Source organism: Pygocentrus nattereri, chromosome 12 (assembly GCF_015220715.1).
Source record: "Pygocentrus nattereri isolate fPygNat1 chromosome 12, fPygNat1.pri, whole genome shotgun sequence".
NCBI lineage: Eukaryota > Metazoa > Chordata > Actinopteri > Characiformes > Serrasalmidae > Pygocentrus > Pygocentrus nattereri.
In genome coordinates, this window is record NC_051222.1 from 16,606,056 (window position 1) to 16,678,144 (window position 72,089).

General features: G+C 39.8%; 3 protein-coding genes across 3 annotated transcripts; 2 read left to right on the forward strand and 1 right to left on the reverse strand.

The window, feature by feature from the left end:
• Nucleotides 1-2,700: 2,700 nt before the first annotated feature.
• Nucleotides 2,701-17,725, forward strand: ildr1a (immunoglobulin-like domain containing receptor 1a). Its single transcript, XM_017701824.2, has 8 exons — nt 2,701-2,814; nt 5,558-5,728; nt 8,250-8,399; nt 8,664-8,783; nt 8,921-9,067; nt 10,672-10,800; nt 12,257-12,942; nt 15,292-17,725. The coding sequence occupies exons 1-8, from the start codon at nt 2,766-2,768 to the stop codon at nt 15,328-15,330; spliced, it is 1,491 nt and encodes a 496-aa protein (XP_017557313.1). The 5' UTR covers nt 2,701-2,765; the 3' UTR covers nt 15,331-17,725.
• A 1,999-nt stretch (nt 17,726-19,724) lies between these two features.
• Nucleotides 19,725-44,460, forward strand: tmem39a (transmembrane protein 39A). The gene is made up of 9 exons (XM_017701823.2): nt 19,725-20,021; nt 23,444-23,642; nt 27,693-27,915; nt 31,905-31,988; nt 32,864-33,018; nt 37,306-37,633; nt 38,393-38,580; nt 40,990-41,110; nt 43,437-44,460. Exons 2-9 carry the CDS (start codon nt 23,530-23,532, stop codon nt 43,674-43,676), a joined length of 1,452 nt encoding a protein of 483 aa, XP_017557312.1. The 5' UTR covers nt 19,725-20,021; nt 23,444-23,529; the 3' UTR covers nt 43,677-44,460.
• A 1,518-nt stretch (nt 44,461-45,978) lies between these two features.
• Nucleotides 45,979-50,524, reverse strand: LOC108429804 (serine protease 23). The gene is made up of 2 exons (XM_017701822.1): nt 50,268-50,524; nt 45,979-48,370 (listed from the first exon to the last, which is right to left on the reverse strand). The coding sequence occupies exon 2, from the start codon at nt 48,355-48,357 to the stop codon at nt 47,218-47,220; it is 1,140 nt and encodes a 379-aa protein (XP_017557311.1). The 5' UTR covers nt 48,358-48,370; nt 50,268-50,524; the 3' UTR covers nt 45,979-47,217.
• Between the last annotated feature and the right edge of the window lie 21,565 nt (nt 50,525-72,089).

Here is a 72,089-nt window from a genome sequence, read left to right on the forward strand (position 1 = left end):
CATTAACTAATTAATTTCAAGTTAAGTCTACAAATGTCTCTTTGTCAAAATTTCAGTTTGTTCTGAAATAAGTAAACTTGCTTACTTATCCAGCTGATACTCCACAAAAAAATGCCTGAATGTTTTTTCTTCTTCATTTTTTACATTTATTTTAAAGCTACAATACAGATAAACATTGCTACATAAATGCAGCACATATAATGTATATAAGTCTTGTATAAGTCTTCTCTCCTAAAGCTAACTGCAACCCCTGTCCCTGGTCAGGCTTTCCGAATGAAATAAAACAAGCACAACAGACCCCTGAACACGTTTAAAACCCACTATCATGTGTGAATATGTAGCCACGATGTGTGTTTGTGACTGATCACGTATGTTAGGATGTGAATGTACATAGCGTCAATGATGCTCCCAGATTTGTTTTAGTTTAAGCCAGTGTTTCACTTCAATACAAAAACTCTACATTTATTTAGTGTTTTGATTTCTAATACCAGGACATACCAAAGCTGTTTGCCTTTACATGCCTCTCTGCTTTGTAATTTAACTGACAAAGTATCTCTGGGGCAAAAGTGCAAGTAAAGCAAGTAAGGTTTACAAATGAAAAATTAAGAAAATTGTCAAAGCTAAAAAAAAAAAAATAAAATCATATTTTTCTAACTGCACAGTGATGCCATCTTGTTGGTTTCTGGTCTATTGTTTTCAGACTCTTTATTTAACAGCATTACAGGTTTCATTAATGACTGAGAAGCCTGGCACCAGAACACAGTGTGACAAACAAGGTAAGAAAACCATGTGAGACATTTCACGGAATTAAATGTTTGGATAATCTTATACAGGAAACTGAAACATTGAAAACGATCAGAGTTTCTCTAGGTGTTATAGAAGGTCTGAAATAATCAACACAGTTACGTACCTTGAAAAGTAAGGCCAGTAATAGAGCAAAGAAATCGAGCTGTTCAGGTTTGAGATGAATTTGGCTGGCTTTTGAGATGCTTTATTGAACAACGTTATAGTCCAAAGTTACGAAGAGCCGTTATGTCATTTCAACGAAAATCAATCTGCCTTGGGAGCCACAACATTTTATGTCCACTTATTTAACTCTACTGCACGCATTATGAGAGCAATGTAAAAAAAAAATCACATTTCTTGCATAAAATCGACCTGATGGTTGAATTCAAAATCATTTTTAATATTAATGTGTGCAGGGGTCCTTTTGGGGTCTGTTGCCCTGAGGCAACGTTGTGCGACAATGTGAAGAAATTATTTAGATCTGTGTTCCCTGAAATGTCACCGGCTTGTGCCTGGCTGAATCCATTCCACTGCCCTACAATGTTGGTTCTAGGCAACAAACATCCATCCATCCATTTTCTAAGCCGCTTCTCCGTCAGGGTCGCAGGGAGATGCTGGAGTCTTCGGGCAGAAGGCAGGATACACCCTGGACAGGTTGCCAGCCCATCGCAAGGCAGACAGACACAGACAGTCACTCACACCCTCACACCTAGGGGCAGTTTAGCATGTCCAATTGGCCTGACTGCATGTCTTTGGACCGTGGGAGGAAACTGGAGAACCCGGAGGAAACCCACACAGACACAGGGAGAACATGCAAACTCCACACAGAGAGGACCCCAGTTACCCGGCCGGGGAATCGAACCCAGGCCCTACTCGCTGTGAGGCGACAGCGCTACCCACCACGCCACCATGCCGCCAGGCAACAAACATACTTCTTCAAATTCTCATAACAAAAAAATTATACTGAAATATTACAAATGAGGTTTAAAAGAGTCCACTAAGAGATCGCATGACCAGACCTGCTTTACGTTTTAGCTCAGTTATAGCTGTTTCTCTCGCATCTCCAGCAGGAAACTTTCCCTCAAGAGTAGAATAGTTTATTGTAAAATGTCTCTCAGTGTTAGGTTTTTACAAGGCTGAAGTCAGCGTCTCATTAAAAGCTTGGTTGAAATGTCCCGGCTCCTGTTAAGGTGGACGAACAAGAATTTGAACAAGTTTGAACTTTTTAGCGTTTCTTTTCAGTGCGGATGAAATGTATCAGGAATGTGCTTAAAAAAGAAAAGAAGTCAATTTTTTTCCAAAAGTATCGCTGTTCATCTTAAATCTTTCTCTTTGCCGTTTCGTTAGCCACTAGCTACTGGAGATTCTCGTCTGCGTTGCTATGGTGACCAACAACCTGCGGGCCAACCTTCAGGGTCAACAGGTGAATAGCAGTTGTACATTAACCCCAGTGTTCAAGACCATTTATTGTTAAAACTGTGTCAGAGCTTTATTTTAGTGCAAAGGAGGATGATTTTATTTTTACCTAAAAATCTAATTCTACTGTGGAGCCGCAACTGAGGGCAAAAGATACAAGAACCAAAGGCAGCTACACAAACATTTGACATACTTGTATTTAGTTTATATACATATAAACTATACCAAATATATCATATTGTATAAGCGGTACAGTGTAGAAGAGTGTTTATTTTAGCAGGATTTAGCATGAGTAAATACATTTTAGTGTCTATTTTAAAAATGGCTACACCTCGCTTGACCTCACCTGGCGTCAGAGTACACCTGTCTCAGGGCGTGTCTGAGAGGAGCAGGAAGCAGAAGACAGAGACGACTGAGAGGGTCGGTCTGAGGAGCTTCGACGAGCTCTGCGTCAAAGCGGATAAAGGCTGTTTAAGTTCTCCAGCTCCTCCTGCGTGTGTTCTGGTCTCTCCGGAGCAGTTCTGGGCGGACTGGTCGTGTTTTGACCGTTGGAGTTGGAGACCATGGAGAGGCTGCTGGTGGCTCCGCTGGTTCTCAGTTTCCTCCTCTCAGGTAAGACTCAGACTTTATTCTAGACTCGCGGTCGCTCTTCACATACGGACAGACTGGGTATCCTACATTTTATTTTTAACGGCTTCGTGACTTTCTGGGGGAAAACGAAGCAGAAAATGTCGAGTTTATATCGTCTTCACGTCCGCTCGCTCAGTCGAAACCGAGCGCAGGGCTAAAAACCGAGCGGGTAACCTTAGCAACTGGTATCGGTCACGTGACCACCCCCTGTTTACTGATGCCGACCTGAGGTGCGTTTCTGTTTGTTAGCTAACCTTGTCTGCTAATCCGGTTTGTTTTGGTGTTAAACGTCCAGAGGTGGCTAATCTAAACCTTTTATTCAGGTAAAAGAATCGTTAATCCAGTGAAAAACGACTCTAAGCAAAATTTTTCATAGATACAAGTTGAGGAGAAGCGCAAAAGTACCAGGCCTGCCCTGCTGAAAAGGGGAATTCCACCGATTTTTCTAAATTCAGCTGTTATAATGTAAACAAAGTCCTTTAGGGAGTTTCGGTGTGAAATGCTCTGCTCCAGAGAAGCTTGCAGTCAGAATTGTTCATAGTGGTGGTGATGGGAACCAGACGTCTGAGGAGTTTAATGCCCCTAAACGTTATTACATGCAGTGATTTGGGAGTGCAGCAGGGTGCCCAAAGCATTGCTGTGTGATAGCTTTGAAACCTTTGGGTAACAATGTACTTTTTAAAACCAATTAATGGAGAGATACATGTAGGGTGTTGTAATAATAGTCTTCAAAGAAAACACATTTCTTTCAGATTTACCACTATTTTACCATTATCAACATTATATATAAACTGACGACACGTGTAGGTTCACTGGATGGCAAATAAAATGGCTATATTTGTGTTGTAGTCAGTGCGAATCCTGGTTCCCATCACCACCACTGTAAATAAATCTGAGTCTGAAAGTTTCCCTTCTGTGAATCATTTCACTTCAAACCACTCTGGATGATGTTGTTTACAATTCAGGGATTTAATTATGCATACATTTTGAAAAATCAGTGGAGTCTCCCTTTAAAGGTGTCTGTTGGTTCTTGGTGGTTTTATAACGTTTTTATAACGTTATAACGTTTGGCCTTTTCTTGATTGGTTTCACAGTGTAAAAGACCCTATTAGTTAAATAGGTGACCTGTGACTGATACCAGGTGCGTTGATTGTGTCCTGATGGGATCTAAAGATGATCTGCAGGAAACTAATGGTGTCTAATGATAACCATGAAACCAATTCCCATTATAAAGCAAAACCATCACATTTTAATCCTAGCAGTTCTAATAGTCTTTTTTTAGCACAGCAAAACTACTGTACTGAGTAACTGAGTATTATTAAAATATGATGTATAAACCAATGGAAATGTTCTATTTATTATGGAAAAAAAACAAGACAAATAGGCAAAATCCCTCTACTAGAAGGTCCCATTGTTACAGCATGAAGAAATCATATGCTTGCACTGGTGTCGGTCCTATGGAAAATAACATAAACAAGTTTTTCTCTTGTGTAATGTCAGACTCTTAAGCTGGAAAGCCTAATGATATATTTAGCCTACCAGTAAATGTTGTCTATTTGTAAGATTTTAATAAAGTACTTTGCTTGGCGTACACAACCTAATTTAATAGAATTGTACACCATATTGAGGCTTACATGTCTTAACAGTCAGGCTTCCCTTTAAACACACACCCACAAAAAAGAATTAGTAACAAAGGTGTTAATAACAAAAGTGAAACTGATCATAAAGGCAATTCCTGTCCTCACAAATTTACTTGAATGTAAGTGAAAGTATTACGATTTGAAACAGGTAAGTAGTAAACTACACAAATACTACCCACCACTGTTAAGGTCAACTTCCAGGCACTCGTAGCTACACTTATCCACTGCACCTTTTTCTTAAAATGTTCAGTCTTTTTCATAAATGGGTTACCTGTTGACTTTCCTGTGAAACAAGTTTTTGAGGCCTCGACTCAACCAAACCATCCAAACTTCAGTTCCTGTAGTGAAAGATGCTGAATGTTGTAAGAACGTTTATTGCGGTTCTAGAATTTACTCAGTACTTAAGTCATTTTTGGGTACTATTGTATTTCTACTCAGGCTGTTGTATGGAAAGATCCATTTACTTTTACACAAGTCATTGTTTCAGTACAGTAACAACTCCTTACTAGAGTATGGATTTAGGCTACTTTATCTATATGAAGTTTCATACGCCAGATGAAGCCAATGTTTGACTTCAAGCTATTTCCCGCTGTGACAGTGTCTGAGTTCGTGTGTGAGAATGTGTGTTCGGGGGGGTTTTGATGGCATGACAGTATTTCCTGCTCTTTCACTCTCTTTCCAGTTAGACAGGTTTTGATGTATTGTTTTGTTCAACAGGCCTAAAATCTCCTCTCTCTCTCTCTCTCTCTCTCTCTCTCTCTCTCTCTCTCTCTCTCTCTCTCTCTCTCTCTCTCTCTCTCTCTCTCTCTCTCTCTCTCTCTCTCTCTCTCTCTCTCTCTCTCTCTCTCTCATATAGGTGTATGTGTATATATAATCTCATACACACACACAACATTATACAGAGAAGTTTTTTAATCAGCTGTAATCTTTACATTTTACTTTAGAATTCAGATGTACTGTAGATGTCGCTCATACTGTATGACAATTCATTTGCTGTATTATCACCATAGATATAAAAACTATTATGGGTGACACTTTTTCTATAAATATCATTGCTTATTCTCTCTCATGTCTCTCACATCCAGGCGTTGTGGCCGTTCAGGTGACAATTCCCGTCTCACAGGTGAGTACGGGCCTTTTTACAACAGTCACACTGCGGTGCGACTATTCAACCTCAGCGAGTGCCCAGAACGTGCTGGTCACCTGGCGCTTCAAGTCCTTCTGCAAAGACCCTGTGTTGGACTACTACTCAACAGGTGAGAAGTCAAAGGAGCCACTGAATTCGTCTGTGGCCAGAACAATAGGTTTCAGTTAACCGCTTCAAAGTCCCATTTGCTCTACAGGAAATGAGAGGGAGGGGTGACCTGAGGGACCAAACACATTTTGGGTTTTTTCCTTTGACAATTCAAATGGATTATTTGTACCTAATCTTCTCGAAAATATGGCCTGAAAATGAATAACTTGTATTTAATGACAATTTTGACTGGAAATTAAATCAAATGTAAAATTCAAAATGGTGCTATATAATACAGTGTTGGAAATAAAGTTTTTTTGCAGGTACATATTTTGTTCATCAAGTTACTAATATGTAATATGTACTGGAAAATCTGTAGTCTTCTACTGCAAGTACCGATATTAAACATTCTGTGATTCATGAAAAAGTGGGTGCTTTGGAATATTTCAGAGATTATCTTGATCTGGTAGGACTTAATCTCCATTCTCTCTACACTAGAAGAGTATAGAGGTGGGCGATATGGCAAAATGTGAGACACAGTGTCACTGTGATTTATTTTTCTGACATCTGATCAGTTACAACGGACAAAGTAAGCCCATATTGAAAACCATCTACTTGTATTCAACATTTTACACACTGTACTGCAATCCAATTAAACAAGACTAATCATGCTGTACTTTTAATCCAACAAACAGTTGGTAAGTGGTTTTTAGGTACTGACCTTATCCACAATATGCTTAGAAACTGTGACATGTTGTAATATAATTTATTTTCATATTGCTCAGCTTTAGGAGAGCATTAGCAGCAGGAGAAACAAAAAATGATGGAAATACTAAACGTCTTATCAGAGAAGCAAGGTTTACAATCTGATTAGAGGTGATTATAATGGCAGCTTCATGTATAAACACACTCTGCTGCACTATATCATCAAAGCAACACTTTATCTGCACAATATCATCTTTTCATGCAAATAGTGTGATCATGTGACCATGTGTGACACAAACATCCAGGTTTATAGAAATTACAGCCCAAAACTCTCACCTCCTGTAGTAAGGAGAAGAGACATTTTTTTGTATACAAGCGTTTTGCTGATAAACTAAACCAATCTGGACAGCTCTTTATACACATATGCACATCTCAATGAACACACTTGATAAAAAATACTTTTTTGATACAAAAACAGGGTGAATTTTGGGTCCACAGGGGTGAATTTTTAGAAATCTGTCCCGTTCAAAATTCACTGATGTTCCTGTGCAAATAGGAGAAAATGACTAAAAGCACATTCTACTTGAACCTGTTTAACTACATAAAAGTAGTTGCATTTTACCCCTTGTTACGTTGTGCCCTGCCCTATTGTAGTGTGTCGGCGAGCTGGAAGCAGTCCACGTCTCTCCTATATAGTTTACGTTTTTATTTCAGTTTGCAACAATCCATTTCAATTTCATAATAATCCTTGGGTGAATATGAAAATATGTACTTTGCTCAAAATGTTTAGGTAAGTCTCAGTTAGATTGACTCTGTAGTAAAAATAATAATCAGAATTTGTAAACCTGGCTAGTAGAAACTCCAGTTCAACACTAGTTGGGCAGAATTGTGTCTTTCCTTGGTTAATATGCTTAATGTTGTTAACGGTCTCTAGTTATTTGCTTTTAACATAAACATGAAAAACATAAAATGTCCCATAACTTTTGAACAGGCCACATTCTTTTCCAGTAAGTTGAATTCAGTTTAAAAAAAACAGGAATTGTGTATTAAAATGTGCAGAAGTGTGATTTCTCTAGAGGATGTGTTCACTTATTTTCACTTAGAAAATCAGCTAAACATAATTTACCAGGGATGCCCAAACATTTGCATATGCCTGTACAGTTAATGAGCACTGCATTCTAAATCTCAAAAGTCCCATATTCTAAATTCTTCTTTTGTGTTATTCTTCCCCTAATGTCCACTTATACCAGTTATGTGGTTTTATTCACCAATGAATTAAATTTCTACATGACCAACCAGCCTTTATCTCTTAGAATTAAACAGGCTGTTTTTGTTCAGTTGCTATGTAAGATTGATATATGTAAATAAACTCTGTTCCGATTGGCTTTCTTGCATCATTCATCATTGAATGCATCATTCAAAAAGCATTCAGAGTTAAAATATAATATGAATTGGCGGGGCTAAACTGCTGTAGGCCGAATAGGTGAATATATGTAAATTAGTTGATTTGCATGACATCATAGAAGCAGTGAACGTGAAACTGGCTGTTTTTGCAGCTTAGTTTCCATGTATGGAAGGTATGGATTGGGTAGTGAATGAACATTTTGAAATTTTAACTATGTTTATATGTGAGTTCAAACTCCTTCATTTAAAACAAAACAAAAAAAAAAAAGCAAAAGAGAAATTTAGTTTTTCAAGATATGAGCCCCATTAGACTAATTATTGAATAGTAAGCTTAGGTTTCCATTGGTTTACAGCCAAAAGTTTCAGAAAGTCCTTTTACTTTAAACTGGCTGGCTTTCCAGAACCTTTCACCTGAAACCTGCCTTACTCTTCAGCCTACCAGGCTGCTCTACAGCTGGGTCAGGACCCGTCCAATGACTGCCCAGACAGCCAGCGCACAATCAGGACTGTGGCTCAGAAGCAGGGCACAAATGAAGCCACTTTGGGTCCAGACTACAGAGACCGCAAAATCTACATCCAGAACAGTAAGTCTGCACTGTATACCGCCATTAGCTTATTGGTCTAGTCTAGTACAGCATTCACTTTTCCAGGACACTTGTCAAAAAGGATTTGGCTCTACACACTGATTGACTAACACCTGCCTAATGTACAGTTGGTCCTCCGCATGCTACCAAAACAGCTCAAGGCATGGGCTTTACTAGAACTATGAGGATGCGCTGTGGTATCTCGCACCAAGACCTTAGTAGCAGATCCCTCGCTGATGCGTCTTATTCTGTACTTTCTTTCAGAGGCCGACCTGGTGATGAATGAGGTGATGTGGTGGGACAACGGTGTCTATTTCTGCACCGTTGCTGCTGTTGGAGACATGACCGGTGATGGAGAGAAATACGTGAAACTCATTGTCTACCGTAAGCAGCTTCTCCTTCTTACTGGAAAATAGACATGCGTGTACCAGCTTTGTTTGCTTTTCCATTTGAAATAAAAACATTGAATAAACTGAAAATGATTGTGTTGCCTTTTTACAAGCCGGATTTGTCTCTTTCAGATTGGCTGACGGTGCTCCTCATAATCATTGGAGCCCTTCTCCTCATCATGCTCTTTTGCATCTGCTGTTGTCAGTGTTGTCCTCAGCGCTGTTGTTGTTACATCCGCTGTCCCTGCTGCCCACAGACTTGCTGCTGCCCTGAGAAAGGTACAAAGAATCTTAAGAGTTGCATGACCTTTTTATGCTAGTTGACTAACCATTAAAGAATCGTGCACTAGTAATCATTACCACAGTAAAAATGATATGTGAGTGTTTTGGATGTCTGTGAAAACAGTTTTATGAGCTGCTGGTTCTAGCAGCAGATGCTGTAGTTTGAGTTGTAAGATGCAGTCAGTGCTCACTAGTTTTGCAGTCTGTTCACCAGTCTAGCAGTCACTTGTAAGCCTTTCAGAGCAAGGTATAGCTGTAATAGCTTAACCTGAAAACTTTGATGATATCCCAGTTTAAAATCTTATTCCTGGACTGTGTTAGAAACTGTCGGTAGCAAGTAAACGATAGATCCTCATCCGGTCGCTGACTAGTACTGTGAGTTTGTTTTCGCTGCGCACTGCACTAAACAGTTTGTGATTGGATGTTTTGCATGTCAGTCAAATGGCCCTTTCCTATAACAGTTATCAAAACCTACCCAGTCTGGCTTATAAGCCTGTATTTCAGCCCAGTCTTACGCAGCTTGCAGTAAAATGGGTTTTACTTTGGGTAGTATATGTGTACCAATTAAGTTTTTTTGGGCTTTGTGTTTTTACACTATCACTACTTTATCACTACTTCAGTCACTGTTCTATTCTAACACTAGTCAATTAGTCAACTGCTGCCCACTGTGCCAAATGGATTAGTTATGCTTGGAACAGTTGTAGGTATAATAGGAAGAGGATGGTTAGAAACAAGATGGATAGATGCAATGAGAGGAACCATAAACATGCCATTAAGAAACTTAAAAAAGACCAAGGAAGACAGGATATTTTGGAGAAAAGACTATCCATATGGTCACTAAGAGTTAGATTCAACTTAACTGCACTTAAAGGGCCCATATCATGGAAGTATTTATATATATTTTATATATAATTTTATACACACACAAACATTTTCTTCTAAGCTGATATATAAATTTTTTTAAACATTAAATAAATTAAACATTAAAGTTTTAAGTTGTACAAAAATAAGCAGCAAAAACTGTGGTTTTCAACTCCTTGACCAACATATTCATGTATATCCAGTTCTATTCAGCCTACAGCAGTTTAGCTCTGTCCATTAGGGCTGTTGCTTTACCCCAGGCTGTTTTTTTTTTTAAACCAGGTACAATAAAGGACAAACCAGAACAAAGCTCATTTACCCATATATCAGTTTTAAAGACACAACAAGGAATAATCTAAATATAAGTATAAATATAGTAGCCATAGAGGGGAAAAAACTAAAATACAAGGAAAATGTGGAATGTGGACTTTTGTGAGTCTGTGCTGTGCTATGTACTGTACTATGTGATGCATTTTTGCTTTCTTAATAATAATAATAATACACACCTGCATGCTCTCATGGTTGTTTACTGTAATGCTTTCCTTGGAGAACTGGAATGACTTTAAAATGCTCAAAATTGTGGAATGCGGTATGTGGCTGTAGCTGTCTCTACCACTCTTCATTCTCAAGTACAAGAGCCCTGCCTTGTGGTGAACTACTGTATAGCAGCTTCAAAAAAATGCTGGATGTTTGCTTGTAGTCCATACAGACCCACACTGACCATTCGTTCTTCTTCTCAGCTGTGATGCAGCACAGGATGATGAAGGACGCTCAAAAGGCCATGAGCGCCTGGACAAACGGACAGCAGGTCTACGCCCCACTGAGTAACCACAGCTCTGTTTACCAGATGAATCCCATGCTGTACGGAGGTCAGCCAAAGTTTTTTTCCTGTGTGCAGTTTTCTTTACGAGAATTCTGTCCTTTTAAATCAGCGCTAGTCATCTTTCTTGAAAGAACATTTAAGGTAGAATCCAGCAAATATACAGTAATGAATTCTGCATTAAAATGTGCAGAAGTGTGTTCTCTGTTGTGGATTTGTTCACTTATTTTCACTTAGAAAATCAACAAAACTTGTCATTTGACCAGGGGTGCCCAAACTTATGCACACAACTGTATCTCCCCAATAAAACAGAGCCTAATCCAGTTTGGGCTGCATTCCTATAAACAGAGCTGTTACAAGTCCCTTTTTTGTATGAGTACATTACTGTGCAGAAGTCTTGAACATCTGAAAAAACTATTTATTTGAGCATTTATTTAAAAAAAAAAACACTAACATAGGAATAAATGGAATGTCTAATTAGGAATATACTATGTCTAGTATCTACAGTTACCATCCAAAACCTAGTCAGTTCTTCATTAACTTACATCAGTGTTGATAACAGAATTTCACACATCCATGCAATGACTGGAGCTCTTAGAAAAGCCAGCAACCAACTATACATCCAGCTGAATATTTTGGTTAGAAGAACACAACCCTTTAAAACAATCTTATGTTTTACTGTATTTAGGTTTATTTGCAGGGCTGGGTAGAATAATTTATGTATGTGATGTATAATGTTATATATGTAATGTAGTCACTGCTGAATATTGAATAAACTGTCTTCAGTTTATTCAGTTACAGTACATAAAATTAACGTATTTAGAATACATATTGATACTACAGAAGGGCAAAACTCTGTTAATTAATACACACTGTTCCCGATGTTGCACCAAATTCTCAGCACTTATTTGGCTCTGATCACCTATTTCAGCCTACTGTTGCTCCCATAATCCCACTGCCATCTCTTGAATTAAAACAAACAAATCACCATATCTTACTAACATCAAATTTGACTATGAAGTGGGCTCAGTAATGCTGAGATTAATTACTGACCTTTGCATTGATCAGTCGACTCGGGCTTTAGCAGGAACTTCAGTGTTTTGTAAATAAGCCGTTTTTGAGGTTTTCTTTAGAGTATCTTTACACACCATGCACTGCCTTTACAAAATGAATACTTCATTGTATTCTGACTATGTATTCTTAATACTTGCATTTGTGGCTGCCTAAGACCCTTGCAAAGAACTGTATAACACATATTAGTTTTTTGTTTTTTTTTTTATATCTGGAGAAATTTGAGCCACTTTCATATGTGATCTTAGATTCAATACATGATGTGCAAGCATATGAGAGCAGTCAGATCAGAATTTATGTATTTTGTTTACCTTATACCTGCACATGCTTATAATTGTTCGTTGCAGTGTTGGCAGCTAAATTGACAATAAAATGCACATAGGTTTTAACCATTTCAGTGTGAAGTGGCCTTTAACTCTACTTTGTCCTGACAGGTTCAGCATCAGGAAAGATCCCCATGACCCCTGTGCCACTCCCTCCTCCTCAACCAGGCCCAATGCCTGTTGCCATGCCACCACCGAGCATGCATGGCAATGGGAGTGTCCACGGTAGTGCCCATGGCACCAATAACATGCTGGACTACTTGGAGAGCCAGATGCGGGGCATGGACATGACCAGCCCCCTCCTCCAGCCTCAGCCAGCCCTACAGCACATCCCCCCACCACCGCAGCACATGCCCCAGAATGTGCCCTTCTCAGCTGGCCCTCCCAGCATGCTCTCTGCACTTGGCGATGGCCCCAATACCCGCCGCCCCCCAGGAGCACGGCCTCCCAGCGGTTCATCCGGCTACGGCCGCCACTACCCTCCTCCATCTGGACGCAGCATGCCTCGAAGCTACAGTCAGGAAGACATGCTGGATACCCGGAGCCGGGCCGGAGGGGCTGGTTACCGCCCACGTTCCCGCTCCCGAGATGACCTGCTGGCAGAACCCCGCCGTCCAGGGCCATCTAGACAGGACCGGAATTACTCCCCCCAACACCGTCGAGGGTCCTGGGGCTCGGCCAGTGACGAGGACAGCAGAAGGGGTGGGTCCAGAGGACCTAGAGGCGGAGGCTGGGCTGACCACCCGCCCAGCTACAGCGAGTATGAGCCAGGCCAGAAGCCAACGAAGCGCTTCTCTGTAAGAATCATAATTCTTTCTTTTCTAAAAATACTAAAAAAAATTGCCGCTGTCATAAGAAAACACACTGTTTTCTCCATTGTGTGAAAATCTCTAAATTTATATTAACAGGCGTTCATTGAAAAATGGTTAAGATTTTCTTACAACAGTGATAATTTGCTGTCCTTTTCTTGCTATGCACTACCATTCAAAAGTTGGAATCACCATTTCCAATAATATTTATACTTTATTTATCTTGAGTGATTCAGTCATCTGAGCGTTGGCCTAATTGTCAGGAGTTAAGTTCGCAACTATAAGAGGATGGTCCTCTTCCTGCCCCATTACTCGGCATGGTGCTAGCCAAAACAGACTCCTGTGTTTTGAAAGAAGCACAGGCTAGCCTTCACCCTCTTAGCTTAGCTGAATTGTGTGGAAAAATATGTCTTGCTCTGAAAGAAAAATTTTTCATTATGATGACCAGTGTAGGCAGCTGTTCATTATTGCTAACTAGATTTAGCTGGAAGAACAGACTTTGTTTCCCATTTTAAATGATAAATGCTGCTCGAACGTATCTGTACACAACCATTCGGATGGCCAAGACATTCAGCTTTCTGTGTATGGAGCATCTGAGGCTGAGGCTAGGGGAATACCTATCACAAACACGTGCACATTTTCTAAGCCAATTATCCTTCTGGGTCACAGGGGTGCTGGAGCCATTGGGTGGAAGGTAGAATACAGCATTGCAAGGCAGACAGACAGACAGACATATACATTCACATACACACAGTCACACCTAGGGGCAATTTAGCATATCGAATTGGCCTGATGGACTCACAGTGACTAAATTGGGGAGATAAAAATTGGGTAAAAATCCAAAAGGGCCAAAAAAAAAAGCAGGACACCTAGTGCTCAGGTTCTTAGCTTTCAAATAGTTTGTCAGAAGCTTTAAGTTCCTGAGATCTAAAGGCATGGCTTAGATTTTTGCCTTAAAATAAGTGCTACAGAAAAAGGTGAAAACTTGTATTTACTTTTGAATTGTTGATGTTAGAGGCATGTAGAAACAAAGCTGTTTCTTTTTTTTGGGTGAATCATGCTAAAAAAAATCTTGGTATTTATTTCTCAAATCAAAGTACTTCATTGGCAGTTACAAAATAGCCTTAATGCTGCAAAGCTTTGTGATTTATGAGCTGTTATAACTGAAAGCAATTGCATCAGGCCTACATTTCAATACAAATCGCTGTCTGATAAAGTCTATATCAGTATACAAGTATTTAACATAAATAATTACATTCACAGCATTTGGCAGATGCTCTTCTCCAGAGCAACTTACAATTTGATCATTTTTACACAGGTAGGCGAAGGCAGTGTTAGGAGTCTTGCCCATTGGTCTAGTGTAGGGTGCTTGCCCAAGCGGGGCATTGAACCCTAGTCTACAGCGTTGCATGCAGAGGTGTTGCTCACTACACTATACCAACCACAACCAACCAAATAATATTTATTCCATTGGAAGGAGTGCATTTCAGTTAGCAAATGTTCCACAAATTTATCTTGAGCCAGACTACATTTATTATGGTGTTGAAAACATATTTTACCAAACATTTTACAAAAGACAGAAATATTCAGACATATTATACAGTCACAAAACATTACTAAAACATCTAAAAATAGCTACTGAAGTCTAAGTTCTTATTGAATAAAATGACATTTAAAAAATAGCTGTGTGAAAACTCAACTTTAACCAGTTTTCCACTTAGCACAGATAGAGCAGATTAGCCAAGACATGCTGGAAGAAAATTTGTTTAGTGTAGAACTGGAGGTAAGAGGCTAATGTTGATAATGAACTCAGTAGTCACCCAAATGGTCCAAAACGCTTCTGTAAAAATATTTCTGTAAAACTTCTCTCAACCCACCCGAACCACGCTGAGGTCTTCATAAAAGCAAACCTTCACCTCTTCATGCAGCTATTTCAGATAATACATCGGGCTGGTATTCACAAAGCATGAGCTGGGATCAGATTCCTCTGTTTCCTTTGTGTTTGTTAGCAATGTTTTGGTTCTCCAGTTCTAAACCAAAGATGTTAAATCCGCACTTCAAGGTTGTCTTGGCTGATCAACCACATCTGGGCTAAGTGGAAAATATTTTCCTTTAATAAGACCTTTATTCCAGCCTTTTGAATGGTAATGTATGTTTGGAAAACCTTGTGTTGAACCTGTACTTATGACTGGGCACTTTTTCCTCACTAACACCACAACCTGGAATCACAGCTGTTGATTCTGAAGGTTTAGACAGTCATGCTTTTACAGTGCATCACTGTACACTCGGTCACAGTCAATTAGAATGGGCATTAACTAAGACTTCTTCTTCCTTCAGGATAAGAGTTCACGCAGTGGAGCCAGTATAGTGATCTGAAGCTCCCCACTGTTCCATCATAATGGAGCGTATCCAGGAAAGGCTAACTTTAAACTGTCGCCAAGGACAACACTGAACTATTATAAAAGTATATGAAGGTTTTTATTAAGGGTTTTAAAGCTGTGCTTAGACTGGGCATGCCCAGCCCTGCTCTAGAAGACCTACTGCCCTAATTCTGCCATCGAGATGCTTTGGAAGACCTTGAAAAACTGGACAAGGTGTGTTAGTTAAGGGTTGGAGCTAAACTCTGCTAGGCGGTAGATAGCCAGGAGCAGGGTTGGGCATCTATAACATCTTTTTGTCCTGGTTTGTCTTATGTTGCTGAGCCAAACTTCCAAAGAAAGTCTTTTCCTGTGGCTGAGAAGACCGGATGAACTGCAAAATAAAAAATGAGCTGTAAACTCTATCATGAAAAAGACAATGTGCTACACTTTACAAATGCTCAGCAAACATTGTACAAACACACAGCAAATACAGAAAACATATGCAACTTAGAAAACTTATAAATACTGCAGGATCAATCACAACACAACAGAAATGTTTCCAGAGGACAGTCAAAGATGGAGGCATTCCAACATTGTTCTGTGCAGCTTAAACATTCACCAGTAAAAAAGTAAGTTAACTTTTATTTGAGTAAAAAACTAATATCACTGGATGGTAATAGAAATTAGCTGTAAAGTTTAACTGTAAAATTTTGCAATAGCAATACCAGACATGGCTGATAACTACTGTAATGTGGCTATAACATGTCAAAGAGCTAACTAGCCAGCAAAGTTAAACATGAACAGTAATGTGAGTCTGTACTTTTATCAACTTCCAGTGATTTTCCATCACAGATATTCCTGAAATATAGTTTTCATAAGACCCATGATGTGTCTCAGCAAATCTACACGTATTTGCCTTTGCCCAACAAATAGTCTATATAATAGTGAAAGCTAACAACTCTGGAAAAGAATCGTCATCAGCTCAAATTATTTTAGGGGATTTTTTTTTCCACTGCACAAAGTACCAAGACTTGTCACTGTACCAGTACCGAAGTTCCCAGTATGGATTTTGGTACCCGTTTAAGACTGATACCAACTTGGCCTAATGGTAACTCAGAGGTGTTCTGCGTTTGGTAACACTTGCAGCTAAAGCCAACAAAAATGATCAAATTTCCTCTCCTAGGTGACGATAAAGTCACTAAGCACTTGCATCACCAAAAAGAACATCGGACTGTAAGCTAGAATGATCTGCTAATGTGTCGATTGCTATTTTTTATTCATTATGACTTTGTAAAGCGATTCCTAAGGTAAGCTAATTAGGAGGCACTAGTTCCATTCATGCAGGCCTCCACAAACCATTTTTTACAGAGAAACGAGTAAACTGTTTTATTCTGCATCTGATTCTGTGTAAATGTAGAGATTTGTGACCTGTGTGAGTGGCTGTGCAGTATAGCATGTAATATCAGCCAATAAGTTATGCTAAGGTAACTTAGCAAAGCAGTGTAGCTAATTAGCCAAATGTGTAATACAAGACCAGAAATACAGTAAAATTGTTATTGTGTTATTATAATGATTACAGCTATTTTTTAAGTCGGTGGAAAATAACCTTGAACTAAAACTAAGTTCTGTTGATTTGTTTTTTGGCTCAGTTCTTGTTTTTTGGATGTGCACTGGGAAAACACCCTTATTTCAAAAGTAAAATTCAGTAGCCACCAAACAGGAAGTCAGGAGGCATTCCATTTTCACTAAAACGAACATGCGAGGTTTTTATTTTTTTTGTGAAGAAAGTTTAGAACTCAAAGTTGTTCGCTAGCTAATCCCTGATATAATACTTCTTTACAGATGCTTTTCAGATATTATTGTATTTGTACAGTGTATATAATGGTGATCTGTTGGAAACTTGTGTTTGTGGTGTATTTAGTTAGTAAGGCCACATAATGATTTTTAAAGCTGTATTGTTTACATCAGTTAATGTTTCTTATAGGTATTTATTCTCAAATATGTCTTTTTAAAATGACTCAAGCAAGTAACTATATGGAATTGTGTTTTATAGCCTATTTACCTTTGGTAGGGTTACAGTTTTCTTCAGCCTCACAAGTGGACCTAAATGCTCAGGTATCTTAGCTCGTATACAAATAATGAATGTAAAAGCCATTCATTTGTATTTATCTGCCTAGAGAGTTTTTGTTTTCTTTTTTTGATGTTAATGAAGTAATATATCTGTCTCATAGTGATCAGCTGTTTGATGTGATCCAAAGACATACTGATGAAGTAAAAAACATTAGAAATCATTTGGAGGATTGTATACTGTATGAATGTGTGTGGTGGAGGGGGCTTTTTTAAATACTTAATACCAAATCTGCAATAAAAATCTAAAAATACACAATGTGCAATAAAACATTTTAAATAAATGTGCTGTTCCTGTTGTTTTTCAAGGAAGCTGATTTATCAATTGCATCCTTTAAGCTGTACATCCCATTGAATAAATTAAGTTTTTTTTTTTTGTTATTTTAATACAATGCTGATTTAAATACTCTTAACTACGCTACATATAACAAGTTACTATTTAAAAAATAAAAAAAAACATCAGCCAGTTTGGCTCTAAACAAATCTAAAAGCCATAAAAATGTCATTGTGCACCTCTAATGTAAAAATGTTCTCTCTACATTAGGGGTGGTCAGTTTGATTCTGAAGTATATATTTCTGATTTGCTCCTGGCAGGGGGCAGGGGTGGTGGGGTGGTGTAGGCTCTCCACATTTATTATTGGTCAAAAAAAAGTAAATTGTAAGTTATCTTCATCTTGTAATTTTATCCAACAGTTTGGCCCCAAAAACACTTCTTGCATCTCTGTGCTGCCAAAGTTCATGCACCGGTTTTCATTAGTGACTCGGGTGCAATCACCAAGGCAAAATTTACTTGACTGCATGCCTCTGTGTGTCACATATCGTCACTGTTTTACATAAAAAATGGAATGACATTTTTTTTTCAAACAGCACTTCCTGGTTAAGAAAGAAAGTAATTGGGAAAGAAAACAAGTTGATGACCATGAAAAAAAAAATATGACCAATCACCTTCAGCGTTTGCCCCGGGTCTCTCTGCGTGGTGTTGTAATAGGATGGCCTGTGGTTGACTAGCCAGCTGACAGTGCACCACTGTGGGTTCTAGCTAATCTACCACAAGCCATCCTATTACAACACCAGCCAGAGAGATCTGGAGTGAACAGCTGAAGGTGGTGATTTGTCATATTTTTTCCCATGGCAATCAACCTTGTTTTCTTTCCCACTGAACTAATAATTAGCTCAAAGCAAGGTCAGCAGTTGTGTGCTTAAAATATTTGTGTGTCTAAAATTGTCTACTTTTTCTCTGTATATGACACCTGTGAAGTAGACTTCACACTTAAAAATGATGGTTCTTTGTGAGTTCTTTAGTAAAGAAAACAGTCTTTTAAGGGTATAGCTGGTGGTTGTAGATCTCACTGTGGTGATGTCTGTGGAACATTATGCTTTCTGCATGGCCCACTCAACTTGAACCAAGGCTCTTCTTAAAAAGAAATTCTGCCTGTGCCACTGACACGAACACAAACAGGGACAAACACACATAAGAATGACTGAACACTCTGTTATGGCATGTCATTTGGGATTATTTCACACCTAATACTCGTCAAAATGTTGTACATACTGGAGGTTTCACTAGTAAATATGTCTTCTGGTGTTTGTTAGAAGATGCACCCACCACATGGAAAAAGCGTGGAGGATATGTTGTATAAAAGGCACACAGATCACACAGATGCACACCTCCAAGTTTAGTGTTTTGGGTGAAAGGTTAGACTACACGTCACACTTGGTACATTCATGTATCATCTGGATCTGTGTTTCACAATCTTGGTCCTGGAGGTCCACTGCCTGTACATTTCAGCGCTTTCCTTGCTTTAACACAAACATTAACCATTTTAACTCAATAATGGGCTGTTAAATGGGCTTATTGTTTAGATCAGGTGGGAACAGGAAAAAAAAAACACTAAGAAATGCAGGGCAGTGGGCTGAGAAACATTGATCTAGAATCCCCAAGTTTCTCCACTTGTTTATGCAACTTCTTCCCAGCCTGAGTGAAATTTACTGTGTGGAAGCTGATATTTCCCAGTTTCCCAAAGCGCTAAAATGCAATATCATGCAAAGGCTTTCATAAAGTCTGTATAATGACCTCAATCACTGGTTCGCACAGTATGAATAAAAGAAATACCTGCCCTTTGTGATTCTAAAAGCGTCGTATCGACGGGCGTCGGGGTGCTAAGCTCGGTATTTCTCAATACAGGATCGATCAGAGACTATCAGCAGTATCGCCACTCCGCTGCGCATGCGCGTCCAGCTCCTCGTCGCTCGGGCGATGACGCGCGCTGAGGGAGGACTCGCTTTGCCACGTCGGTCTGTGAGCGCTGAGAGAGGCTGGAGCTAAGCCGCCCTCGCTGTTACCCACAGCAGCTGCAGAGTCGCTCACCTTCTCTGCTTCATGTTGACCTGTTCAGGACCGTGCTGGACAGTATTCCTCTGCCGTTTCTCGCCTTCACACCCAAGCGAAGAGCAGAGCTGCTGCGGCTCTGTGTGGAACCTCCTCGGAGCGCCTCTGCATTCCCAGAAACCAGAAACAAATGTTCGCTCTCGACTCCGCTTTTCTCTTTACCCCGCTTGACTGATGTCTCTAACTGATGTGTGAGTATTTTCTGCTTTTCCCCTCCAAAGATAGACCCTCGTTGTCCACACGGAGTGGCCCGTTTTCTTTTAGTCGGTGTGGAAAAAGAGTAGCTACACTTCTCGCAGCCCAACTTCATGTCCGAGCTGCTTAGCTCGCATGCTAATTATGCTAACGAGCGAACCACCGTTACGGCTAACTAAAGCGAGCCGAATCGGGCCGTTTTTCGGCTCTGCGCATCTTTATACGGCGGTGCGCAGCTTAAAAACAGCACCAGGCTCCGTTAGTTGCCTGTACAGGGCTCGCGAAATGTTAAAGGTGGTGTACAAGCGAAAGCTGGCGAAGTCTAAGGTAGCTACAGGTTGGTTTTACCTGAGGAGGAGAAGCAGGAGAACCCACAGGTCTGGCAAATCTTTAGCGACACCGGGGCACCAGGTGAAACATTTCCATCAGAGACGTCTGCGCGCTGTAAAAGGCTTTATTTTAAACACCCGGGACTTTAATTCCGGGAACAAAGTCGGCGTGCGGAACGGAACTGTTGTTTAATGAAGTGAGAGATGAGTCTGAAGTCAGCTTCCTATTCGCCAGCTTCTTATTCGAATTCGGCCGTTCCACCTTAAATCGTGCAGCAGTTAACGCTACGTTCTGGGGCCTCGGGCACCAGAATGTAACTGATGCACGGTTTAAGGTGGAACGGCCGAATTCGAATAAGAAGTTGTTTTCAGCTTCTTAAACGAGAGTCCGGGTTCTGGCCAGTATATACACCCTTGTTTAACCCGCCTAAACGCTGTTTTTAGCTGTGAAATGCACGTTTCTGACTAGATCAGTGAAGTTGGGCGCAGCTGAGCTTCGTTGCGCATGTTTTCTCGAGTTCCTCATTTTACTGTACGTTGCACTTCGCTGGCTGATGACCCGCGGTGAACTGATTATGCTGACTGCTGAGTTTCAAACATATGGTGAGAAATTCAGTACACGCTTAATGGGGAACGCCACCTGTTTCACAGAATTTCTGAATAATTCAGTCCTTAAGATGTAAACAAACATCCAGAGTAGTTTGACGTGAAATGATTCGTTGTAGAGAAACTTATAGACTCTCATTTCTTTACAGTGGTGCTGATAGGAACCAGGGTTCACAATGGCTACAACACAAGTATTACCTTTTTGTTTTTTGTGGACTATTTTGCCTCACAGCACCTTGCATGTACCCCTCCACCATGAATGGATTAAAGTAAATGGATTCAAATACATTTTAAGCCAAAATTTAACCACAAAACTGTCATCAAACTGTGTGTTAAGCAGTGTATTCATAACCATTTAATGTCAAAGCTTTCTATGAAGGAGCTTTAAGAGGTGGACGTCTGGTTCCTATCACCACCACTGCACAATTCTGACTCCCAAGTTTCTCTAGAACAGAGCATTTTACAGCAAACCACTCTGAATGACTTTGCTTACATCTCCGTACCTTTTAAAGACTCTGCTGCCACGAGACACTGACTGTAGGGCTAAACATTATAGACAAAAATACCGTATCACAAATACATAGACACATAACTGCGACTGCAGTATGTTGACGGAACAGTTTATTGAAAAATCAGATGTAGACAGTCCTGAGACTTTGGGACGTAGCCTTCTGTTACGTTGGCCTCAGAGCTCCAGGGCAAAACTAGCAAACATCAGACACCAAACACTTCTTGGCTGATTACCTGCTCGTAGGTTTAAAGGTTACACTGTGTAGAATTGGTTTTTTTTTTTGTTTTTTTTTCAGTGAACCATTTCTTTAAAGTCATAGTATAAAAGTTTTGACTGCGTTACTTTTAAGTAAAATCGTGTTGCCTTTGTTGGATCATGTGAATGTTGTGATTAATCAAAACTCACCTGGAAGAGCTGAGATGTGGTCGGGATACTGACAGCACATTTGCTAACTTGCCAGTGATTTTGATCTGGCAAAGGCCAGTATTGTGATAACAATGAGGTTGCTCAGCCTTGAACGTCATGGTACTCTTTTATTGATGTGGTGATTACTCCAAGCTGTTGTTCCTTATCTTTTTTCTGTTATCATTAAAATCTTTTTTTTGTTTGTTTGTTTGTTTGTTTTTTTGGGGGTTAGAGAGTGCACTTTTTGTAGCCTGTTGTCTGATGCACATAATCTTGGTTCTTCAGGGTCCATGTTTGCATCATTGCATAACATTGAGAGAGATTGATGCCTCCTTTGCATTCCAGTGTTCTGTGGTTCGCAGCATATTTCCAGGGTTTTTTTTCCTGTGTTCACGTGTCAATGGAAGTCTTCAGGTTTTCTGTCTGGTGAGAAGTCACCTATAGGGAATTCCTCCCTTCATTGGAGTCATCCTATTAGAAAGCGGAGAGCAACGTTAAGCTTTTTGTTCTTTCTTTTATTTATCAGCACATCTCTTCGGCCTGTCTTTTTTAATGTTGGATATGAACAGATAATTTTACAAGTATGACTTATCTTCTGTCAAAAGAACATCATAAAGCAATTAACGCTGTACAGTGAACTCTTTGAACCATGCAGCTTTATAAGATATAACCCAGTTTCCTTATTTACTAGACCAATATTTTCTCCTTTAATGCAAAATGCATAATTTAGTGTAAACAAAATGTCTGTCTTAAAATTGCCTTAGCAAGTTTTACTTAGGGACCTTTATCCTTATAGCACCAAGCTTAGACTAATCAGAAGCAACCAAACACCCAGTAGTGCTGTATATGTGATGGCACAACCACAGACTGTGTTGTGCAGTTAAATATTTAGCCCAAATTGTTCAGCTCCACAAAAATGATAAGTGTGCAGTATTCAGATGAGCCGTTCTGCCAATCTCCTGAATGTTTCATTGTGTGCTGGGAGCATCCTGACCAATCACAGATGTTCTGTGTTTTTTCATATTAGTGTCCACAACAGTCATAATGCAGATTAATCCTAACACCACATCCAGAGGTTAGAGGTATATTTTCAGTATATTGAAAGGTTAATTGCTATTACAATGTGTAGGAATATGATTTCAGTCTGATATTTGTCCATATAATTCAGCCCTAAGTAGAAAATGGTACTATTGCCATAATTATCTTTCAGAATATGCACTTTCCATTGAACGTAATGAGCATTAGCTCACCTGGGAATATTCTGTAATTTTCAAATATGGCACTATTCATGCACTGTTTAATCTGTGTGAGTGTTCCTGCAGTATTGCTCAGTCCTAGTTATGGGTGGAATCAGACCATCTTAAAAAATGTTCACACCCATTGTCCTGTACTTTTCCTTTATGAATCACTCTGTTGCCTCTTTTCTGAGTTAATGTGGTGAGCAGCTGGCTTTCTCCTGTTCTTCGGAAGAGAGTGTTCTGGCAGTGTCCATCCCTGCCAAGCGTGTGTGCAATTTATTGTGCCGAAATATTACTTTCTAAAAATTTTTCTCCTCCTTTCTATTCAGCGGCTGGGCTGTGCTGGGTGAGGCCGTGAGGACGTGGTTACTGGGAGCTGCTGGGGTTGTGGTGGTGGTTGACGTGGGAGCTGGACATGCCCGGGGGCCGCAGGGGTCCGAGTAGACAGCAGCTCAGCCGCTCGGCGCTGCCTTCCCTGCAGACTCTAGTAGGGGGTGGCCTCAGCAACGGCACAGGACCCAGGAGCAGGTATGACCTCCAATAATGTAGTATATAGTGGAGGCTAGTTGACTGCTTCATTTAATGAAACACAGTAATACATCATACATGTACACAGACCAGCGTTTGCACTGGGGAGCTTTGGTGCCAGTTATGGCGTCTTGGAATGAGTGAGTTTGTTGGACGTATGGGTTAAATTGCAGTTGTGTCTGGGATATTTTGCAAAAACACTTGTATTTTGTGATCACATGATATAGGTTACACTTGAGCTAACATTATGCCAACACTATGTGTTCTGTTTGTGTTTATGGCTGTTGCCAAATTAAAGTTATGTCTAATTAAAATCGTGTGCGAAGCTTGAGATGCACTCAAGCTTTAATCTAGCACTCCTGAAACTGCCTTTAACCCAAAGCACCACAGCTTTATCAATGAGCCTGAGAGCATTTTTCAGTTCATGTTTCTGTGTTTTATCACAATGGATAACGTTCAAATATATTTATTGACCACCTGATCTGTATTTAGACTCATAAATAAGTAGTGCCTGTAGAAAACATTTGAGCATAACTGTTTGAATGAGGGAGTCTATATTTAAGCACTTACTTTAAGAAACATGGCTGCGTTCAGGGCATAGTCTGGAAGGAAGCGTTATCGAGTGGCTTAAAAATGATCCTCTCCCTCCTGTTCGCTTACAAGCTTACCAAAAAGTTGGTTTAAAATACACTGTTTCTGCTCTCCGCCTCCACCAGGATTGCCAGATTGGGTATTATCAGAATTTTAATGCAGCTCATGATTAAAATGAACTTCCAAAATTCTCGATGCTGTTTTGGTTGTCATCACCTGCCTCAGTACACTGCTGCTTCCACAGTAGCCATTGACGTAGGTCCTCTTTAGAGTTTGTCTAATGAGCATTGTTTCTCCCATATTAAAATAGCTAGTAAACTAATAAAATTAATTCATGTTTTTTTCTTTAAAAGATATATTTTTAAATTTAATAAGTAGATATTCCAAAAATATTCTTCTGAAATTTTTCAAAGGTAACTGTATTCTCAGTACAGCCTTTACAAAATGTAATTTGAACTGAACACAGAATCCCAACACTTGTATTCTGTTACATCCCAATCCTCTGGAAATGATGAGAAGATAAAGTTAAAAATAAACCTCACAGGATCTTTTTGTGTTGTAAGTCTCACATGTAACATTGATACTGGGGAGTCAGTTAAATGGCAGCAGTCCAGGGTATGATCTCCTTCATATATGCAAAATAGCAGCAGGACATTTGGCCACAAATTTGGTTTATTTCAAATTTTTAACCTAGTTTGAGTGAATTTTTTTTTTTCACATCTTGTGTCCAGCAGGAATTTAATTTGCCCTGCAGAGTTTTCACCAAATACCAGTATTTGGTTTGTTGTATACCAATATTTAAACCCTGGCATAGTCATGAGTGTAGATCAGCACCTCCAAATCTGAGTCCATGGTCTTGGCCCGGAAAAGGATGGCATGCCCAATCCAGGTAAGGGGAAAGTTGCCCTGTGGGGAAGGGGTTTAAGTATCTCTGGGTCTTGTTCACGAGTGATGGGAAGAGGGCCTGTAAGATCGGCCGCAGGCTGGGACAGGCGGCAGCAGTAATGCGGTCACTGTACCGGACTGTAGTGGTGAAGAGGAAGTTGAGGCATAAGGCAAAGCTCTCTGATTACCGGTCTATCTACATCCCAACCCTCACCTATGGTCATGAGCTGTGGGTAATGACCGGAAGAATGAGATTGCGAATACAAGCAGTGGAAATGAGCTTTCTTCGTAGGGTGGTGGGCTACACTCTATTCGATAAGGTGAGGAGCTCAGCCATCCAGGAGGAGCTCTGATTAGAGCTGCTACTCCTCCGCATTGAGAGGCACCAGCTGAGGTGGTTTGGGCATCTGATTCGGATGCCCCAGGACGCCTTCCGGTGGGGGAGTACCAGGCACAGCCTACTGGGATAAGACCCTGGGGTCGTCCTAGGACCCACTGCAGGGATTACATCTCCAAGTTTTCCTGGGAGCGGCTTGGGGTCCCTGGGAATGAGCTGGAGGAAGTTGCAGGGGACAGGGTCGTCTGGGTTTCTCTGCTCTCCCAACTGCTACCGTGACGCTATCCAGATTAAGTGGTTAACGACGATGATGATAGTCATGAGTGTAAATTTTTCCAACTAAAAAAATTAAAGACAAACAAGTCCACAATAAGAACTGCCTACTTTAACAGGAACAGTCGAACTTAGGCTGATGTATTTGTGTCACATTTACAGGTAGGCGATGGTCAAAAGGTTCTGCAGCAAAAACAGACCCATGTTAAACACAGGCACACAGGTTTTATCAAGCATTGGTGCAAATAAATGAATAAGACTGGCCTAAAGAGCTGACACCCAATCAGCTACTTTCTATTTGGTTTCTGCAGTTACTGTTCATTTTTGGTTGTTTACCATACTCCTGATATCCTCAGAGAAGTGCACTGTATTGCAATGTATCACAGTAAACATTGGCATGGTCTAAGCAAGGAAGGTATTGTCTTGCAGTCTTTCACAACTGCCTTCAGCTGAATGTGTTGAAACATGTTTTTACCAGGTAAGTGGTATTGTTCTTTTAACCGATCGAATGGCTGTCTTTGAAGATATGTGATAAATGGATAATACAGTGTTTTGATCTAATGGGTGAGAAGGAGCTGTATAATTTAAATGTTGGATTGTAAACGAATACACACTATGTGGTCAAAATTATGTGAAATTTTTCCAAAGTGTTGACATGAAGTTGGAGGCATTTTGCCTTGCAAGTCAATAGTTTGACTAATTATTAACCTTATTCATATCTGTATATTTAAAGTTATCACTTTCAAATATGAGAGTTGCTCTTAAATTTAAATTTGATTACCCCAGTTCAGTTTGATGCTTAAGTAGCTTAACATCTGTCATCCATTGTTCTGATCAAAGTTTTAATTAAAGTAGCTTTGCTCTTCATAAACTCCATAGATTTTCAGGTTTTCAGTAATCAGTATAAGAGAGAAGGGAAAAGTATTTTGTGGCATATATTTTTGGTTTGTTTGGTACTAAGTCTATTTTATTATGCGATTGCTAATATCTGAACCCCGATAACAAGAATACTAGTATAGAAAATGGAGAATGGTGGCGTTTGATCCGACAGAGCTGTTCTAGTAAGCATTGTGCGTTCTGATTAATTTTGATATTCAAGTAAACAAGAAAACATTGACAAAAAAAGGAACTTTGGCCAAAATTAACGTAGAGCTGTTGATTTTTCTTTTTTGGTAATGTAACTGATGTTAAGAGGTTAAAAATCAGTAACAAAGATTCAGCCAAATGCAGACAAAGACCTTTGAAAAAGAATTTAATAATTAAACAGCCAAGGGACGCTTTCATGCTGGATGTTGTTGAGTGATGGAGATTGCCTCTTCAGATAATTTGATCGAACTCTAGTGTTAACAGGTTAATGTAGTTATTAGCTTAACAGGCTGCTTATGAGGACTCATCATTTTTACGTTGTCAACTGAAAAGAAAACGCCTCGATGTGCCACGGTCAAAGTGTTAGTTCTGAGAAATAACACTTAGATTTATGCCATCATGTTTTGTAGTTTCAAAGTGTAGTGTACATTCTGTTTCACGGATAGAAACAAAAGTCACTTTTTAGGTCTTTTAAAACAAAGTCAGTGTTTTAAATTATTGGCCTATGTATTTTCTCTTTCTATATTTTTGTCTTCCCATGACAGAATGTAATGAATGCCTGACTAGTGATTTCAGTATTTAAATACTGATACCTTGAGTGGTTTAGAGTACTTGAGCACATGCATGTCCCTAATAGACAGTTCTGGTGTTCATGGGACACTCTGGGCAAAAAGGACGTGGGCAAGGCTTTTCTCGTGTTTAGGCAGATGCACAAGATTTTCCAATGGCCATCATGCTTGCAGTATCATGCATTTCAGCAGCATTTATTAGAAGTAATAGAAGTACTATTAATGAGAAATAGATAGTAACGTTTAACGTTTAATTGCTGGTGTTATAGCAGTAATACAGCAGCTCCCTCCATTCTCCTCCCTCTACAGGAGCAGTAACTCAGTGGGCCTGTCAGCCCCACCCCTCACAACCCTGATCACGCCGGAGCCTGTGCGTCACTCCCGTATCCCGGAGCTTCCTCTGGACAGCACCCTGTTGTTTGAGTTCTTGCTCTTCCTCTACCTGCTGGTGGCGCTCTTTGTGCAGTACATTAATATCTACAGGACTGTATGGTGGTATCCTCACAGCCACCCTGCTGCCTCTACCTCGCTGGTGAGTACTTCTGACCTGTATGTAGAAATACAAAGTGGTTAAGGCAAATTGTTACGGTACTTATGTTTAGATGGGAAGCTTTGTGAACTTACCTACTCATTAGTGATGCACTGAAATGACAAGCTGAAACTAAAATCGACACTTGGGTGATAAACCAAAAGGGAGGTGTGGTGTTTTTTTCCATTTGTTGTTTTATTTATGCTTTTGAATAAAACTAAAAATAAATAAAGAAAATACACTTTTATTGATTAAATCTGCTAACCAGAAGACAAAATTGACAAATATAGTTTGCAAAATATAAAGTTAAATTACTACAGTATGTGCCTACAAACTCCAGTGTCCTAGAGAACAGAGAAGGTTGGTCATTAAAGACAGTGAATCTTTTTTCTCTTTTCTAAGGTTACACTTTGCTGCTTTGCACTTCAAAAAAATTGTCATTTCAAAAAGTGAAGCTATAGATGGTGTCGGCATGCTCATGGGGACTGTCTTTGTTTTGCTGTATTCTGCATGTCAAGTGTGATGTCGTTGTTTTCAAGTGGTGTCAAAACTATTGTGGAAAGATTCTTGAGCATTAGAGCCTGACCGATAAATTGGCGTCCATATCGGCCTCACACCACATTCACTTGTCCAGAATAGATAGTAGCTGCATCACTTTGCTTGTTCTGTGAGGAACGAAGGAGGTCTTTCTGCACTTGTAGGCACTTGTCTCGTGTGGGGCTGCTCTCCAAAATCAGCTCAGACTTGAGTTATGGAGACCTAACCTGTGAGGAAACATTTTAACCCCAGAAATTAGGTGGAGAAACTCTCTGTTCTCCTTTCACTTTTAAAGTGGAAAGCATCCTGCACACTTTCTGGTTTGCATATTCTGTTTGGATAAAATTAGACCTTATTTGCACTTAAAGACTGAGCTGTAAGTCAGAGCTTTAGTTTTATGTGCTCTTTCATGGAAGAGTTCACGAAGTTGTAGCTCCTGGAATAAAGTGGAGAAACTCTCTATTCTCCTTTCTGTTTTCCAAATCCTGCACATGGTTACAGTTTTCCCATTTTGGGATTAGTAAAGGACCTTCTCATAGATGTTCTGTTTGTCTTTTTTTGTGGCAGGAACAATCTGACAAAAAAAAAGAAATGGTATAGTATTCATGTGAAAAAATTGTGTCTGAATATTTCACAGTTTCAAGTTGTGTATAACAGCCTTAATGGCTTTAACATGCCATGTTCAGATGCTTCAGATGATTAATCCAGCTAATCATTAAACAATAATATGACATATATATTAATGTTCGTAACAGTACAGTGTGAAAGTTGCAAACTTATTTTTAAGTTGTATTAGGTCGTTATCTTGGTGAGTACTCTTGAATATCTACATGTAACAAATGTTGGGCAAGGGTGATGTGCAGAGCTGCAGAAACTACATAGGTATAAAGTTGATGAGCCACACCATGAAGGTATGGGAAAGAGTTGTTGAAGCAAGGCTAAGGCGAGAGGTTCAGATCAGTGAGCAGCAGTTTGGTTTCATGCCCAGAAAGAGAACCACAGTTGCAATTTTTGCATTGAGAGTGTTGGTAGAGAAGTACAGAGAAGGTCAGAAGGAGCTACATTGTGTCTTTGTGGATCTAGAGAAGGCATATGATAGGGTGCCAAGACAGGAACTGTGGTACTGTATGAGGAAGTCAGGTGTAGCTGAAAAGTATGTTAGGGTGGTGCATGACATGTATGAGGATAGTGAGACAGTGGTGAGGTGTGCAGTTGGAGTGACAAATGGTTTCAAGGTGAAGGTAGGGTTACATCAGGGATCAGCTTTGAGCCCCTTCTTGTTTGCAATGGTGATGGAAAGGTTGACAGATGAGGTCAGGCAGGAGGCTCCATGGACCATGATGTTTGCAGATGACATTGTAATCTGTGGTGAGAGTAGAGAGCAGGTGGAAGAGAATCTGGAGAGGTGGAGGTTTGCACTGGAGAGGAGAGGAATGAAGGTCAGTAGAGACAAGACGGAATACATGTGTGTGATTGAGAGGGAGGCAGGTGGAAAGGTGAAGATGCAAGGAGTAGAGGTCGTAAAGGTGGATGACTTCAAATATCTTGGGCCAAACCATCCAGAGCAATGGACAGTGCAAAAAAGAGGTGAGGAAGAGGGTGCAGGCAGGATGGAGTGGGTGGAGACGGGTGTCAGGGCTGATGTGTGACAGAAGGATAGCAGCAAGACTGAAAGGGAAGGTTTACAAGACAGTAGTGCGTCCTGCTATGATGTATGGTTTGGAGACTGTGGCTCTGTCTAAAAGACAGGAGGCTGAGCTGGAGGTGGGTGAGATGAAGATGCTGAGATTTTCGTTGGCAATGACAAGGATGGACAAGATTAGAAATGAGCAGATCAGAGGGACAGTGAAGGTGGAGCAGTTTGGAGATAAAGCCAGAGAGGCCAGGTTGAGATGGTTTGGACATGTGTTGAGGAGGAATAGTGGATATATTGGGCAAAGAATGTTGGAGATGGAGCTGCCAGCTAGAAGGAGAAGAGGTAGACCTCAGAGAAGGTTTATGGATGTAGTGAAGGTGGACATGGAGATAGTTGGTGTGAAAGTAGAGGAGGCAGTGGGCAGTGGATCGGGCAAGATGGAGGCAGATGATCCGCTGTGGCGACCCCTGAAGAAGAAGAAGAAGAAACCGGTATTGGTCAGGCAGTATTTAGTGTCGTACCCTTTCTTCATGCTCAACATTAACATAATTTATAAATCACTTTGTTTAAGTCCCTCACAGAAACCATGAAATAGTCTCACACGTTTTTTTTTTCCCCTTCTTCTCCACTGTGTCTGTGCTAATCGGTGCAGAAACGGTGAAAACCACTTTTGACCATTTTTTTTCAAGTGCCGCTTTTGACTACTTTTGCATGGCTAAAATTTCAGGGGCATTTCTAGGTCTTATGCACTTAATGATTCAGTACACTAACTTAGTCTGGGCTCAGTCTTTGTTGAGACTCTTAAATACATTGAGTTCTTGTCACATCAGCCTTAATCAGGTACGTAATTACCTAGAGCAAATATTAGTAGTTAAAAATGCAGTTTAAGGTCCTCACTAAAGGACACCTTAAAACATGTAACATGCATACCCTGCTCGTCTAGTCACGCAAAGACTTTTAAAAAATGACTTCCATAGACAGCGCAGGTATCTCCACAAAGGTGTGGAGGCTAACTGCACCCACACAAAAGCCCGGGCACATTGTGTTTATCTTTTCTGTTTTAAGATACCACAGATATTTTCAATGAATCGGACAATCATGAATCCCACAGTGAATCCCAGACACCATTAAGAAGTTTTGGGTTAATATGATGAACAAAAACTAAAGATACAATAGTTTGGACATTTGGTTTTGGAAACTCTGAGCAGCCAGTAGAGTTTGTTTTGAGGTCTACTAGAAGGGAAGTTCATCCACTGTCATAGCCGTCAGCTATAATTTCATTATTGGCCCGATAATAATAATAATGATGTTTTTCACCTAGGCTGTCAATATATCATGCTCCCCTAATCCCCTAATGGCCTAGATAAGAAAACTCTCAGTCTTGTTTAGATATTAAAGTTTCAAGAGTTTCAATTAAGATCCCGAACAGTGTAGTTTTTTTTCTGGCCCCATTGTTATCTCCAAAATGGTAACTTAACAGGAGAGGGCAAAAACATTCTTTACTTTTTTAATATAGGTACGTAAAGAGATTTTGTTTGTTTGAAGCAATGTTCGAGCAGTTCTGTTGGACCAATCATCAGTAGATAGACACAATGTAAAATGACATCTGCAAAGCTCAAATTGTGCAGAAAAATTAAAATGACAAATGCAACTACAGTACAAAAAAATGCAACTACAGTACAAGAGCACCTGATAAATTGTGTTGACAAACAAGGGATCTGCAACAGTAAATGCAAATCAAAGAAATTGTCATTAAGCAGTTTACTGTGGAATTCAATAATTAATTATGTCTAAATTTGTGATTTATTCTTATTTCTAGAACTTCTATCTGATGGACTACCACCTGGCTATCTTCATCACTGTGATGCTGGCCAGAAGACTAGTGTGGACCATCGTTTCAGAGGTACATTTTGTGTGTCCAAAACAACAAAGGCGAAAGCTCGCTGCACTCCCAACCTTTCATTCCTCACTCTTATAAACTCACAGTAACTTTCACAGTAATTGTTTTCTGTATTTTTCTTTGTAGTTATTGAAACCTTAAAATGCGGACATGCAGAGGGCCTTAGGAGGCTAGAAATGATCTGAATGTCTAAATAAAATGTTCTTGTCCACAATTTATGGCAGCATTTTATATTTCCAACTCTAATTGGCCCCTGTGCTGCAATGAATTAAGAAAACTGTCAGATAATCAGTTAAAACTGTTATAGACCTGCATTTATATACGTTTGAGGTAGGTGATATGGTGAAAATGTAATATCACAATGCTTCAAACTATTTTCATATACATACATATAAAAATACATATCTCACAATGAAAAAAAAAAATGATAAAGTGTATAGAATTAAAGTTTAAAAAAAGGCAGTAGTGCCACATAAAAAAGGCACTAAACCTAAAAAAAAGGTTTTGTTTATTGGTGTTATTAATGGAGTGACTGTGATCAAAGCCTTATATAGTGCTGTGGTTGTAGTGCAGGGGTCCTCTAATCAGGACCTTTGATCCAGTTTGTAGTCCTGGGCTTTTTAGTCAGTAATGTAGGTAACTGAACTGTTTACCTTTTTGGCATCCTAATATATCAGCGATTACAAAATCCAGAACTAGAAACTGGTTTCAAGGCCTGGATTTGAAGACCTCATTTATGGCAGTGGGTTAATTCAAGTGGTAAAGTATGGAAAGATATTTATTTCATTGTGCAAATACCAAACACTCATCTGTCATTGATACATTAATAAATTTAAGTATTTGTTATTTGTTTCTTTTTGCCTCCTTGCATATATTAGGCCTCTCAGACAAGCCCCTCGTCATTGGTGCAGTACATGCTTCTGATTGTGGCCCGGCTGAGCCTGCTGACCCTTTGTGGTTGGGTTTTGTGCTGGACCCTCGTCAACCTCTTCAAGACTCACTCAGTGCTTAACCTGCTCTTCCTGGGCTACCCGTAAGCAGATACTAGAACTCACACAAATACACGCCATATCCGCTCACCTTGTCTTTACCTAAAGAACTTTCCCCGGTTTAGTGTTGATGTACGGTGTGTGTTGGTCATCTTCTAGAGAACATACGTCAAACACAAGTCTCACAGACCAGATCAGGTCCAAAGCATAATCCTATCCACGTGATGTTAGCCATGTGTAGCTGTTGTGCTAATGTTGAGCAAACACCGTGAAGGAGGCTCTGCTTACGTAGAGAAGTGTTACTGACTCAGGGTAGTTGGACATAAAGACATCAGTCACTTTAAATATCCCAACTTGGTATATTTTCACCAGCAGTTCACTGTGCGATTAGCTCGTTTTTAAACACAGTCACAAACATTTTACCAATGCAGGTTTTTTTAACTGTCTTTGTGAAAAAAAAGAAAAAGAAAAAAAGACTAGTGGGGCCATATTGTCCTACTGTGTACATTACTGCCCGTTTAGCTTCAGTGCACAGTGTTGGCAGCGCTGTTCAGTTTCTCAGCGTTTCTGCTCAGTACTCAGTACGCAGTGTTTTATTTTGAATGAAGCAGCTTTATTTTAAATTGTTCATGGACAGAGCTGTCTGTACGGGCTCAATTTCACGTAGCATAGACCTTTTTATAACAAAGCATTTTGCACGGTGTGAGCGTATAAATCTTAGGGTTTGTCTGTACATGATCTTCTATTCAGATGTACAGTGCGAGTCGTCAAAGAACAAGATTTCTGAAATCGCACAGTGTATGTCTGGCTTTAGAGGATATGCAGCTACAGCTCAACCAACCAAACAGAAGACTCTGAGCAGATACTCCAAGTGAGCACTGGGTTCGTTTAGCCTTGGATGTGATTTGTGCTGTCGCTGTGCTTCAGAGACTGTTGTTGAAAGAAACAGAGGAGGAGCATCTAAACTATAAATCAAACTTACAGCTTTACAGAAGCACTTGTATAATGTTAAACAGTGGGATTAGCTGTTCATCATTGTGTTTCTAAACTAATGAACACCTGATAAAAAGTCAGGCTCATATTATTAGTATCTTAGCTAGTGTTCCCTTGTAAAAGTGTTTAGTCCCTCTCCACTTGGGGCAGTCTATAAACACAGGAGTACAGGAGAAGACTGCAGAGAGTCACTTACAGTTTTAGGCAAGAGCAACAAATTTCTTGCTTTCCTGTAGCGTTATTTAGATGTGTCTTTTGACAGACATGTCTTTCTTAAATTCGGTATACAAAGATATGCACGATAATATTGGTGTGGACATTTGGATATACTGTCAAATACTGTTAGCCATCACAAACATTAGCAAAGGGACAAAACAATACTTTGTTCTGTGAAACATCGAAAATAAGCAGAAACTCCTCACCTTCTTCATGCCTTTAAACTCCTGATGAAGCTGAAGTCACCTCCTTAATAGCTAGCTTCTTGTTCAATTTTTTCCTGTTCCACCTTAAATGATGCAGTGGTTACATTCTTGAACCTGAGGCACCAATACTGTAGCTGCTACACCGTTTAAGGTGAAACAGGAAAATTCAGGCAATGTCTTTACTTTTGCCTGATCTGAGAGTTTCTTTATCAGGATCTTCTCCTCTTTGGCTGTTTCTCTGCCATGTCTTCTTCTTGACAATGTGAGGAGATCAGCATGTAAAGAGTTCACCTTCATAAAGCACTATCAAAATGTTTTATTAGATTTTCCAGTAAGCTTAGTTCGTTTGCAAAGCTGTGCTTTTGAGCTGTTTTTAGTTTCTGGTTAGAAACACCTAGAGCTCTATAGAAGAGCAAAGGAATCTCAGAGCTTTGATTTTGTTGCTTACTAATTTCAAAATCAAATCAAATTTATTTGTATAGCGCTTTTTACAACGGATGTTGTCACAAAGCAGCTTTACAGAATTTCGGAAAAGACCAAATTTTAACAGGAGTGTAAGAATGTAAAAAAAAAAAACCCCCGGTGGGCAAGCCAGGGGCAACAGTGGCGAGGAAAAACTCCCTCAGAACTGAGGAAGAAACCTAGGGAGGAACCAGGCTCACCGGGGGAGACCCATCCTCCTCTGATCAAACTAAGTACAAGTGATTACTTTACCGGCAGATTTACTTTACCGGCATTTGGCTGATGCTCTTATCCAGAGCGACTTACAATTTGATCATTTTTACACAAATGGCCTAACTGCATGTCTTTTGGACTGTGGGAGGAAACCCACACCGACACGGGGAGAACATGCAAACTCCACACAGAAAGGACCCCGGTCGCCCGGCTGGGGAATCGAACCCAGGCCCTCCTTGCTGTGAGGCGACAGCGCTACCCACCACGCCACCGTGCCGTCCACACGCCACCGTGCCGCCTACAATTTGTATGATTATACTACTAATATTAATAGCAGTAATATTGGTATTAGGAATAGCTAGGAGTCCATGAGAATATCAGTGTAGGGTGGGCAGCTAGTCTAAGGCAGGTGGTGGCAGCTGGGGCGTGGCCAGCTGCTACTACAACAGAGTATCAGGTTTGTTGCTAAAAAGTGGCCAATCACTTAACTAATATTTATATATATATTTAATATTGTATCTGCTCTGATTTGAGCATAGTTTACATTACAGTATTTGGGTGTTTTCCTATGTAGCAGGTGGAATTTTCAAAACAATTCAAAGTCCTTTCGTTATATGCCTGTATACAAATGACTTGCAGAATAATTTTTCTTAGAACGATTAGCTAAAGCGAAATGTGGGGGCTTTTAGGATGTAGATTATGGCCATAGGAGCGAGTCAGATTGGCTTTGCTCGGTTCTACAGTGAAACTGTAGTAGATCAAAACTTTTTGGGGAACTCCAATATATCTCTTATTTGTTTTCCATGTGACACAGGCTTGCACCTTCTCTGTTAATTTATAATGAGGTGGCAGAAATAATTTTACCTGAAACATTTCTGTTCATACTGTAAGGTGGAACCAATATGTAGACACACTTGTTTTTAATCATTTAATATACTCCCAGTACATACATCTAAATTTACACATATGATACTTCTGACATTGTGCTTAGATAAGTGTTAGATATGTTTTAAAAATAAAATAGATAAAGGGAAAAAGTATTTAGACACCATAAATTAATAACATTTAGTATTTTGTTGCAAAGCTGTATTTGGCAGCAAAGTACTAATGTTATTCATTTGTGGTGTCGAAATACTTTTTCCCTAAGAAAAGTAAGTTTTTGACTGAGAAATAATCAGCTTTATGAGGGTTTGTGATTTAATTGTGACTTCAAAGGGATTCAAGTGAGAAGACTGGCTAGAACTTTCTATAAAATAACGAAGTTATTTTTACCATATATTTGGTGTTGTGCATTTTATGCTTATGCATGCAGTTTATTGCTTATTTTTTCTGTGTAAAAGTTGTTTCTGCTGCTTTGTCTTACAACTTGTATTGTTTATCTGACAGCGTGTTGTGAGGTGCACGTGTCCAAGCATGATTACTTGTAGTTCCATGAACTTTCCACTTGCATGTTATCAAACCAGTAATACACGAATTGTCTTTTCTTTGGCTCTATAGCTTTTTCCATTTGAAAGTGGTGTAATAATCATGTCCCTGAGGACTTCAGGAAGGTCCTTCACTATGCTTCTTTACTCATGAGTGTGCAATAGATAGTTCATTAATGATAATTTGGATTGTCAAACAATTCCAGTAATAATTGGAATTAAGATTATCTTGTGAAGTTAATTGTGATTAAGTGCATTTGTTTTATTTAATAGAAAATGGCCCTAACAAGAGACTTTTTTCCAATTTAAAAATCAGTGCATTTCAGCTTAATAACTGAACAAAATAAACTTAATCTGAACACATTTATTACCTTCAGCAAACATTATTTTCATTGTGTGAACAGTATTCACATGAACCTCAGCATGAAAATCATAGGAATACTACATGTATATGGTAAAATAAGGTTATTTATACATGTTACACATGATACAAACATGTAATCGCCTCCATGATTGTAGCAATTACACTTGTTTCCCATCTGGAGCTTTCACCTTTTCTGTTGATTTTGTCTGTTTTCTGATCATTGATTTATGTATTGGCCTCCCTCAAGCACTGTTCAGCATAGTCTGGCTACGATCATAAACAATCAAGTTTTATACCATGAACTATACAGTACATAATAAAGAATTTTACAGCAGTTTCAAACATAGCTTAGCCAATTAGTTTTTAGACCCAGAACTATTTGTTATGTAAGTTATCACAACTTGCTGGGAATTATTGATGTTCCAAAAAAATTTCCATGTTTTTCTCTCTTAGGTTCGGTGTATATGTGCCGCTGTGCTGCTTCCACCAGGAGGGACGAACACAGCCTGCGAAGACTGATTGTGGCTTCTCGGAGCAGGATGGGACAGATAGCTCTCTGCTTCGACCAAAGGACTTCCTGGCACTTCTGCGCGAGAACCTAAGAGAGCAGTTCTCCAGCCCTACCCACGTACCTGCCCACACCTGCCCCCCTTCACCTGAGCTTATACGCAGTGAGGTGGAGGAGCTAAAGAGTGACTTTAACCGCCGAATTAAAGAAGTGCTCTTCAACTCACTCTTCAGCGCCTATTATGTAGCTTTCCTGCCACTTTGTTTCGTCCAGGTGGGTATTGAGCCTGTTATTTATGAACGTGTTAAGATAGAAAGGGGAACCAGTCAAACCTCAAATGTGTAACCAGGCAATTTTCCTTAGTTTATTCCAAAATGGTATTTCAGGTTAAATCATAACCCAATACAGATTCCAAACTATTTAACCACATTAGGTCAGAAATCTGGTGAAAATGAAACTGAACTATGTAATGTACATTTCTTACACATTAACACAGCAGTACTGCATTCTGCAATTCATACTTAGAAGATTCAATTAAATATGGGTCACTTATTTATTCAGTGAGCCCCTACCAGGATTGTCTTTAATCCTGTCGTGATGACCACAGAAAAATAAAATGTGTACGGTTGCACAATGAGATCAGAATCACATCAGTATTGCAGACAGCTTGAAGCAATTCATATGAGATACATATATATTTTATATTATTTTGATTTGACTAAAATTTCAAGCCAAAATTTAATGATGCATTTATTTTACTCTAGAAAAGCAGAATGAAAGTTTAGGCAATGCTGTGCTACTATGTTAAAATATCAGCATTCGTAACCCTCCAGAATAAAGCATTTCTGCCTATTGCTAGCCCATGAGGTCCCAATTTATTTATTTTATACATATTTTTGTATTAGCATTAACATGTACATGAAAATATCTCAGGTCAGCATCATCCCACAGTTCCTGTAACAGTGAATCTCTACAAATATGAATTACTTTGGAAGAGTCTGTTGTTTAAGGTTGTGTGTTTGTCCTCCCCAGAATACACAGTACTACGACATGCGCTGGTCCTGCGAGCACTTGATCATGGTGTGGATCAATGCGTTTGTCATGCTGATGAGCCAGCTCCTGCCGCCCAGCTACTGTGACCTGCTGCACCGTTCAGCTGCCCATCTAGGTCGCTGGCAACGGCTCGAGCATGGCTCATACAGCAACGCACCACAGCATGTGTGAGTAGATCTATTCATCCTTGCTCAGCTAGTTTGCCATGCACAGCACTACCTTAAGTCTGATATAAAGTGAAATAGTTTAGGAATCTGTTGATTAGGAATGTGGCAACTGATTGGAAAGTTGATGTTCATTGCTGAAATTATGTAAAATGTTCATATATTTGAGAAGACAACATCATGATAATTTGCACTTGAGGGATTTTATTTAAAATAATCCTACTGGGGCCCATCACAATTACCACATTATTGCCTGATGGCAGTTACTTGAGCAAATCAAAATTACTTTGTGCAGTTGTGTCCCAAAGTTGTTACCTTTCACAACAATGATGTGTTTGTTACAACAGAAGGCATATTGCATCATTTGGGTTGTAAAGAAATAAAAATAAGCAAGCAACAAATGCATTTCTCAAGATGTACTACATGGACAAAAGTACTGGGACACTTACCTATTACACATACAGGAGCATGAATGACATCCCATTATAAATCCATAGGCATTAATATAGAGTTGGTTCCCTCTTTGCTGCTGTAACAGCTTTCACTCTTCTGGGAAGCTTTCTACAAGATAGTGGAGTAGAAGAGCATCCAGAAGAGCATTTGTGAGGTCAGACACAGAAGTTGGACAAGCAGGCCTGGCTCACAGTCTCCATTCTTGTTCATCCTAAAGGTGTTTGCTGGGGTTGAAAACAGGGATCTCTTTGTGGACCAGTCAAGTTTTTCCACACCAAACTCATCTAGCCATGCCTTTGTGGACCTTGCTTTGTGCACTGGGGCTCAGTCATGCTGGAACAGAAAAGGTTCTTCCCCAAGCTGTCCCACAAAGTTGGACGCATACAATTGTCCAAAATATCTTGGTCTGCTGAAGCATTCAGGTTTCCCTTCATTGGATCTAATTGGGTCTAGGCCAACCCCTGAAAAACAACCTCTCAGCATTATTCCTCCTCCACCAAACTTTACACTTGGCACAATGCAGTCAGGCAGGTAACGTTCTCTGAGCATTTGCCAAACCCAGACTTGTCCATCAAACTGTCAGATAGAGAACCCTGATTCGCCACTCCACAAAATGCGTTTACAGTGCTCCAAATTTCAGAGGCGCGCTGTGCTTTACACCACTGCATCCGATACTTAGCATTGTGCTTGGTGATATAAGGCTTTCATATAGCTGCTCAGCCATGGAAACCCCATGCTTTGAAGTCCCTGGTGCACAGTTTTTGGGCTGATGTTAGTGCAAGAGGAGGTTTGGAACTCTGCAGTTACTGAGTCAGCAGAACGTTGGTGGCTTTAATGCCCTATGCATCTCCGCACTCGGCGATCCCGCTTTGTGACTTTGTGGTCTTTGTGGAGTTGCTGTGGTTCCTAAAAGCTTCCACTTTCAAATAACACCAGTCACAGTTGATTGTAGAATATCTAGGAGGGAAAACATCTCGCAAACTGACTTGTTGCAACAGTGGCATCCTATTACAGTACCATACTTGAATTCAGTGAGCTCTTTAGAATGATCTCTTCTTTTTTTCAATATTTGAAAAGGGAGACTGCATGACTAGGTGCTTGATTTTATGCACCTGTGGAAATGGAACTGTAAACACCTGAATTAAATGTTTAAAAGGGTGTGTCTGAATACTTTCGTCCATGTAGTGTATATTATGGGTTCTACGAAAACAAAAAGGAACTAAAATTCTAACTTCTGTCTGATGCTATAACACCTTGTTTTTTTTTGTTATTGTTTTTTGAACGCAGGCTGTTTGTGTTGTCAGTTGAAAGCTTGGAAGTCGGATATCTAATCAGCCAGTATGACCAATTAAGGCTTGAACTGTATAACAAGCAAATAAGACAGATAAATTGTTAAGCAAAATTGTTAATATGGCAAAAATATTACTTATCAGCCAAAAATTGTGACAGACTGGTTATTCACTGAAAAGTCTTGATATTTAAACACTAGATACTTCAGTACACTTGGTAGCAACATGGGCCATTTATTCACCAGACAAGGTGGTCATAATTGTCTATCTGTTCACTCGTAACAAACCAGCATGATAGGAGAGTTAACTAGCATTAGCTGTTTTCAGTGTTGAAATTATGGAGAGGAGTTCTGAGTTTGAGGAAAATGTCTCAGTAAAAGGAGATTGTGGCACTATGTTTTTCTCAGGGCTGCAAATAATATTCTGACTTAAGGAAGGGAAGATTACAGATATTGAAAGATAAGGAAATCTAAATCATGATAAGGTTTATGGTCATTTCTTCCTGCCTTACAATTGAAGTTAAAGTTAATGAAAGAAGATTTGAGTTATTCAGCTTCCTGAATTGTTCCTGGATTGCATCTAGAAAAAGGAACATTGCATTGTGATACACTAATATCAATCATGTCTGGTTGTAAAACCTATGGATGTTATTCCATCTTATGTTACTCAGGTGGTCTGAGAGCACCATCTGGCCTCAGGGGGTTCTGGTGCGACACAGCCGCTGTCTCTACAAGGCTGTGGGGCCGTATAATGTGGCCTTGCCTTCTGATGTCTCCCATGCCAGGTTTTATGTGAGTAGCCCCTACAAACACTTTCTCTTATTCTTGCCTCAGTGATTGTTTGAGCCATTAGTCAGAAACAGCTTCAGTTCTAATCGACATTTAATAGCAACAATAGGAAAAATTCTGACCTGTATTTTTTGCCTTAGTATTGTGCAGTTGATGTGGTTGGCTTTGGCCTCACTGCAGCTCCTTTGCATTTTTATGGTGATCTAAGTAGGCCTAAGTTTAGTATTGAAACTGACACTGGGTGGAGCTTGAACTGAAATTTTCATTTCTGTGGTTTCAGACATCCTCTAAAGCATGAACACTTTGTATATTATACATTATAATCCAGTATGTTCTGTGTGTGTGTGTGTGTGTGTGTGTGTGTGTGTGTGTGTGTGTGTGTGTGTGTGTGTGTGTGTATTAAAGGCATTTTTGTTTGAAAGCCTTTAAGTCACATGTGCTTGTTTATAATGAACCTCTTAAGGCCTGTTTCACACATACTTTGCCTCTTTCACACACAATACATAGAACATCTTGCCTTTTCCCTTCATACCTTTTCTCACAGTTTAGTCATTTTCACTTTTACCCATGAGCTAGGTCTCTCCATCACACAATGCTACCAGGCTGGAACAGTGAAGGCTAGGATGTGGCTTATCAGAGCGATATGAAGCCAGTCATCTTTTCTGCCACTAACACAGCGTAACGGCTGAATGCCCTTGGAGGACACCATTAACTGCAAATTATGTTGTGTCAGCTAACAAATGCCAGCATTTGCTAGGGTCATGATGGGGAGAGGAAGGGTGAGGTCGATTGTGCCCTTATGAACTACACAACCGGCAGTTTACTTAAAATGCAGACAGTAATAAAAAAAATGTAACTACTGCTGAGCATGCCGTCATAAACACACTTCAAAAGAGCTCCGCGTGTGTCTCAGCACCACTAGAAACCCACTTAGTCAAATGGACCGGTGAGGAGGAGGTCTCTGAACAAATGACGTGGTGAATAGAACCAGTCATTTCAGATTTAAGTGTAAATAGTTTTAAGTATAGTTTCTTTCACTGGGTCAATAGAGCTCTAAATCCCACAAATATTAAGTTATAGGGGCTGTAAACACTGGAAGAAACCTGTATGGTATAAAGACTACTGCCACCTGTTGAGTTCTTTTAAGGTTAACTGTGATATAGCTTATTAGTAAAAGCACATTTTATTCTTTTAATTAGCTTATAATTCTATAACTTTCAGTGCAATATCCCATTCTCTTAAATAATTTTAGATTTTCTATAGTTTTACATTTTCTTATCATCTTGGTTGCGCTGATTAGGAGTAGGCCTCTTAATTTCATTATATTTTTGTACAGTGACAGTAAAGGCATTCTATCCATGATCCATCATAAACTGCTTTTTCAGTCCCCAGCACAGTCAGCAAAGTTGTTGTCTTTTAACAAACGCCATGAGGGGACCTCTGTCCAAAAATGATGAAAATTAAATTTACTTTCTAAATTAACCCATGATGATTTGTCACCAATAAACACAGGTAAAACACTTCCTATGACCTTTTTATTGTAACTGTAGATAGGCCATGTATGTAACCAGTATGTAAAAGCCGGTATAAGTGCTGATGACTCTCCAAATGGTTTCTACATGCTGCTACGTATAAAAAAAAAAAAGAAATAAGGTGATTTGGCACAGGTACATGTAGTGCTTAGGACCAAGTGTAGGCAGGGAGAGGTCTCAGAACAAACAACATAGTGATTACAATCAGTCATAGGTAGAAGGTAGGAGTTCTGTTCAGCTCAAACCACAGCAACGTTAAAATTTTGCTTCAAAATGTCGTTTTCCTTTGAGTTCTAGCACCAGCTTTAGACAATTATGCCCTTTGGGGGCACTTTTTAACAGATTTGAGTGTTGCCACAGCCTGCCCAAGCACACCAGAAGGGGCATTGTATCAAGACAAAGAAACAAAAAGTGCCTGATATCAAAATGGTAGTTAAACATTTTCTCTAACATCATGAGTCAGAGTACTGCCAAGAGTAATCAAATGCAATGCACTCATTTACAGATATTCTTATTAAGCAAAGTAACTGATTTGACTAGTTAATTATTTCAAGAAAAAAATGATGTCCGTAGAGCTTGTTTACTAGAGGTTTCCATATATGACCCCTCTGTACCGTTACACAGTGGCCAACATGTGAAAACTGTCATGTTGCCGCATCACTCATCATGCACTGTGTGTGTGTGTGTGTGTAAGAGGGGCATCAGCTTTAAAAAGTGCTTTGAAATTCTCACATTGAGCTTGAGATTGACATCAGCTCTTCTGCTAATAATCAGTATCTCCATTTTTCCCTCTTCAGTTTCTGTTCCATAAGCCATTGCGGATCCTGAACCTGCTAATCGGGATCGAGTCGAGCGTGGTGCTGTACCAGCTGTATTCTCTGCTGCGCTCCGAGCGCTGGAACCACACGCTGTCGCTGGGCCTCATCCTCTTCTGCAACTACTACGTGCTCTTTAAGCTGCTGCGGGATCGTATTGTGCTGGGCAAAGCCTACTCCTTCCCCCTCAGTGGCAACAGCCTGGGCCTAAAGTCGCAGTGAAGCCCCAGTCAGGAGCTTTGGAGGACCGGAGCGTGCCAGAAAAAGGGGTTAAAGGAATGACTGTGAACTCCAGCTGTTTATTTTGATACGGTTCTATTTTCATGCAATGTTTATCTATTTAAGAAAATATTTTATTTTGTATACTGTTACACGAATGAACACGGGGCATTACGTTTTTGCGACGTGATGTCATTTCCTCCCTAATGCGAAATAAAAAAGGAAAAAACAGTCGCAGATGGGGAGGAGCGTCGAGGCCTTGTAGCACGCGTCTCACACGACGTCCAAATTTCCGCCAAAGATGCTCTTAAAAAGGCAGCCAGTCGAGAAGTCGACCAATTAAGACGGAGGAATGAGGAGCGGATGGAATCCAGCCCATTGCCTGTGTAGTGATTGCTGTATCATTTGTTTTCATTACATTACTGTATTCTATGATTATTATTATCTGTTTATAGCCTGATATCGGTGCATTTTATCAGACTTCAGTTTTTTTTCCAGAAACGTCCTCTTTCAGGTCAGTCGCTGTAGCCTTTTTTTTTTTTTTTTTTTTTTTTTTGGAGCTTAAGCTGAAGCGACTTTGTTTCCTGTTTATTCATGCCTATCTCTGTGCCAAATCCCAGGATGCTATGGGAGCCTTTCTTGGTAATAATGTTCAGCGTTCTTGGTGGGTGTGGCCACACAAATGCTGGGTGGGGCCCAAGGTCTGTCCAGCTTGCAGTATTTTGACAGAATGCAAGTTATTTCAAAATGCCATGGCATTCAGAATAAACAAAAATGGTTCAACTTCTCTCCGTCTCACTGTGCTTGTGCATAGCATTAACACGTAAACCACAAGGCCTTTTTTTTTTCCAGACAATGCAGACCAGACATTTGCAAATTGTAGTCACAAGATAAAGACTTTTTTGTTGTTTTTTTAGCCATAAACCAGTCATGCTGGGTCTCCTCCTCTCCAAGTCGTTCATTTTAAATAGCAGTTAGGAATGTTTTACACAGTGTGATGTATAAAAATCGAATTTAGAACTAAAATGTGTACAGTACGTGTTCTAGGTGATAATCATGTAACATTAATCCAAAGAGAAGCTGTTTTTTTCTTTTCTGGGGAATTGCATTAGATATAGATTACTCCAATTTTATGAACATTCTAGCCGTTTCAAAAGAGTTTCGCAAAGGACACACTGAAAAGGTAAAGTTGGAATTCTGCAGATTTGGGAGTTTTGAATTTACACTGCTGGTAAAACGACGCTGACCAGCATGAATGCTGTGCTGGTCTAAACTGGTTTATGCTGGTCTGGGGCTGTTTTAACTGGTCAACCACAGGCTAGCAGCCAAAACAACATATGCTGGTTTTGTTGGTGATGAGCTGTGCTGGTTTTTCTGACAGTGTAGGTGTTAAATTGTTCTCATATGTTGTTCTTATATTTTTATACCGTCCTTGAAAGCTGAATTATTGTAATCTGTGTGATAGACTCTTTCACAATCGTTTAAGCTGGCCACAGCTATTTTGCAATAATATTTTGCAATGGTGATGTAAGGGGCAGTTGTGAGTAATGTGTCTTTAAAGAGCTGGAGTTGTGTCTGTCGTCAGGGGCACTAAGGTATGAACGGTTAGGTAACAAGACAGCTTTGCAGTGTGCCACTATCGTGGTCAGTCAGTGAGGGCTTGTTAAGGGTTCAAGTGTAAATTATGGAAAATGTTCTGTAAAAATCCTGGAAAATTACTTCTGAAAATCAGGGAGCCCTGATCATCTCCGTTGAATCAGTGATATATATATATATATATATATATATATATATATATATATATATATATATATATATATATATATATATAGACATTCTACAGCTGTCATCCTGGAATGTGGGAATGTCCATATTGTGTTCTGCTTGGACATGGAAGAGTGGGCTAAAATGGACAGAAACAAGAGAGACTTGTAATCCTTACCTGAACAGGACAGGGGCTGTCATTGAGCCAACGGGATGCTTACCAAAGTATTAAAGAAGAAATGATGTATGTGTGTGTGTGTGTGTGTGTGTGTATATATATATATATATATATATATATATATATATATATATATATATATATATATATATATATATATAATTTTTTAAATATCTATATATATATATATAATTTTTTTTAATATCTATATATATATAATTTTTTAAATATCTATATATATATTTTTTATATAAATATATGTAAAAAAGGTATAAATATATATAAAAAAGATTTTTTTAAATGTTGTTCTGTACTTTCCTGAAAAAAAGTGATTTGGAGTTACAGACAATTAGAGAAAAGATGCCTCATTCAAAAGCATTTAATACATTTATGTAGTACATTGTAAATTGTTGATAATGACATTAATGAACATATCAATATGAATTCAAAGTGCTTTGGGAACAGACATTTGCATATAAAGGTTCACTTGCTCTCTATATCACATCCATATACTTAAATACTAGTTAGATTCTTGCCATTAATTTGCCTTCACTTAATTAAAAACTGTTCTCTTGTCAGTGTAAAGGGGCAACGCCACCAGCATTATTAGCCTGGAACTGGTGGCGGCCACATTATGAACTGTTTTTGACCACTAGGGGTCGCTACACTCTAAAAAATGAAGGTACCACAAAGGGTTCTTTGAGAGATGCCATAGAAAAAATGTGTGAGCTTGACGAACATTTTATCAGTTCAAATAACCTTTCCATAATAAAAGTTTAAGGATTTGTTAAACCTTCACAGGGTTCCTCAGGGACCAACAGACAGTCCACATCTTGCTATCAACTGTCTGGGGGGGCCCCGAGAGCAAGTTTGAGAACCTCTGCGCTAAGAAAAGGTTCTTCATGGAACCGAAAGTTATTGTTCTTTGATTTTGGCACCTTATTTTTAAGAGTGTGGCAGAAGGCAAACAGATGCCACACCACATGAAGACATTCTGTACAGTAATTAAAGACCTATGCACGTTTGTTTCACTCGCATATATAGCAATTAAAAAGCACCTTTGGTTAACTTGCAGTACATTCTTTCATCACAAAACATAGAACATTTACAAAGGCTTAGTGCCTACACAACTGCTTCAGTGCCTTCTACAGAAAAAGTCCACAGACGGTAATAGCTGGATTTGGTGCTGACAGAGTCTGTTGTTCACAGACGCCTTTTGCAAACATCTTATTTTTTGCTATTTGGCTACAGTTAAGCATAGATTGTTGGCCTTGCAAAAATATAGAATAAATTCTAGCTGGATCTGGTCTGGTGTCTTCAATCTAAATGAGACAGTGCAAATGTTTTTGTTTAGATTCAGATTCCTTTATTGATCCCAGGGGGAAATTGCAGTAAAGTAAATTTTAAGTAAAGTAACTGGAGATCAGTTTCTAGAAATTAGCATGACTTCTGATTATGTACGTTATGTGTGAAGGGGTTTTTTTTACTCCTCTTTCAGTGCTTACATGCCAGTGTTTCATGAATTCGTAGGTGTTTATATTGTGAATGATGCGCAGACTGCATGGATCTGTACTTGAAGCGAGAGTAATGTTTAGTATTAGTTTAGCCTTCTCTACAGTCAAGATAATTCCCTTTGATCCAGTAGCAGATCTGGGCATATTTGAGTGGAGTGATGCGCACAGCCACATTAAATTCCTGGGGGGCGCCATTGAGATCTACCCACTGGTGTCCCGAGAAGACACCAATGACCTTCCGCTCCCAGCGGCGACGTTTGCGATCCCACATGCGGGCGTAGACGCCAGAGCCACTAGCGCCAGGCTGGGCGTCGCAGTGCTGATACAGAAGGTCATAGGTTTCATCTCCAACCTTGCAGAAGCGGTAGACCAGCTGGCCAGCTCGGTCATTGTCAAAGCCAGAGAACTGCACTCGCCGACCAGGTAGCTGTTTGCCAGAAGGGCTGACTCCCAGCTTCATGTGCCTGCGTTTATGAGCTTTTTTGAGCTCCAACAGGGCATAATCGTAGTCCATACCAATGTCGTTAGCGTTGCCCTTTATCCAGCCTTTGGGGACGTGGGTCCGCTTGACTCGGATCCACTGGAACTTCATCTTTTCTGGGGGTGGAGGTTTCAATGCATTAGTGCTATTGTTGAGTGGTGGATCCTTTTGTCGTGGCTTGAGAAAGCCGACTCTTAGCCTCTGGGCGCCCTTTACATAGTTTTTCCCATCATGGACACAGTGGGCTGCAGTGAGGACATGCTTGTCGCCTACTAGCGTGCCTGAGCAACCAGTAGACAGCTTCACGGCCGTGGAAAAGGGGTAGTTCAACAGGAAGTCCCGACCTACAATGCTGAAGCGACCATCATGCCCGAATATCTGGCGCTTGGCCCTGGAGCGACCCTGCTCAATGGCAGGACTCTTGTTGAGTGAGTTCAGGTCAAACCCGTAGATTCCCACAACTGTCTCAGTCAGCTGGCCGTTGGAGTGGAGAGTCTCATAGGACAGGAAGCGCCGCAGGTCCCAATAGTTAGGGGTTGGGGCTTTCTTGTGACACTCTGGACCGCAGGAAGAGGTCACCTCCAGCTGAGCTGGGCCGAGAAAGTGAGGGGGTGGCCTCTCCTCAATCTGCTGAGGAAGGACTACCGGCATGCGCTGCAGGGGCCACAGAGGCTTCTCGGGGAAGCCTTGCCGAGCACACAGCAGCAGAACCAAAGGGAGCAGGATGGAGTGGAACTGGGATGCCATTGCGGTAGCACACCTGCGGGTGGTCAGGAGGCAAACGGGAACAAGAAAATGAGCTTTTGTTCTGAGAAGTGCACTCCTAATTACCAAATGCTGTATCATTTTCCTGTTTACATTATCACTTCGCTACAGTTCAAATAGCTATGAAAGCCAGAGTTCTTTGGCCTCTCTGTCCGCATTCAGAAGACGCTGTCATTTAATCTCAGTTTCAGTTGGATCTTGGACAACACTTTGTGGGACATTAAAACCACTTTTCTGGTCTTGATCCCCTGCCTGGCTTAACTCCCACTGCTGCTATTTCGTATTTATCTATGGTAATCAGGCAAACCAAAGAGAATGGCAAACCCGGTCAATGTCTGCGGTTGCGTGTTAAGGCAAAATATGGGGCTGACTGACCATTGTGGTATTTATAGCCACTGAGCTTGTGGGACACAGGGGACTAGCAGTCTTTGGAATTTTGAGCTGCGGTGGAATTTCATCACTTATACATTTCTGTTGCATTCAGGCAGAAGCAACCAATAAACAAGTAAATTAATAAAATCTTGATTATGTGCCAAACGGAGGCCTTGGGTCAAGCTCTCTGACTGCACGGCGCCACATGAATGGCTCCAGAGGCTGAAAATGTTTTCCTGGTCTGGAGGCCTGAAAACTGCATATTTTACACCTACTCTTAGTATAAGCCACCACCAGTGTCTCTGGACTGTCCCCGTCTTATTAGAGTGGTCTATTCTCAGCAGTTTAATAGGGGTGTTTCAACACCACCGGATTAAGGCTGCAATCTGGGACTGTAGAACAAATATGCGTCCGTACTGAATTTCCAAAAACACTAAAGGTATGCGTCGGAGGAATGCTGCTCTCCCAAAATTCATTATCGATAGAGCTCTGAATGCGAGCACAGTCAGTGGCACAATGAAAGTCTTAACTGTGTGCTTACATTCACTTTACAGTACCACAGTTGTAATGGCTTTATGAAAAAATCTTGATTCTGATTAAAGATGCCCGCTGGGTGCCCCAGCTCATAATGACAACTCTTCTATTCAGTGTTACTTGTAAACGGCCGTTCAGCAAAAATCATATATAGAAGCTTAGTTTGTACAAAAACAATGAGGACGTCTCAATCTGCAGGATTATATGTTATACTTCTTTGTAATACTAATGCTACAAAACCCTACAGTGGGTCCCCTCCTGATAAAACAGAACAGGCTCCGTACACAGTGATAGTCGTGTATTTGCATGTGTCCACAGTACTCTGCGAACACAGCCTCACAGCTCACTGAATAACACCATTGCAGACAGATGGAGATTGTCATGGTGATTCAAAGCCAAATCTCAGAAGAAACTTCACTTGACAAATACAATAACCACAAGGTACATTCCTAAAGGACATATAGGGATGCACAATGATATGGGAATCATATTGGTATCATGATGCTTTTTACAAAATGATCAGCGTTGGACAGATGCTTAGATTTGACCAATATTTCAAGCTGGCTTTTGAAATTTGATTACATATTTATCATACTCAGGAATATTATTGTACAAAAATATCTATGTAATGCATGTGTAACTCACTAGACACTGTTGGAACAAAACCAGTATCTACAAATAATGAACTTTACAACAGAAGGAAAAACACTTTCTAACTTATAATGAAGTTAGTGCAACAAGATTTTGTCCCAAGCAATTTTGGACCATTTCTACGTATGGTACTACTGTTCTATGTATGATACTCCCACTGATATGGGAATTGTTGGCTGATGATATCTAAATATTATATTGTTTGTATCAGGATCTCAGATATCATCAGGCAACAATTCCCATATCAGTGCATCCCTAAAGAAAACCAAATGTTCTCTGCACACACTAAATCACGGGAACGTGAACGTAAAGAGTATTTTAAGGAACTTTTTCACCTGTACCGGAGAGCCTGGGGCTGGGCAGGTGGCACTGAAGTGGCTCTTCTGAACAGAAACTCCTGAGAACAACTTTTTACTTTAAAGAGCAGAGCAGGAGGATGGAAAATTGAGGCTGTGTTCTCTCCCTCCTTCCTCGGGTTGCATCCCGTTCAATGTCCCCATAGAAGCTTCCTGAAAAAAGGCGAACCCCGAGTCCATCAGTGTCCATGAGCGGAGCAGAAGGTGGACTAGCGAGCTCCTCACCAGCTACATCTCTGAGCCTCAGCGCGACCACGTGACCATAGAACGCACCCGTATTCCGACAAGCCCCGCCCTTGATCGTTAGCACTGGCGAGCATGTTAGCGGCGCCTCAGGTAGTTTGCATATTGCGTAGGGATTGGCTATCAGCATGTGTTCGCCTGCGCTACGAGTGGCTGATATTCACAAGCCCGCCTCCTTCATTTGCATACTGCGCTGGGATTGGCTAATAGTGCATACAAGGAGGAGCGCAGAGCGGCTTGACGTTTTGTTCAGTTGGGTTGGCAGCACGTTCGCTCGTTTTCAGCGTTTTAAGGGGGGAAAACAAGATTTCACTGCAGATTCTTTACGTTTGAGCCAAGTGAACATACAGCTGTGGCTGGTTCGAGCACTTCCACAGTTTGGTGAGTGATTTGCGAGTCTACTGCTTCCAGTTTCCCACGACCACATTTTTTTGGACTCTATGTTTAGGTGAACGTCTGGGGTCCAGGGATCAAAAATGTTAAATGTCCTGACAGGCGCTGCTTTAGGACTTTGGGGATTTTTCAAGAGCCCGAAGCAGTTCTGAGTTTGATACTTTGGGGAATAAACTAAAATAGACAACACAAAAGCCCTCTGCATCAGAAAGTGATACCAACCTAACAGCAGGCTATATGAACTCTCTATGAGACCAAACATGAGTAATAAGCTGGGCAGGTTTAAAGGCCTGTCCCCACTCTGGAGGGGGCAGACATGCAGGCAAGGCTCAGACAAAAGGAAGCGCACAGAGAAAATGACAGGGATTCTTACAGCCTGGTCTTGACATTAACCCCAGTGCACTGGTGGGCGTAGCCCCTGATGAAAAGCCAGTCTGTTTTGGTCTATTGGCTTGGTCACCATGGAAGCACTGAAGACTGCAAGTTTGCATTGTCACCCACCTACTCCATCTGGCCTCAGCGTCTAAGGACATTTTCTTGGCCTCACTGTTTTGATGTTGGTACAAGCTGCTTCTGCCCCAGTCTGGGAGCTGCAGTTTTTGGAGCTCATATTTTTAGGTTGTTCCAGCCGTGTAAGGGCTAAAAGATGACAGTTGGGAAGCAGCAGCTTGGATAGAACTGGTTAATGTAGTTAATTTTTAAAGGGACTTCCACCCATTTTTCAAAATTTTTGTATAATTCAGTCGTTGAGTTGGAAACAAAGTAGCCAAAGTATTTTAATAAGAAATGTCCTGTAAAGAAACTCACAGACTCAGATTTCTTTACTGTGGTGGTGATAGGAACAGAGGTCGCAATGTCTACAACAAAATTAAGCCATTTTATTTACTATTCAAAGCCACCGATGAAGCTACATGTGACTTTAGAGCTTTTACATGTAGTGTTGATGCTTTTTTGAACATTTTGATGTTACACAAACTGCAAAGTTGCCTGTAGCTGACTTACTGACCATCATGGCACTATTACACTGGTGTGTTTGAGGTACTGATAATGATCCATCACCCAAATAATATCTAGGTGGGGGCACTGGGGGCTTAAATAATAACTCCTGAAACGTACCATTGGATTTTTTTTTTTTAGAAAGTCAGCAATTCAACACAATTCATTTCATCCTTTGAATCTGAGAACCAGCCTTCAGATTTCAGTCCAGGCATTCTGAAGAAGGACCAGTTTCAAACCGCAAAACTCATTCTAAGGTTTAAATAAGGAAGTTTAACTTAATAACACAGAGCATGAGAACTGGTAGTCTGGCACACCGCATTCAGCATTCAAGCCTGAAGAAACCGGTGTGCTGGTTTTGTTGGCAAAAAGAGTAATATTGTAATATTAATATCATAATCACAGTATTGGTCAGGCAAATCATATTTACATATATCTCCCAAATTGTTCAGCCCTATATCACCTTGTGAAAAAATAGACAATTAATCTAATGTTAAATTGGTATTTTAAGTGCATTTCACATACTTTAACTCAAGTGGAGTCTGAAATGCTTCCCTTTCATCCACTACAGATGGCATCAGTGTGGTGTTATTTGTCTTCTAGCTCATCCTGGTCTCTCCTTTGATAAGAAGAACACTTTTTCTTTGTAAGTTGTGAGAAAAAATGCTGAGGGAGTTGAACTCTCCAATGGGAGAGCAGTTAAAATCTCCCACAGAACTGGACATCAGCCAGCTCCTCTATAAAATGCCCCATAAAAGTGTTAGCCAGCAGAATTATAATGGAATGATAAACTTCTGTCCATAAAAGAAAATCTTCACATCTCTCATAAAAGTGCTCCCAAAGTTGTTCATTTTATTGGGGGGCTTTTTTCAGAAGAAAATGAACATCTGCCCTTCCTCGTGTAAAACGGTATGACCTTTTGAATTACGGCTCAGAAAGAGTGGAGCTCGGTGCAGTGTTGCTTCTTCTCTTCAGATGTTGAGTGGAGACTGGCCTGGATGGATGCTGGATGGAGGTGGATGGCTGGTTTCCAGACTTTACCCCAGAAGAACCTGAGAAATCCCCCCCAATGCTTCTTCCCTCTTGAGTCATATATGAGTCAGGGCCACTTGGGAGAGCCTGAGAAACACTGAGTCTGGATCATGAGTTCACCAGCAGGCTGTGTCCCCAAAGTGGCTTCACTAGGAGGGGGGATTAGTTGCACTGTGATCGCGTGCGCATGGCAGGCAGAACACTGAAAATGATTAAGGCTCAAGATTTCGGCTTATGTCAGTTCTTACCGAAAGCACCGGGTGTTGCTTGCTTAACAGTGTCCTTTGCTGCTCAAGTAAAGTCGGTCCCCATGGAAAACCTCATGGGCCCGTTCTGCCAACAAAGTCTGACGCAGTGCCGGCCCAAGCGGTGAAGTTTGTAGAGGGATGGCCGCTGTTGTTAGGACATGTTTTCTTGGAAGTGAGTGAAGCGTACGCTTGATTAATTGAGGGAGACAAGGGGCTCTAAGGGCTCTTTGGAGGATATTTTGGACTTGCCCAAAAGTTTGGATGACCACCAAGCACTTTCTCACCGCTCTCTATTGCATCTTTCTTGATGTCTCTCTTGCTCCTTCTTTGGCCATTGTTTGCTGCTCATTATTTCACACAAAATGCTGCCCTTTGATCAAAGCAATTAAAAACTGTCCTCCAGCAGTGTTGACTGGACAAAGCTGTGTGTGTAGATGCTTGATCTTCCAATCACGTGTGGTGGCCGTTCAGGGCTAACTGCTTCTGAGGCTTTGTGAGAGAGCATCTGACTAAGATAATGTTAGAAAATTCCCTTTGACTGTGTTAGCGCCATAGCACAGATGCACTTTGTTTCGGTTTGTTATGAAAGAAGCCATTTGTTGGAGAGGAATGGTGCTTGTTGCCCCGGAGACAGACATTCCCCAGAGTGTTGCCTCAGTTAATTAAAGGGTGTTTTTTTTTGCCATGCATTCTTCTTCAGTCTCTAACCATCATATTTGGGATTACCATCTGTAATTGTTCCTATCTGTCTCATTGTCCGCCATCTGATTGCTGCCGGGATTCCCCCTGATATTGCAGCTGTCTCCGTCCAAATATCTGGACCTATGGAAGGCCTCATGAGTGGGGAAGCACTATGAAATCCAGTGGAATGCAGGCCTGGATGGAAAACTATGCCTGAGCCAAATTTCTGTCCAAAACAAAACTCGCTAAAAACATTTAGCAGGGAATAAGAGATCATTGCGTTTTGGATTTCCCTATTCAGATGTGCATGCCAGGATGAATCAAGCTCAGGAGATGCCAAATAAGCTACAGTATGTTACTGATTGCTGAGCGGAGTTGTGTTTATATGAAAGCATGCCTGTGTTCTGATCCATCCACATCAGTGGCGAACCGTGGCCTTCAGTTTGATCCATAAATCCAAAACCCGGTCAAAAATGAAGGAAAAAACACTTCTGTGATGAATCAGATTTCTTCTAGTTCTCTTATGAGATCCTTGTATTGTGTTATAACTAAGCTGACGCCTTAACATTTTCTAGCAGTGTAAAACTAAACACAAACATTTGAAGTTTGTAAAGACATTACAAACGTTTTACATTGTATCTTGCAGTTTTACAGTGACTTTGCCATTATTCTTCATTTCTAAGAGTCATTGGTTAACCTAAATACTTCTGTCCAATAACAGGCTCATCTCTTTTCTTTATTCAGTATTCACTATTGTAAATTCATTGTCAGGTCTTTGTTATTTATCCAAATTTCTCTTGTTTTTTTGACAATCAGAGAAGGATGGGTTCCCCTTTTGGTCCTGGTTTCTTCCTCTTGCTCTTTTTTGGCACTGTCACACTTGGATTATTCATTTGGGCTTGGACCTGGATGTCTGTACAACAGCTTTACCCATTATAGAAATTGCCTGTTATAAAATTGTGATATAAATATATTTGAATTGAACTGCATTGAATCGAACAACTGCCTGAAAGCACTGGTCGGGCTCCCACTCATATTCATACTCGGTGACATATGTAGACCTTCCAGAAGACCTGGAGCAGGACTGCCTACCGCAATGTTTAATTCGTCCTGCCAGAATGCTCTTCTTTCAACCAATGAGAGAATATTTTTATACTACAAAAACAAGTTTAATTCTTATCATCCATTAAAAATTGTTTTGCAGTTATTTTTTAAAGTAATTTTGGAACAAAAAGTAGTATAATGTTAGTCTTTTGAATATTTAGTTTGAAACTTACCTTCTCTATTTGTTTACTGTTGTGGCCCTCAGCCCACCACAAACATTACACTTTATCCCCCCCAAGATCTGATTTGTTTGGCCTTTAATCCAGCTCCTGAAGTTCTAACCAATGGGAGAGTTCACATGTCTGTGTCTACGTAGATACAATTTTCCACTGGACACTCCAAGATTTTAATCCTTTTGGTCCCAACCACAACTTACCAATGATATAATAAATCAATAAGCCACGAGAGGCTGTGTGTTACGGCGATTTTATCACGGAAAGGGTGTTTTTAGGTATAACATTAAGTGGAGTTCCTAAAACTCCCTTCTCTTTGATAAAACATAAGTATTCTACTAAGACATGCAGTTCCTTTAGCGTATGATGTCGGTGCCAAGTGACCGTGGACGTTAAAAGAGGAGAAGAGCGTTTCGTTGCCCATCGCTGTATATTGCAGTCATTTTGTGAATTCCTTAACTTTTTGTCTTAAAATAATGAACATATGACAACACAGCACTGTTAAATGCAAAAACATTCTCTTTATAAGTACCTTTTAGTCTCAAGATTACCACCTCAAATCTTATTTAGCAACAATCCAGCGGCGGCCCTCGTCTCACAGTGGGGCTAAATCACTAATGGCTCTCTGCTCCCTACGTAGTGCACTATGTAAGAATTTAAATACTGGACCCTGCAGCCAAATATTGTAAAATGTAGCTACGAAATAGTCATTTTGGACTTAATAAATGATGCACTGGCTGTAGAAGCTAGAATTCTACACGTACATAGCACAGTGTTTGGAGAATAAGGAGCTGTGTGGGATTCAACCTGGGTTTGACGCTACTTACATTTACATTTACAGCATTTAGCAGACTCTCTTATCCAGAGTGACTTACAAGAAGTGCTTTGTCTATCTAGAGAAAGTATCTTTGCTAGTAACCAATGGGTTAGAGAGAAAGCCAGTTCTGAGCTCAGATACTGCTAGAAACAAAAAAAGTACTTTTGACTGAAATTCAAACATTTGAAGCATGTAACCCAGTCAAGAGACATTCTTAGTTTCCCATAGTGTTTCATATCACCCTTTTACAGTGAATCATATTGTAATCGTAACACTTTAATGTTAATTCAGGCCTGTGATATTAATGATGGAGTTGGTTAGACTGTTAGCTAGGATTTCTATTTTCCTACTGTCTGAGATCTTGGTAGTTTTAAAGCACAGTAATGCACTTTAAAAATATGCTGTTACGGTGAAATAAGATCCAGTGGCAATAGATGTCCACGCAGCACGTTATGGCCATCCTGCCCATTTTCTTTAGTGATTTTATAACTTTGGTTTTTGGTCTCATTCTAGAGGGAGGGGGGACTGCTGTGTCAGTAAAATATTTGAGACTGGACGTTGAACCTCGATTCCATAGTGTGCAACATAGCGCAAAAGCACTGGTTCCATGGACTTACTCGCATTTGCAAGCAGCACAGTTGGTTTTCTGGTACATTAAATCTGCAATGAGAGACTGCATCTCTCTAAAAAGTTGCAAAGATAAAGTCATTTTGAATTTTCTCATTCCACCTTAAATGGTGCAGCAGTTATAATCAGTGCCTGAGAATTTAAGGTGGAATCGGAAAATTCGAATGAGAAGCGACTTCAGCCTCGTAAATCAGTCGAACGTTGAGAGACATTTTACAAGCAACTGCTCTAGTTTTTCTAGTTTTAAGGAAAAGTTTACTGGCACCGATGGGAGAAAAGCAGCTATAGCTGAAGCTTAAAGCAGAGCAAAATACAGTGGGGAGGAAAAGTATTTAGTCAGTCACCAATTGTGCAAGTTCTCCCACTTAAAAAGATGAGAGAGGCCTGTAATTGACATCATAGTTAGATCTCAACTATGAGAGACAAAATGAGGAAAAAAAAATTTCAGAAAATCACATTGTCTGATTTTTAAAGAATTTCTTTGCAAATAATGGTGGAAAATAAGTATTTGGTCAAGAACAAAAGTTCATCTCAATACTTTGTTATATATCCTTTGTTGGAAATGACAGAGGTCAAATGTTTTCTGTAAGTCTTTACAAGCACACACAGCTGCTGGTATGTTGGCCCATTCCTCCATGCAGATCTCCTCTAGAGCAGTGATGTTTTGGGGCTGTCGGCGGGCAACACGGACTTTCAACTCCCTCCAAAGGTTTTCTATGGGGTTGAGATCTGGAGACTGGCTAGGCCACTCCAGGACCTTGAAATGCTTCTTACGAACCCATTTCTTTGTTGCCCTGGCAGTGTGCTTGGTATCATTGTCATGCTGAAAGACCCAGCCACGTTTCATCTTCAATGCTCTTGCTGATGGAAGGAGGTTTGCACTCAAAATCTCACAATTCATGGCCCCATTCATTATTTCATGTACACAGACCAGTCGTCCTGGTCCCTTTGCAGAGAAACAGCCCCAAAGTATGATGTTGCCACCCCCATGCTTCACAGTTGGTATGGTGTTCTTTGGATGCAACTCTCGCTCTTCACTCTCCTCCAAACACGACGAGTTGTGTTTGTACCAAACAGTTCTACTTTGGTTTCATCTGACCATATGACATTCTCCCAATACTCTTCCAGAACATCCAAATGCTCTCTAGCAAACTTCAGACGCGCCAGGATATGTACTGGCTTAAGCAGGGGGACACGTCTGGCACTGCAAGATCTGAGTCCCTGGTGGCGTAGTGTGTTACTGACAGTAGCCTTTGTAACGTTGGTCCAAGCTTTCTGCAGGTCATTCATCAGGCCCCCCGTGTGGTTCTGGGATTTCTGCTCACCATTCTTTATCATTTTGACCCCACGGGCTGAGATCTTGCGTGGAGCCCCTGATCGAGGGAGATTAGTAGTGGTCTTGTATGTCTTCCAGTTTCTGATTATTGCTCCCACAGTAGATTTCTTCACACCAAGCTGCTTGCCTATTGCAGATTCAGTCTTCCCAGCCTGGTGCAGGTATACAATCTTGCTTCTGGTGTCCTTCAACAGCTCTTTGGTCTTCACCATAGTGGAGTTTGGAGTCTGGCTGTTTGAGGCTGTGGACAGGTGTCTTTTATACAGATAACAAGGTCAAACAGGTGCCATTAATACAGGTAACAGAGGAGGACAGAGGAGCCTCTTAAAGAAGAAGTTACAGGTCTGTGACAGCCAGAAATCTTGCTTGTTTGTAGGTGACCAAATACTTATTTTCCACCATTATTTGCAAATAAATTCTTTAAAAATCAGACAATGTGATTTTCTAAATTTTTTTCCTCATTTTGTCTCTCATAGTTGAGGTCTACCTATGATGTCAATTACAGGCCTCTCTCATCTTTTTAAGTGGGAGAACTTGCACAATTGGTGACTGACTAAATATAATAAATGACTTTTTTCCCCCACTGTAAATCTGCCCTCTCGATTATATATTTTTTTTAGCCTATACTAGGACATCAGTGCACACTAAGACATACTGGACATTAAATGTCTCCCAAGGTGGTTTGACTTTGTTGAAAGGACAAAATGTCTCTTCTTAACATTTGGGTTGTGACTCCTGACCTAGTCTGGCCTTTAGTGCAGAGGGTGCCGATTGAGACTGTCCGGGCGCTGCACTTACCCAAGTTCCATCTTTAACTTTCCATCAAGTTTAACGTTCCAAAAATGTAGAAAATCGTTTTTTGATGTTAATGAATTCGCATCATGATGCATCTAAGAATTGAGATTTTCCCACACCCCCACTGTTAGCTATCTTGTAGCCTATTGGCTAGCTGTCCAGCCTAGTTCTAGCTTAAGAAAATAACGTGCCAGCCCCTCAGTTTAAAAAAAAAAGGGGGTTCTTACTTTGTCAGTACACTCTGTGGTTCTTGCAGGCAACATTAGACTCAAAGATTATTCCATTAACAGCACAAGGGTTATTCATGCCGTGGCGCAGTAATACTGAGTTCAGTTGATATGAAGTGGTCAAAAGTGTGCAAATATCATGAATTTTACAACAGCTTCAAACACGGCTAAGCCAAGCAGATTTTAGGACCGCAATTATCCGCTTCATAAAAGTATTACTACAATACTTGCAGACTTCAAATGCAAAAAAAATCAGATATTGTAATTTATTTCACAGAAATTGTTATTGTTCTCTGAAGTCCTGAGACTTTCCCTCTGATCTACATACTTTCAGATATTTACTTTTTCCACTTTGTGTACGTGCACAGCTGGATTAATTTAAAGTAACTCGTGTCCACAGCAGATTGTTTGCAGTTGTGATCTGGAGTCAGCGCGTAGCATAATTGGCCGTAACTATGCGCAAAATCAAATCAAATGTAATCTGATCGAAGCAGAACATGTTATGAAAGGCCAAGTCGCTGGTGGGCTGACCTTGCTGGGGTTTAACGTTCATTTTATGAATATCCTCATTACACAAAAAGAAAAAATAAAAGAATGAAAACACTCCAGACAGCCTTGCAGGCACTAGCTTGTTACTGCAGCTGTGAGTCGTACATGGGGAATTCAGACATCATGCCTTCAGGGCTATTATAACAACTTTCTTGCCGTTTTTTTTCTGTGTGAACACACCTCGTTGTAGTGCATTAGTATATTGGGGGATTGGCCTGATGCATGTCCCTTTGATTATGAATCACTATTGACTTACCACACCTGTACTGATTAGTGCTGCTTGTCGTGTTGCTCTGTGGCTTTGCCAACATAACTGAACTCATGAAATCATCATGTGAAAACACACCAGTGCTGTTTTGTTCTTCTAGCTCTGTTTTCCCGATATGTGCATGTGGGCATTTTGGTTTGTTCATAAAGTTAATTAATAGTCTGTTATCTTAAATAAAAGAAAATTAGAGCCCAAAACTGATTTTTGATTGCAGCACCATGCATCAGTGGGAGGGGAAAAGTAATATTGACCAATGATATTATGTTTCGTATCATTTGTGACTGTTTACACAACAAAAAAAAATATCTTGCCAAGTGAACTCATCTGAAATCTGGTCAATTATTCTTTCTGATTTTGTAGATTGTTATTGAATATTGAAGAATATTATGATTATATAACTTATTTGTAGATTTTTTTTTTCTTAACTTAATTTTAATAAACTTACTTATCTTCCTACATTGGCAGATCATTTTGGTTATTTTTTCTGCAAATTTAGTGAGACAATATAGCACTAATGAGTGTTGAGATTACTTTTTCCATGAAGTAGTATAATCCCATTACCAGTCTGAGAAAAGTAATTAGTAACTTAAGTAAAATTAGTAACTTAATGGATTACATAAGTGGGGTGAGGCTTCACTGACAATAATCTCAATTTGCAGCTAATTTATGAGATGTATATATATTTTGAAATGGGTTATTTAACTTTAAAATATACAGTATATCTTATCTGTATTTTCATGGGGCTCTTGGCCCATGTGGATTCTCAGTGGCTGCATACCTTTGCCTAGTGCAAAGACCACCCGTGCTTGACATGAATTGGATTTGCCACAACAAGGTAACAGCCCTTTTGCATACTATATTCTTCAGAGCCTTGAGGCTTTAGCTAGAAGACACGTGCTAAGATAGGCTTGTATTTAACATGAATGTGTGTACTTGAGGGCAGTGTCCGAACAAGTATGTGCAGAAAATAAAGAGTAAAATCTTGTATTCTCTCCAAGAAGAAATACATTACTATTTTGATGATGGGCTGTATGAATGTTTGTAACTGCTCTGTTTTGCTTTTGCAGATCCAGTTCGTGCTGAGTTTTGTTTGAGCCTCGTCCCCTCGCGTTTGCCTGACACACTGATCTGCAGCTTCACACAATGCATGGTTGAGATTTTGGAGGTATGTATGTTGAGGCCTCTGCGAGCTACACTTACCCACAAACCCCTTCTCTGCATCATGACGCAGATAGATTTGTGTGCATCTTCATATAAGAATGAATGGGCGTTTAGGCAACAACTTATACTGTTAACATTAGCAATTAAGCTTACATACTTACATTACATTTAGCAGGTGCTCTTATCCAGAGCGACTTACAAGAAGTGCTTTGTCAATCTAGAGAAAGTATCTTTGCTAGTAACCAATGGGTTAGAGAGAAAGCCAGTCCTGAGCTCAGATACTGCTAGAAACAAAGTCACTGTTGATACCCAGAGAAAAAGGAACAGGGCTGAACACAGAACAGGGCAATACAGTACAATACATTAGATTAGTGCAGTACAATACATTACAATCAGTTCTTAATTCAGTGCTCATTTAAGTGCTGCATGAAGAGGTGTGTCTTCAGACTGCGTTTGAAGAGACTGCTGTACAGACAGCCAGTGGGAGTTCGTCCCACCACCTGGGTGCCAGTACGGAGAACAGTCTTGAAGCTAAATAAAAGTACGGTACAGATGCTGATTGCTAACAAAAACCTCTGATGAGAAGATCAAATCCACCTGAGAGTCATCTGTACTCGAGCTTCAGTAGAAGGGAAAATATTTTCAAAATATCTGACCTAAGATTTTAACATGGTCACTTTCACAAATCTGCTTACATTTGAATGGTGACCTACACACTGTACAGGATCTTAAACGTTCTTCCTTTTACTTGTCATAACTGTATTTTAAATTGAAAATTGTATTTATTTCCAGGATTAAATGAAAACAATCCTAGATTTTCAAAGTGGTCTTAGACTTTGGGACTTTTGGACTGTATGGTAATATAATAGCCTGTTAAAGATATTGTAAGTTATTAAGAAAGTTGTTCAAGAACAGATGAAGCTGATGGTGATGTGCCAGCTGTAAACGTAATACATGGACAACTGTTCTACCTGATGAACTCACATGTTGCTTCATATGCATCGCACAGCTGTGCAGACAGACTCCTCTCAGGTTCCTGAGATGCAGCAGCCTTTTGGGTGTGGTGGTGGTGGTGAGTCACCTAAACTCTTGCTGAGAAAACAAGGAGTGGATGAGCTGTGGGTTTGGATTATAAATCAGAGCACACACTGCCTCGTGCTAGTTGTTTGTGTGCCTCGTCTTTGGACTCGTTTTATGTTCACAGCTGGGAGAATACACACAAGGATCTGTGAGCTGCTAATATCCAATTAAGGATGTTTCCTGATGCCCAGGACAGTACAAAAACTTCAGATTAGTGCTCCAGTAGTGTCCAGCTACAGCTCCGCACACCAAGCCCCTATGTGGCAAAATCTCAGTTTGAGCAAATGATAGCCAACCAGCTACCAAGGTACCTGAGCACATTAATCTACTTTCTTACAAAGTAGCATTGCTGAGTCTGGAGAGAAAAACATGCTAAAATATGGTGCACATGCGCTGCTGCAAGTCTCCCTGAAAAGCCTGAAATACAAAACCATTTCCAAAAAAGTTGGGACACTGTACAGAATGTAACTAAGAATGGAATACTGTGATGGGCAAATCATTTAAACTACATTCTTAAAGGGAAATAGTACAAAGACAACATATCAAACTGAAACTGAGAAATGTTATTGTTTTTTTTTAAATATTTGAATTTTGAATTGAATGCCAACAGCACATTCCAAAAAAAGGGACAGGGACATGTTTACCACTGCGTTTCATCACCTCTTCTGTTAACAGCACTCTGTAAACATTTGGGAACTGAGGAGACCGACTGCTGCAGCTTTGAAAGTGAAATGTTTTCCCTTTGATGTTGATATAGGATTTCAGCTGCTCAACAGTTTGCGGGCTCATTTGTTGTATTTTTCATTTCAGAATGCATCAAATGTTTTCAGTGGGTGACAGGTCTGCACTGCAGGCAGGCCACTTTAACACCCTGAGTCTTTTACTACGGAGCCATGCTGTTGTAATACATGTAGAATGTGGTTTGGCATTGTCTTGCTGAAATAAGCAAGGCCTTTCCTGAAAAAGACATCATATGGATGGCAGCATATGTTGCCAAAACATGTATTCAGCATTAATGGTGCCTTCACAGATGTAAACATCACCCATGCCACTAATGCCTCCCTGTACTATCATAAATTCCGACTCTTGAACTGCGCACTGATAACAAGTTTTGGTCTTATAACAAGTCTTTAGCCAGAAGGACAGTGTCCATGATTTCCAAAAAGAATTTCAAATGTTGATTTGTCGGACCACAGGACAGTTTTCCACTTCCCCTCAATCTATTTTAAGAGCTTGGGCCCAGAGAAGGTGGCAGCATTCCTGGATCCTGTTTATATATGGTTTCTTCTTTGTGTTTTAGACTTTTAATTTGCACTTGTGGGTCCATCGACGACCTGCTTTCATAGACAGTGGTTTTCTGAAGTGTTCCTGAGTCCATGCAGTGATTTCCACTACAGAATCATTTTGTTTTTAATACAGTGCCACCTGGCAAAGGGCAAAGATCATCTCCAGATTCTCTCAATCTTTTAATGATATTATGTACTGTAGACGATGAAAATCAAAAGTTCTTAGCTAGTTTATGTTGAGAAACATTATTCTTGAATTGTTGCACTATTCACTTGTGCAGACTTTCACAGTGTGGTGAACCCCTCCTCATCTTTACTTCTGTAAGACTTTTTCTACCCAGTCATGTTACTGACCTGTTGCCAATTAAATCATTTGCACATCATTGCATTTTGTTTTCATTTACATTTTGCACAGCGTCCCAACTTTTAAAATAAATTCAAACATCAGAGGTGTTGGATCAGATTTCATGAGAATTTTTCAGACCATGTCTTATGTCTTTATCATGCTGCTGTAGATATGATGACAATAGTAGATAATTCATACACATCATCAGCAGACGTAATTCACCAGGTTTTGCTCTTTTAATTGCGATCATCAGATTCAGCTGTTCAGGGAAGGGGTCTACCGGCATAACAAAATGATCTTCCACAGGTAGCGTGCAGTTAAGTTTCCACCAGTGAATGGGAATTGGAGGCCTTCAATTCCCCAAACTTACATAGTGTAGCTTGAGGTACTTTTTTTCCCCTTTTTTTCTAGGATTCTACAGAAGCTCTAAAGGCCATGCATGAACATGCATTTTTTTATGATAATGAGTTATATTCAGTTGTTTTCTTGTTTTCAAGTTGTTTGTATTATTATCACAACATAACAAATGTTTTTTAGATAAAACAATGTCCCCATGATACTGATAATAACTGAGAGAACAACATTTGTTTGCCTGTGATAATCTCACAAGATCTCAAGAAAATACAAGAAAATAACTTGTTAAAATGTAAAACAGTAAAAAATGTGAATGCATCCCTTTAGGGCTTCTGTAGCTGTCTGCACATTAATTAAGATTAAGATTAAGAGACCCCTTATTAGTCCCACAACGGGGAAATTTCACCTCCGCATTTAACCCATCTGTGAAGTGAAACACCACATACACACTAGTGAGCACACACACACTAGGGGGCAGTGAGCACACTTGCCCAGAGCGGTGGGCAGCCCAATCCGCAGCGCCCGGGGAGCAGTTGGGGGTTAGGTGTCTTGCTCAAGGACACCTCAGTCGTGTGCTGTCGGCTCTGGGGATCGAACCGGCGACCTTCCGGTCACAAGGCTGGATCCCTAACCTCCAGCCCACGACTGCCCATTATTATTACTTTATTACAGTATTTCCAAGTTTCAATAGTTTCATTTTCACTCCACTACATTTCAGTTAAGTATTCTACTTTTCACTACACTGCTTTCTGCACTGTGTAGTGACACACTTCTTTAGTGTTTCACTTGGCAAAATCAACTAAATGTGTCATTTGGGTGCCCAAACTTTTGCAAATGACTGTGTCTTCATGCTAATTTATTTTCAATGTCGTCTACATACTTAATGAGGTATCTGCTTTTTTGACTGTTATCTGGGGGCCTCTATCTTTATCGTTTCAGTGCAGTTAGGCTGGTCAGAGATTATAATTTTGTTCACTCCTCTATTGTTTCAAATATTAGAAAGAATTGCATGGGGTATTTCTTCTGTCTTTTCCATTGAAAATGTTGTAGTTAACATGCCTTGAAAGCTTCTCAGATGTAAGAAGAGTAGCCAAGGGGGCTGCAGGGCTTAGTGTAGAAAGGCTGATTTGCTGACCTGTTGCACCCATACAGAAACTAGAATCTATTAGCCCTCACTAAAACACCAGTTTCTCATAGGATGGATTTTTCTGATGACTAAATCAGCTAAAATGTATTTAATGCTAACTGCAAGATTGTTGCTGTGAGATGTCTTGCTAGTTTTTATTTTTTCTCTTTACCTCTGAAAAGTTCCCATACCTGATCTTTCCTCTTCAGCTATGACTAACATCCATGGACCCAATGACACATCATGTTTCCCAAAGACATAAAAACAGGATGCACACGAATTTTTATTGAGGCTTTCCATCCTCTCTTGCTGCTTAAAATACATTTCCCCCAGGAAATTGGGATTGTGGGAGCTTCAGAATGGCCTTTGTAGTAATACACAGGTATCAGTGATTGTAAAGTATCCTGAACCACAGATATACTATCTGGCTAAATGCATATGGACACCCTCCTAGTTATTGAGTTCAGTGTGTTTCAGCCATATCCATTGCTAGCAGATGTATAAAATCAAGGACACAGCCATATGATTTTCCTGGAGAAGTGGAAATATGTTCTCTAACCGATGAATTATGCTTCACTTACCGGCAGTCAGATGGGCGAAACTAGATTTAATGGATGCCAGGAAATTGCCATGTACCAGAATGCACAGTGCTAACAGTAAAGTTTGGTGGAGGAGGAATAATGACTCTGGGGCTGTTTTTCATGGTGTGGGCTTGGCTCCATAGTTCTGGTGAAAGGTAATGTTAATGCTACTGCATACAAAGACAATTACATGCTTCCAACTTTGTGGCAGCAGTTTAGGAAAGGCCTTTTCGTGATTCAGTAGGACTGTTACCAAAATAAAGTTCTAATGCCTCATGGCTAAATTGAGTAGCTGAAGACTGCTCTCCAAATCTGCTCTCAAAACTGGTTCATTTGGCGTCTTCAATACCCAAACATTTTGTAAATGTTTTGTAAACATGGTCACGTAACAACTTTTTTTGGTATCAGACTTTAAGAGTGTAAATTTATATATAAAAAGGGTAACATCAAATATTTTGATTTTGTCCTATTTTCAATTTAACACAGGTCTAAAAATGTAATAATCACTGCTATCTGTTTTTAATTAGCATTTCACACACTGTCCCAATTTTTTGTGGAATCGAGGTTTGTATAATCACTGCCTTTCTGTCCCAAATGTCTCCTTTTAGAAATGTAACTTCTGTTAGCATATGGTTCAGCTTCAGTGTTGTACAATGGGGAATGTACTGAATAATCCCCTAATGAGTGTTCGAGAGCATATGTGCGTGTGTTCTGTGTGTCATGTGTGTGCTGCTGTTAAATATCTGTTAACACAAGCTCATTAAGGGAAGTGAGAGTGTTTAATGTGCGTTTGGGATTTGGTGGTGCTGAGAGATGATGGCACCTTAGGCAGGAGCAAGGTCAGAGTCAGAGTTTTTAAATGCCTGTAAAATCAATTATTCAGAACAGAGGTGCCCAGCAGTGTGTTATAGCTGGAAAATGAGCATCCTTTGCTCGACTCCGGCCCTCCAGGACCTAGAATTACAATGTTTTCATTTTAACTGCCTTCCTATGATAATATAAAGGTCAAAAATACTGTGAGCTAAGTACTAGACCAACATTAAAAGACAGTTATCTAATTCTGAAATGATTGCTCTTCCACTTTCTAACTTCCCTTTCTGTAATAATGTTCATCATTTGGATGCCAAATGAATTTGAGCTCTGTGTAACATTAGGGGCCATGAAGCAAGGAGTACGTAATCACCACTTTAAATCATGAAACTAGCAGGCTAAAGAAGAAGTGTGGTACACTTAGCCATTAAAACAGCTGTTAGCATTAGCTGGCTAGTTACCGCAGCTGGTTACAGATGCGTTAGATTAAATAACTCAAGTTAGTTGTTATGGCTGAGATAACTGGCAAAATGAAAACTTTCCAAACTGGAGTCAGTTGAGAGGGGGGTCTCCTTTGCACCTGTGAAATACACCATGTTCAGTTTTATTTTCTTTTTCATTTATCTAGATAATTTCTTTATTTAAAAGCATGTTGTTCAATGTGATCACTTGATACGTTATCACTTTGTCAACATTTCATGAAACTTGTTGCACAAAGTTGAAGCAGTTGCAGTTGTTGTGGCTGAGCTTCAAGGGAGTTGCAGGATGGTACATGTTAAGCAATTCAGCTAAAGTTGCATGAAACTTTCACTGTGTAAAGCCAGACTAACAGTACCATAGTACCAGAGGGGAAGCATCAGGGCCTTCTAGAACTTCAGAGGAGACCTAATGATTTCTTGGAATAAAAAGGTACATATCTGTAATTTTTAGATCATTTTTATTTATTATAGTCAACCTGCTCTGCAAGTATTGTAGTGATACACTTAATTCACTGCTAAGGTTGGAAACAAAACGGTTACAATGTTGAACCACAAAAAAGATAATTATCCAACCAAAGACAATTTCCCCCCCATGGTGTATAATTAAATACAGCCAGGCTTGCTCATCTGTCCATGGTTAGAACTTCAGAAGATGGACAAAAAGCTTTACAGGTCTGATTTATACTGCGTTCATGATGACTGGGAATTCGAAAATTGTTCACCCCAGAGCTTCCTGCCTCTCACTCAAAGCATTCATGCCACCTCAACTCAATTAAACTAGTGTGGGTGAGTGAATATGAAAAGCTTATGCAAAAGGATTTTACAGCACTGACAACTCCCAAGGCATTTATGGATTATATATATATATATATATATATATATATATATATACACATACACATACAAATATACATCTATAGAGGTCTGCTGAAAACATTCAGAACACACAACTGCTTCTTATTCTGTGGGCTGAAGTGCTGAAGTGACGTCACAGGAATTGTAGCTCTTTGATATTGGAGCTCTTGACAAATGCTAATATCCCAAAAGGGGGTTCAGTAGGATTTTTCCTAATGAGGGGGAAAAAACCATCTAGGCCTTCTGGAAGTTCTGGATTCGACTGTAAATATGAGTGGTGGTCCCGGTAGGTCTCAATCAGTTGTTAGTAATGGAAAATAGTGGCATCAGCTCTATGCCAAAGCTCTATACTGAAGGATTCACTGTTAAACTGCTACATGCAAGGTAATGTTAATATGTCTGTTAATATCCATCCATCCATCCATTTTCTAAGCCGCTTCTCCGTCAGGGTCGCGGGTCTGTTAATATCTTCAAATAAAAATGTCTTTAACAAGCTTCAAGTGTTTGTGTTTAATCTAGAATAGCCAAAATATGTTCATGCACACCAGCGTTGGCTTAGAGCTAACATACTATTTGAAATCCCATAGACACCAGCATAAATTAACACTAGTACAGAGGTATTTTTATAAGGCCTAGCTCTAAATAGTTTTCCACTACATTGTAGCATAGCCAATGGCATGTTAGTTGGTTGCTCTGTTAAGTCAGATGCATTCTTTTAAACAGGTTCTTTTCAATAAACCAACAGAAACCTTTTTCAACTATTTGTGCTAATTTTACAGAGAGAAGAACTCAAATAATAATAAAATTCAAATAACTATCTTTAAAAATGTAACCACATCAAAAAACATTAAATCAGCATTGTAATGTATTCAGAACAACCTCTTTGAAAAGCTTACATTTTTTCTTTCTGTTGTATTTGTGCTGAATTCTGGGTCTGACTGCATTAATTGGTAGAAGAAGAAAAATCAAACTCGCGTCTGAAATGAGTGCATTGTACATGGAGGAGATGAAGGGACACCCGGACTGTTAATCACTGAATTGTGTAATTGGAGACCTGATTTGTTAAAATGGTGAGTTGAATTTTATTTCCCATCGCTGCAGAATGAGTTTCACACACACAACATCTGTCATAGTTACACTTGTGCCAAGGGACTCATTCAAAAAAGATCCATATTGGGACATAAAATGATGGCAGGATGCAGTTCAGTCAGGGACACTGAGGTCACCATGTTTAGATTACAAGGATATTGTTTTATCCAGTAAAGAAAAAACATCCTGTGCATATCTGGATAATGCCCAGAAATAGCTGGGTTAGCACCTGTTTAGAGTTGTTAAAAGCCACTGTTCATTTTAAAAACTGCTGGTGTTCACACTTAACAAGTGACAGAAGTCTATTTTGTGAATAAGTGTACCTGATGTACTCTGGTGCAGAAGATCATCAAAAGATTCAGGGAAACTGACATGCTTCTGCAATGAATATAATCACATGCGCTTTGGAAAACAGTTTGTCACTGGAATCACAAATGCAAGTTAAGACTATACTATGCAAAGCAGAATCCATATATCATCAACATCCAGAAACACTGACAATTTCTCTGGGCTAAAACTTATCTGAGAAATGTGTGCTGTGGTCTGACGAGTCCAGCTATCAGATTGCAAAAGCCCGGCTTTATAGTAAGAGAGTGTGGTTACCAGGCTGGCCTGCCTTCAGTCTAGACCTAGTCTCCTTCTGAAAACATGGAGTGCGTCATATTGCAATATATAACAACAAAGACTGTTGAGCAGCTGGAGTGTTATATCAAACAAGATGGGGGAAAACGTTCCCAACTGATTAATGAACGCTGTTAAAAGGAAAGGGGATATGACACAGTGGTAAACATGCGTCTATCCCAGTTTCTTTGGGACATGTTGAAGGCATCAAATTTAGAAATGAGCTTACATATGCAAAAAATAATGTTAATTAGTTGAATCAATAAATGTCTTTGAATACGGGTCAAAAAGGATTTACAAATTACAGTGTTTTTTCTGTAGTTAAGTCGTAATAAAATGGCCATAATCTACGAATTACAGGTATGTTTTGCGTTCTTCCTTGCTTGTTTGGCAAGTATCCTGCATTTTTATCAGAGAAAACACAGAGCTTTGATGACATTTTTGTATGGGCACTACAGTAACAATATCAAAAACAAAGCTATGCAAAACACAGGCTTGATCTCAAATACCTTCCTACTCCCTATATAGTACAGTACGTCGGACGTTATATAACAGCTTTTGCCCACAAACAGGGCATTATATGTCTAAATATTAATATAAAGTCATAGCTGCACAACATCCACTAGTCACTTTAGCTGAGGTAACGGGGGATTAGCATTTGTCTTGCCTTTGACTGCCTCTCTCACTGAACATGTGAAGCCATGTCACGTGCAATAGCAACGATCCGTTTCTGGATTAAAATGAATGCAGTCATGAAGAGACGCTGAGCTTGGAGGCTTTGAGCAGTGCGGGAAGTCGTGCCTCTGGCGCATCTGGTGTGCAGTAGCTTTTAGTAGCTTTAAGAATCCTATGTGGAACTTCTCCAAAAGATAAATGAAAATGAAGTACAATGAGAAAGTATCTTTCGGATGTATTTTTCTTTAAAATAAAGCTTTACAGTATCATATTAGTCTGAAAGGCCCAACCTGGATATCTTCAATCTGAGCAATAACATTGCAAAACGTGTTGGTAACAAAGTGTTTATGATTGGTCCTTCCATCAGTTTTTTTCTGAAATGCTGCATAATTACATTGTTAAGATGTAAAGAGGGTAATTCAGAGTGGTTTGATGTGAAATTCTGCATTCTAGAGAAACAGAGTCAGAATTGTTCACAGCGGAGGTGACAAGAAACAGATGTCTGAAGAGTTTGATGCTACTAAAAGCTCACTTACAGAAAGTTATTACATGATATGTACATATATCATGAATACAAATACTATTCCTTATTTTAAAAGAAGTATATAAATACTCTTAAAAGTTTCAAAATGTATCGGTCACTCCCCAGTCCATACAACCCCTATATGAAAGGTAAGCTGCAAAAACAGCTCAATTTCAATTCAATGTTTTTGGGCTGACATGGAAGACAACACATTTACATAAATCTGCCTATTCTGCCTACAGCTCTTTAACCTCTCCCCTTCACACTGACGTTATAAGGAGTGTTTCAGCCCTGAAATCTTTAAATCTATAAGCAGTTGTTTTTGGTATATAAAAATGTTATAAATGGACCTCAGGGAAAAAGTTAAATATAAGTAAATTGTAGTATATGGCCACTTTTAAGATACAACCCTGTTGAAAATAAGACAAAGACAACATATTAAATGCTGAATCTGAGAATTTAATTTTTTTTTTTTTTTATAAATGCTCATTTGAATTTAATGACAGCAACATGTTTAAAAATAGTTGGGACGGGGGCATGTTTACCACTGTATTTCATCACCTCTACTTTTAGTTTGGGGTCTCCTTTATTGTTTTTTTAGTTTTACAGTACACCAAATGCTGTCATTGTCATTCCTGAAATAAGGCCTTCCCTGAAAAAGACGTCATCTGGATGGCAGGATATGTTGCTCCAAAACCTGTATATTTCATTCAGCATTAATGGTGCCTTCATAGATATGCACGTCTCCCTTACTATGTGCACTAGTGCCCCCCTTTCCATCATGGATGCTGGCTTTTGAACTGTATGCTGATAACAAACCAGATGGTCTTTAGCATGGAGGACACAAGAGTCCATGTTTTCCAAAAAGAATATTAAACTTAGGGATCCTATTTATGGTTTCATATGATCTTCTGCCTCAAGATCACTGCCATGCAATACTGAATTTTGGTCTTATAATGATATTATTCTTGAGAAGAATAGTTCTTGAGAAATGTTGACAAACATTATTCTTGAATTGTTGTACTATTTGTCTGTGTAGTCTTTCACATTGTTAAACCTTTATTTGTACTATTTTCAGTTAAATACAGGGTTTATATGATTTGCACATAATTTGCATTCTGGTTTTATTTACCTTTGGCACAGCGTTCCAACTTTCTTGGAAACGAGATTGTAAGCTTTTAATATTTTATTGTTTTACGTATTTTGATGTATTATTTCATGGTGAGGAGGTACATGCAGGGCATTGTGAGTGAAGATTGTCCCCAAATAGAGGTAATTTTTTGGATTTACCACTGTTTTATCATTATCAACATTATATATAGTCAC

Bases quoted from the DNA above. Each gene is read 5' to 3' on its own strand.
- ildr1a (XM_017701824.2), top strand. From the start codon at position 2,766: ATGGAGAGGCTGCTGGTGGCTCCGCTGGTTCTCAGTTTCCTCCTCTCA. The intron at 5,729-8,249 runs GTGAGAAGTCAA...CTTACTCTTCAG, and splicing joins GTTGGACTACTACTCAACAG to CCTACCAGGCTGCTCTACAG. The intron at 9,068-10,671 runs GTACAAAGAATC...TCTTCTTCTCAG, and splicing joins TTGCTGCTGCCCTGAGAAAG to CTGTGATGCAGCACAGGATG.
- tmem39a (XM_017701823.2), top strand. From the start codon at position 23,530: ATGCCCGGGGGCCGCAGGGGTCCGAGTAGACAGCAGCTCAGCCGCTCG. The intron at 23,643-27,692 runs GTATGACCTCCA...CTCCCTCTACAG, and splicing joins GGCACAGGACCCAGGAGCAG to GAGCAGTAACTCAGTGGGCC. The intron at 37,634-38,392 runs GTGGGTATTGAG...TGTCCTCCCCAG, and splicing joins TGCCACTTTGTTTCGTCCAG to AATACACAGTACTACGACAT.
- LOC108429804 (XM_017701822.1), bottom strand. From the start codon at position 48,357: ATGGCATCCCAGTTCCACTCCATCCTGCTCCCTTTGGTTCTGCTGCTG.